Genomic DNA, 71,782 nt, shown 5'->3' on the forward strand with positions numbered 1-71,782 from the left:
CAGTTCAGGGGACCATGGCTGATCAGGGAGCTTGGGTAGCCATGGCAGAGTGGACAGAACCAAGAATCCCCACAGCGGGAAACCACGGAGGTGCAGGGAGAGCAGGAAACTTGACAGTGGTTGAGCGGGCAGTAGATTCAAGTCTGGGCCCCTTCTGAGGATCTGCAGCGGGAGCCGCCTCCTCAGGGGGTTCCGCCATAAGAGGTGTAGGCGCAGCGGACACGTGGACAGAAGAGGCCTCTTGAGCAGACTCGTTGACAGACTCATGGGCAGACGAGGCCTCCGGGACGCAGTGTGCGGCCCACACACTCAAAATGGCAATTGCCATCACCGGTAATGCAGTCGGCAATGGGATCGAGGGCTCTGCGTGGCTTGGCTCGGAGGGAACAGCTGTGACTTGACTTGGCGTGACAGGAACAGCTGTGACTTGACTTGGCTCGAAGGGAACTGCTGTATCTTGACGTGACCTTGAAAGTGCTGCTTTAACTTGCTTGGAATCTGGAAGTGTTGGGGTGTCTAGACTTGACTCAGGTAGTGCTGTGATGTCTTGACTTGTCTCAGAATGCGTAGCTTGACTTGGCTCAGTATGTGCGGCTTGGCCTGACTCAGGGAGTGCTGCTTGACTTGATTCAGGGAGTGTTGTGGTTTCTTGGCATGACTCAGGAAGTGCTGCTTGACTTGACTCGGGAAGTGCTGCTTGGCCTGACTCTGTAAATGCTGCTTGGTTTGGCTCGGGGAGTGCTGCTTGACTTGGCTCTGAAGGAACGACTGCTGCGACATGACTTGACCTGACAGGAACAGCAACTGTATCTTGACTTGACTTGACAGGAACAGCAGCTGTGTCGTGATTTGACTTGGCAGGAACAGCGGCTGTAACTTTACTTGACTTGACGGGAGCAGCAGCTGTGACGTGACTTGACTTGGCAGGAACGGCAGCTGGTGCAGGTTCAAGAGAAGTGGATATGACGTTAACAGGCGGTGGCTTGGTTGACGTGGCGTGAGTGGACGCTGGCTTGGCTGATGTGGCGTTAGCAGGTGCTGGCTTGACAGGCGATGACAGTAGGAGACTGACTGTTCTTCCTGACAGCAATGGTGGGTCCTCCAAGCTGGATATTAGTTTCTGATAAGCCATGGAAACATGAGGGTCTGATGCTGCAGCCACCATCTTGACGTTAGATTCGGGAATGGCGGCCATCTTGGGTGCAGGCTCGGGCGTGGTGGCCATCTTGGTCGGAGACACAGGAACGGCGGTCATCCTGGCCGAGAATTCATGAACGGAAGCCATCTTGGCCGGGAACTCAGGAACGGAAGCCATTTTGGCCGGAAACTCAGGAACTGAAGCCATCTTGCGTGCAGGCTCAGACGTGGCGGACATTTTGTGTGCAAGCTTGGGTGTGGCGGCCATCTTTGCAGCAGGCTCTGGCGTGGCGGCCATCTTTGCAGCAGGCTCTGGCGTGGCGGCCATCTTTGCAGCAGGCTCTGGCGTGGCGGCCATCTTGCGAGAGGACGTGGGCGTGGCAGTAGCCATCTTGAGTGCAGACCCTGGAGTGGCGGCAGCCATCTTGTTAGCAGGCTCAGGAAAGGCGGCCATCTTGTGAACAGGATCTGGAAGAGTGGCCATCTTGACCGGGAACTCAGGAACGGAAGCCATCTTGTGAATGGGCTTTGGGACGGCGGCCATCTTGTGAACAGACTCAGGAAGGGTGGCCATCTTGTGAACAGACTCGGGAAGGGCGGCCATCTTGGGAACTGTCTCTGGAAGGGCGGCCATCTTGTGAACTGTCTCTGGAAGGGTGGCCATTTTGTGCTGTGGCTCTGGGCTAGCAGGTATCTTGTGCTGTGACCCTGGGCTGGCAGGCATTTTGTGCTGAGGCTCTGGGCTAGCAGACATCTTGTGCTGAGGCTTTAAGCTGGCAGACATCTTGTGCTGAGGCTCTGGGCTAGCAGACATCTTGTGCTGTAGCTTTAAGCTGGCAGACATCTTGTGCTGAGGCTCTGGGCTAGCAGACATCTTGTGCTGTAGCTTTAAGCTGGCAGACATCTTGTGCTGAGGCTCTGGGCTAGCAGACATCTTGTGCTGAGGCTTTAAGCTGGCAGACATCTTGTGCTGAGGCTCTGGGCTAGCAGACATCTTACGCTGTGGCTTTAGATATTTGGCTGTGATTTGCAGCTTGTTCACTGACTCCTCGGAAGCGACCACAGTGAATGAGGAGCCAGTGACTGACAAAGCAAAGTTCAAAAGTTCACAGAGCGACCCTCGAGGACCACGAAGTATTAATGTAGATTTCAGTGGTTCATTAAGTCCATGGCAAAAAAAGTCCATGAGTGCACAGTCCGGGAAATTAGAGTGGTGAATAATGTCCAAGAAATCCTGAATGTAGACCTCGAGGGGCCAAATACCTTGTTTCCTGAGAGCGAAGCTGATGACTTGGTCCATGGCAAACTGCTGGTGGGAAAAGCCGCTGGATCCGGGGTGGCGAAGTATTCTGTTATGAGTGACGACGGAGATGAGGATCCAAATGCAGCTTTTATTAAAGAGATCGTGGTCGACAGGCAGGGTCAAAACATTGGCAAACGACAACAATGAAGACAGTCCAAAGAGTAATCCGTAAAACAGGCGTGGGTCAAAATCCAGAAGGGCAGTCCAAAGTAACAAAGAAAAACAAACAAACAAACAAACAAACAAGGCAAAACTATGACTAGACTAAGACTTGGAAACGAGACAGGAATAAACTAAGTAACTAAGAAACACGGAAAACTGGAACACGGGAACTAGAAAACAAGGGAAACGCTCGGTAGAGTTCGCTGAGGCAAAACAATACTTCACAGCTTGTGTTTTGCATGGTGCTGCCTAAAATTGCTGACAGACAGGAAGTAACCAGTGAAGCAGCAGAGGGAGCTGCAGCAGTCACTGAGAGGCAAAGGCTCCCTCTGCTGGCCTGGCGTAACATAATCATTTGCGAAGGAAAAATATACATCTTTAAATAAATACTTTTATGAATCAGGCACATGCTGCTTTAATGGTTTTCTTAAAGTTTTAATATTCCAATGATGGTTTATAATAATTAAGTAGAGATGAAATTCATTCATGTGCCTCATGACTTAGTTTTTCAAGCACAGGCCACATTAATCAGAGTTAATGCTCCTTCTGTAGGTGTGGATCAGTGTATTAGATTTGGAGCAGCCAATATACACTTACGAGACATATTTTGAGTCCCACAGTGCTCATCCATGCCCTTGTAAATCACAACAGTAAGGTCACCCTCACCACAATAATTGCACCATATCTTAAATGGCTTTCTGCAGCTATCAAACAAGTCACCTCTCACCATTCATACAAATAAAAAAATAATTTAAAACATTTTAAATAAACAAAGGAAAGTATTTAAAAAGAAAATTAAGCAGACCACTAGATGACTGCAGTCCTATTAGTAAAAGCTGTTAAATGAACAACAAACTGCTACCAAACTGAACCAAATAGCACAAATAAAAACCAACAAGAATAAGAAAAAACTCTACACCATGATCTATTGTTATATTGATAGACTATATTGCCAAAAGTATTGGTACACCCACTTCTAATCAACAAGTTTGATTACTTTAGTCATTTCCATGAGTACAAATTATAATTTTTATGCATATAATGATATTCCTGAGAATTGTGTGCTTCTAATTTTATAGCAACAGTTTGGGCAGGACCCTTTTCTATTCTAACATGGCAATACCTCTGTGTATTAAGCAAGGTTAAAAAAGAAATGATGGATTTAGTCAGTGTGGAAAAACTTGACTAATCTGTAGACAGCCTAATCCCAGTTGAACACCTCTGGTGTGACTTTAAATGCAAACCTTGAGCCAAAAACTCATCACCAAACACCAATGACTTGTACATATGCAACAGATATGGAAATACCTTTTTTCAAATACATGAATTATGTTTCCATCTTTGTTGCCACAGTTTTGGAAGTGCTTTTTCCTTTTCTAAAGAAGGGGGTGTCTCAATACTTTTGTTTATATAGTATAGTATATGTACAAGTCATTGGTATTTGGTGATGAGTTTTTGGCTCAAGGTCTGCATTTAAAGTCACACCAGAGGTGTTCAGTTGGGATTAGGACTTCTGCAGACCAGTCAAGTTCTTCCACACTGACTGAATCAATCATTTATTTTTGAACCTTGTCTTATACTCAGAGGCATTGTCATGTTAGAATAGAAGAGGGTCCTGTCCAAACTGTTGCTATAAAATTAGAAGCACACAATTCCCTAGAATATGATTATATGCTTAAACATTAAGATTTGTACTCATGGAAATGACTAAAGTAGTCAAACCTGCTCAGAAGAAGAGGGTGTCCCAATACTTTTGGCAATTTAGTGTATATCTCCTGCATTGCATGCTGGATGCCTTCATAGTACATATGCATTATAAAAACAGTATGATTTACAAAAAAAATCTGAGAGTGCAGTTAGGTACAAGACCACTAGGAAATTACTGTAAAAGTAACAATTATTAAACTGGAATATACTGTAATTTCACACTAAAATGTTTAACAATGTTAGTGTTGAATAGGAATGAAACACAGCTGATACAGAAGTGACTGTCAAACCAAGCAACTTTCTATTGGTCAATGCGACAAAAATATGTGAAAAAATATGTGATTGAATGTATTATTGATATGACCAGATTTTGTACAGATTTTGTATTATTTTAGAGCAATATCACAATATTCATTTAAAACTTATGTTATAGTTACAGACAGTTATCGTCCTTTCAGTAATCTTTTTCGCTTTGCTTAACTCACATACACTACTCCAGAACAACTTGGGTATGGGTCGTATGGGTATTTTGTGGAAGTACGATCTATATGGATATTTTTTTGTCAGAAACTTAATAAGGACGTACAATGTTGATTACTTGTTTACAGAAATGTATAAGAGCAATAGCCTATACGCGACTGATATTCAGATTTGCTGCTACTACTAAATGTCCAATATGCCATTGCATTTAAGAAGCAGTTTGCTACAGGAATGATGTGTTGCTTGTTTTGCTGAGGGATCTTGTGGTAATTGATAAGTGGAGCTGTTGGGCTGGTGCAGTGACCCTTCTGATAACAGACTAATGAAGCTCAATATGGCACTCCTGAAAATGTTCAGAAAGCTGTAGGAAGGAGTATGGGATTTTCACTCTGAAACAAATGAAGTAGAAAATGAAAGCTGACATGCTTGCACCAATTTCAATATTTAATGCCACTTTTCATAAGTCATTTCGCCTGCTGCTGTCTCTAAAATCGGGCATCCTGACAGTGTTTACATTAGGGAACCAAAGCGCCTTGTACATGAAAGCACTGTGAGTCCACTATTCTGTTTAATTCTGTCAGACCTAAGGATATTGGTGAGCATTTATTCCTGATAATCAAAGCCATTTCTCTGAATTAATATTTTTTCCTAATGTTTGTCACCCACAGACAACCAAAGGCATAACACAATACTGTTGCCTGAAAGGACTGTCATCTCTGGAAATTCACTATTTCATTTAAATTAAATAAAATTAGGTCAGACTAGATTGAAATGTGCCAGCGGCCACCAAATTTATCCTTCAACCTTCAAATGACCATATTAGCACATGGCACCACACAGAGTGGCCTTTTCTCTGTTTAGTAATAGAGACAAAGAGCGGTCAAAAACATAAGCATATTCCCTTACCAGACCACTTGCTGCCTAGAGAGTGAGCTGATGAACTGCCATGACAGAGTGAAGATGTCAATCAATTCATCACACTGTGGCAAGGGCAAAGACCAAAGCAAAGCCAGGCAAATTAAAATCCACAGAGGATGCAGTCTCCATAGCGCTGCACTCTGTATTCACACACCTGGACAATAAGAACACCTACTGTATGCACAAATTCTGGTAGTTGACTTTAGCTCAGCATTCAATACTGTCATACCAAGTTAATCACCAAACTTAGAGACCTGGACATTAACACCTCCCTTTGCAACTGGAATATGGACTTTCTGACCAACAGACCTCAGCATGTTAGGTCAGGCCACATCTGCTCCACTACCATCACGCTCATACTGGTGTACCACAGGGCTGTGTGCTGAGCCCCTTCCTCTACTGCCTCTTCATCCACGACTGCAGTACCATGTATGAATCTAACACCATCATCAAGATTGCAGATGATACTACGGTGATCGGCCTCGTCAGCAACAATGATCAAAATATCACTGAAATCTCAGCTGTTATTATTTATGAATTTAGAAATGTATGTTCCCCTTCAGTCGAATCACTTCGACGTTACATTGGGATCTTGCTTGAGAGACCAATCTCTGAGCCTTATTCAAAATGCCAATGAAAATTGGTGAGTGGAACGTGCGTGCCGGCCACGCCCCCCGTACATACGGGTATATAAGATGGCGGCGCGCACCACTCAATCAGACTTTTGCTTCAGAGCTGATGCATCGAGCCTCTTCTGACACAACTAAAAACAGAAGAAAAGAAAAAAGAGTTCCTGAGTTTATGCTCTCTCCCGCCGGTGTGCTGCCAAAACCTAAGAGAGTGATTTCTAAAAGAGCTTTTTTGGCGGCCGCCGGCGTGGTCCCTGCGGGCAGCCGTTTTCACGGCTTCAAAAAGCCTTTTTGCCTTCCAGCGAGCAGCCCCGGCGAGTGCACACTGCCCCGCGGTTCCTCCCTGGGCAATCCGGGGGTCATAAAAGAGCAATTTCTCGCGGCCGATCAGACGTTCTTTTCAGAATGGCTCTTCGGCCGTGCGTTTCTGGATGTGGTAGTTTCCTCACTCCTGCGGACGGACATGAACGCTGCCTCACGTGCTAGGGCTTTGAGCACGCTCAGGCAGCGTTCACGGATGGATCATGCCACGCTGAAGTCCCGCCGCTCGTTCGCGGAAAAGCCCAAAAAAAGCAAAAAGCCCCGCTGTTGTCTCTATCTCAGCGTGGCACCGTCGAGCTTCCGCAGCAGTACGCTTCTCCGCTCGCCGGGCTGAGCGTCTCCTTCGGGGGTCCTGCGGAGGATGAGATGTCAATCACAGCATCGGAGGGAGAGTCAGATGGTGAGGCGTCCGCCTCCGAAGGGGCAGCGACCGCGGGGGGGGGGGGGGGGCGCTGCACCAAAGGGGCGGAGGCCTCACCATCTGACTCTCCCTCCGATGCTGTGATTGACATCTCATCCTCCGCAGGACCCCCGAAGGAGACGCTCAGCCCGAACTATCGGCTATGCTCCTCCGGGCAGCCAGGGGGATAGGCTTGGAGGTTCCTAGTGAGCCTCCGGCCGATCCCTCTAGGCTGGATGACTGGTTCCTGGGGAGGGCACCGGCGGCACCGCCGCGCTCTCCCCCGGTTCCTTTCTTCCCGGAGGTGCATGAGGAGCTGACAAAATCGTGGCGCGCTCCGTATTCGTTTAGAGCTCCAGCTCCTCTCCCCTCGCCACTCCCGATGGCGGGGCAGCCAAGGGGTACGTAGCGATCCCCCAGGTTGAGCGCGCTGTGGCGGTGCACCTTTGCCCACGCGGCGCTGCCACCTGGCAGGGTCGTCCGCGTCTCCCTTCCCGAGCGTGTAAGCTCTCCTCCGGCCTTACGGAGCGGGCTTTTCACGCCGCCGGGCACGCTGCCACCGCCCTGCATGCCATGGCTACACTCCAGGTGTACCAGGCGCAGGCTCTCAAACACCTGCACGAGAGTGGTCCTGATCAAGGGGCATTTGAGGAACTCCGCGCCGCCACCGACTTCGCCCTCCGGCCCACGAAGGTCACGGCGCGTTCCCTTGGTCAGGTGATGTCCACCTGCGTAGTCCAGGAACGGCACCTATGGCTGACCCTGGCTCAGATTGCAGAGGCTGACAAAGCGCGCTTTCTCGACTCTCCTGTCTCCCAGAGCGGCCTATTCGGCGACACCGTGAAGGATTTCGCCCAGCAGTTCTCCACGGTCCAGAAGCAGACGGAGGCCATAAAACATATCTTGCCCCGCCGCGAAGTAAGAACAACCCTTCCGCCGCCGGGGCCCCCGCCTCCGCCTGCTCGTCGCCGAGGGCGTCCCCCCACGGCTCCTCAACCAACGCCAGCTCCGTCCCCTGCTGAGATCCACGAAGCGAGACTCGCAGTCCGACGTTGAGCTTCCCGTGGGAGAGGGGCGCCGCCCGCTTGCTTCATATGACACCGCTTCAGCGCTGGTTACACGATCGAGTCCCGAGATGGGCATGGCACCGTGGCACACTCCGGATTGGCGTTTCCCCGCAGTGTTGCCACCTATTCAGCCCGTGGTCCGACCCTGCTTTCCTACGGGCAGGAGTGCCCCTGGGACAGGTCTCCAGGCATACCGTGGTCTACACGGATGCCTCCACCATGGGTTGGGGTGCTGTATGCAATGGGCAAGCAGCTTCGGGCTCCTGGACAGGACCTCGACTGCAGTGGCACATCAATTGCCTTGAGTTGTTGGCAGTGTTTCTGGCCCTTCGCCGCTTCCGATCGGCGTTGCGATCGGAAACAAGTGCTTGTTTGTACCGACAGCACTGCGACCGTAGCTTACATCAACCGCCAGGGTGGTCTTCGCTCCCGTCGCATGTCTCAACTAGCCCGCCATCTGCTCCTTTGGAGTCAAACGCGGCTGAAATCGCTACGTGCCATTCACATTCCAGGGGAACTCAACCGTGCAGCCGATCAGCTCTCACGGCAATCCACCCACCCTGGAGAATGGCGACTCCACCCCGAGACAGTCCAGCTGATTTGGAGCCATTTCGGGGAGGCCCAGATAGACCTGTTTGCCTCCCCCGAATCCTCCCACTGCCAGCTGTTCTACTCCCTCTCCGAGGCCCCCCTCGGCAGGGATGCACTGGCACACAGCTGGCCTCCAGGGCCCAAGTACGCCTTTCCCCCAGTGAGCCTCCTTGCACAGACCCTGTGCAAGATCAGGGAGGACGAGGAGCAGGTACTGCTGGTTGCGCCACACTGGCCCACCCGGACCTGGTTCCCAGAACTTATTTCCCTCGCGGCAGCCCCTCCCTGGAAAATCCCCTTGAGGAAGGACCTTCTTTCTCAGGGGATGGGCACAATTTGTCACCCGCGTCCCGATCTATGGAACCTGCACGTCTGGTTCCTGGACGGGACGCCTCAGACCTCGCTGGCCTCCCACAGGCCGTGATTAACACGATCACTCAGTCCAGGGCCCCCTCTACAAGGCAGGCCTATGCACTGAGGTGGGGTCTGTTCGTCGACTGGTGTTCCTCTCGGGCAGAGGACCCCCAGAGATGCACGATTGCAGTTGTGCTTTCCTTCCTGCAAGAGAAGTTGGAGCGCAGGCTGTCCCCTTCGACTCTCAAAGTGGACGTCGCAGCCATTGCGGCGCATCACGATGCAGTGGATGGAACATCCCTAGGTAAGCACCCACTGGTCGTGAGGTTCCTCAGAGGTGCCAGGAGGCTCAATCCTCCCAGACCGCACCTCATACCCTCTTAGGACCTCTCCGTCGCCCTCCGTGGCCTACGGGACGCCCCATTTGAGCCTCTCGCCTCAGTCGAGCTAAAATATCTGTCACTTAAGACAGCGCTCCTGACGGCGTTGGCCTCCATCAAGAGGGTAGGGGACCTACAAGCCTTCTCTGTCGGCGAAACGTGCCTAGAGTTCGGGCCCGGCGATTCTCACGTTATCCTGAGACCCCGGCCCGGTTATGTGCCCAAGGTTCCCACCACGCCTTTCCGCGATCAGGTGGTGAACCTGCAAGCTCTGCCCCTGGAGGAGGCAGACCCAACCGCTGCGCTTCTGTGCCCGGTTCGCGCTCTACGTACATACATGGACCGCACTCGGCCCTTTAGACACAGCCAGCAGCTCTTTGTCTGTTTTGGAGGTCAGCAGAAAGGGAATGCTGTCTCTAAACAGAGGTTGGCCCACTGGGTGGTCGAGGCCATCTCCCTATCTTATTTATATCAGGGAGAGCCATGCCCCTTAGGACTTCGAGCCCACTCCACAAGGAGTGTTGCCTCGTCCTACGCGTTGGCTCATGGCGCCTCTCTAACAGACATCTGCAGAGCTGCGGGTTGGGCGACACCTAATACCTTCGCCAGGTTTTACAACCTCCGCGTAGAGGCCGTGTCCTCCCGTGTTTTAACATAGTCAGGTGAACGGGAGACCGGCTGGTGCCGGCTTGCTGTGCCATTCCTTCGAGATCCGTGCACTATTCCCCAGCTGTTCCCTTCATAGCGAACCTGGGTCCTCCATGCCCCGCAGTCAGCCTAGTGCGGAGTAGGTACTGACTGTGCTCCTGCCGGGTCTCCTTCGCCCCGCAGGTTGTGGCAACATATCTCAGTATTCCCTCGGTCAGCCAGAAGGCCGTGGTTTCCCTCGTGTATGCCTAGACCTCTATGGATATATCGAATTCTTTCTTTCCACATGCAAAATATCTCATGTGCTCCGCCCCCCCAACCCTGCTTCAGTACAACTGGCACCCCTGTGGGCCCCCTTATTGGGCCCCAGGGCGTTGGGAAGGTTACGTTCGTACCCGCCTGCGGACACGTCCGCCTGTCTGCACGTGGTGTAGGGCGTAACGCGGCGTCAGGTTCGTGGCCTGTTCCATGGGTTTAAGTTCCCAATGTAACGTCGAAGTGATTCGACTGAAGGGGAACGTCTAGGTTACGTAGGTAACCCTCGTTCCCTGAAGGAGGGAACGGAGACGTTACATTCCCCTGCCACGACCTGACGTCGCGCTGACGCCGGCTCTTCAGCAAAAACCTGACTGAGTGGTGCGCGCCGCCATCTTATATAGCACGTTCCACTCGCCAATTTTCATTGGCCTTTTGAATAAGGCTCAGAGATGATTGGTCTCTCAAGCAAGATCCCAATGTAATGTCTCCATTCCCTCCTTCAGGGAACGAGGGTTACCTACGTAACCTAGACGTTTTTTGTGGGTTCCATGTACTATTACTATAATTATTTATGTTTGTGGGTCAAACCGATCCTAATATATTTATAAGATATTTATATAATAACAATAAGATTAAGATATTTCACATAAGACATTTACATATAGTCTACATGAGGAAAGAATAGTTGAATTTTGAAATAGTTGAAAAATGACCCCATTCAAAAGTTTACATACGCTTGATTCTTAATAGTGTGTTGTTACCTGAATGATCCACCAGTTTTTTTTGTTTTTTTTTTTTTTAGTGATAGTTGTTCATGAGTCCCTTGTTTGTCCTGAACAGTTACATTGCCTGCTGTTCTTCTGAAAAATCCTTTAGGTCCCACAAATTCTTTGGTTTTCAGCATTTTTGTGTATTTGAACCTTTTCCAACAATGTATGAGATCCATCTTTTTACAATGAGGACAACTGAGTGACTCATACGCAACTATTACAGAAGATTCAAATGCTCACTGAGGAAAAACAATGCATTAGGAGTTAGGGGTGTAATCTTTTGAACAGAATAAAGCCATTTCTTATTTTGCCTAAATATCTTTTTTCATTTAGTATTGCCCTTTAGAAGCTACAGAATGTTTCCCAAAAGACAAAATAAGTTAAATTTACCCTGATCTTCAAATTGAAAAAGTATTCACTCCCTGGCTCTTTCTGCATCGTGTTTCCTTCTAAAGCATCAGTGAGTGATTAAACCTTCTGTAATAATTGCATACAAGTCTCTCAGTTGTCTTCAGTGTAAAAAGACGGATCGCAGAATCATACAGTCATTGTTAAAAAGGGTTAAAATACACAAAAATGCTGAAAAACCAAAGAATTCTTGGGGCCTAAAGGATTTTTCTGAAGAACAATGGGCAGTTTAACTGTTCAAGACAAACAAGTGACTCATGAACAACTATTACTAAGCAAAAAAACAAACAAACAAAAAAACAGCTTTGGATCATTCAGGTAACAACACTGTTTTGAACATTTGAGTCATTTTTATAAATGTAACTATTATTTTCTCTTGTGGGCTATACAGGTCCTTTTCAAAAAATTAGCATATTGTGATAAAGTTCATTATTTTCTGTAATGTACTGATAAACAGACTTTCATATATTTTAGATTCATTACACACAACTGAAGTAGTTCAAGCCTTTTATTGTTTTAATATTGATGATTTTAGCATACAGCTCATGAAAACCCAAAATTCCTATCTCAAAAAATTAGCATATCATGAAAAGGTTCTCTAAACGAGCTATTAACCTAATCATCTGAATCAACTAATTAACTCTAAACACCTGCAAAAGATTCCTGAGGCTTTTAAAAACTCCCAGCCTGGTTCATTACTCAAAACCGCAATCATGGGTAAGACTGCCGACCTGACTGCTGTCCAGAAGGCCATCATTGACACCCTCAAGCAAGAGGGTAAGACACAGAAAGAAATTTCTGAACGAATAGGCTGTTCCCAGAGTGCTGTATCAAGGCACCTCAGTGGGAAGTCTGTGGTAAGGAAAAAGTGTGGCAGAAAACGCTGCACAACGAGAAGAGGTGACCGGACCCTGAGGAAGATTGTGGAGAAGGACCGATTCCAGACCTTGGGGGACCTGCGGAAGCAGTGGACTGAGTCTGGAGTAGAAACATCCAGAGCCACCGTGTACAGGCGCCAGGTCAAGCCACTTTTGAACCAGAAACAGCGGCAGAAGCGACTGACCTGGGAGTACTTTTTTTCGGATGAAAGCAAATTTTGCATGGAATTCGGAAATCAAGGTGCCAGAGTCTGGAGGAAGACTGGGGAGAGGGAAATGCCAAAATGCCTGAAGTCCAGTGTCAAGTACCCACAGTCAGTGATGGTCTGGGGTGCCATGTCAGCTGCTGGTGTTGGTCCACTGTGTTTTATCAAGGGAAGGGTCAATGCAGCTAGCTATCAGGAGATTTTGGAGCACTTCATGCTTCCATCTGCTGAAAAGCTTTATGGAGATGAAGATTTCATTTTCATTCTGGCACCTGCTCACAGTGCCAAAACCACTGGTAAATGGTTTACTGACCATGGTATTACTGTGCTCAATTGGCCTGCCAACTCTCCTGACCTGAACCCCATAGAGAATCTTTGGGATATTGTGAAGAGAAAGTTGAGAGACGCGATACCCAACACTCTGGATGAGCTTAAGGCCGCTATCGAAGCATCCTGGGCCTCCATAACACCTCAGCAGTGCCACAGGCTGATTGCCTCCATGCCACGCCGCATTGAAGCAGTCATTTCTGCAAAAGGATTCCCGACCAAGTATTGAGTGCATAACTGAACATAATTATTTGAAGGTTGACTTTTTTTGTATTAAAAACACTTTTCTTTTATTGGTCGGATGAAATATGCTAATTTTTTAGATGGGAATTTTGGGTTTTCATGAGCTGTATGCCAAAATCATCAATATTAAAACAATAAAAGGCTTGAACTACTTCAGTTGTGTGTATTGAATCTAAAATATATGAAAGTCTAATGTTTATCAGTACATTACAGAAAATAATGAACTTTATCACAATATGCTAATTTTTTGAAAAGGACCTGTATGTCTTTTGTGTGAAATATCTTATTCAGGTTAATACTAAATAAAAATAACATGCATTTTGTATGAACCCTCTTATTTTGGTAAAATAATTAACATTTTACAGACTCTGCAAGGTGTATGTATACTTTCAACCTCAGACTTATGTGCACAAAGTACGTGCCTTCTGCAAATGTAATTGTTTAGTTGATTATTTATTCACATTGGGGTGTACCTAATGCAAGTTTTGATTATAATAGTGCTTCATTCTTGTTCAGGATAAGTTTTTCATAAAGTAGCAACATGCAAACAAATAATCAGTGTGGCTTGCAGCCCGCTTTATTGGTGAAAATCACTACATGATTTCTGTGGTACCCAGAATATGTTGGTCAGGCTTTTTGCAGGGTGTTGTTGTGCTATAAAAGGGAGGACTGTCCCTAGAAAATAGGGCTGTCTCAGAGGACGTTCAAGGAAAGTTTTATCAAGCCCAATAAAGACAGCACACTTTCATAACCTACTACCACAATGGAAGTTGCAAATGCAAGCAGGCATAGTTGCAACAGCGTTGACACGCAAACACACCTACAAAAAAACGGTTCGTTTTCAATGTCACATTTATTTCACCTCGCGAAGTGTGGAGTGTATTAGTGCAGTTGTGACCTGTGTTAGTGTAGAGCGCAGAGATCACGAGGAGCAGGTAAAATGTATTACTTACTCTTCTCTGATGACAGCCACCCTCCATTTACTGACAGATGAAATAAATGACTATCATACAATACGTTGACCCCAAACATTCATCTGGAACATTCTCTTCATCCCCTTCACCTTGATTGTTTGGAATTGCTTTCCTTACCGGAGGCTTTTTTTAAAAGGATATAATGAAAGGAAATCCAACATCACAGTAATGACTGTAATGCTTTGAGCATATTGAGCTTATATTTCTAAGCATAAGAAATGCAACCCGAATGACATCTGCTTTTAAGCATTTTTTTTTATGGACAGCATTTTTTGTCACATTTTGTTCAATAACTACATTTATAAAACATTTATAACATAACAATATAAAAAAAAACATTTCCAGTGTACATTAAAAAAATGTAACAACTCTTTAACAACATTCAGATATTAAACAAACAAAATATATGACAAACAATTTTAAAGAAAAAAAATAACAAACTACACCTGGCCATCAAATTAATATTCGCATAATCTCTTGGCAGTTCTTGTTCTGAGTTTTCTCTTGATTATGAGATGATCACTCTCTTTATCATCATCACTGCCGCCAATAATCTGTAAAATGATTTAAGGAATTTAATACACATTCACCTGACAGCATTGATGCATGGCTTTTCACATTTCTTTTTAAACATTTTAAGACCTGAACAAATACAATTCAAACTGTACCTCCGTACCACAACACACGCACACGCACACACACACACACACACACACACGCACGCACATGTTGGGTTTACATGTTTTATGGGGACATTCCATAGGCATAATGGTTTTCATACTGTACAAACCGTATTTTCTATGGCCCTACACCTAAACCTAGCCCTCACAGGAGATTGTGCACACTTTTACTTCCTCAAGAAAACTTATTGTGCATGATTTATAAGCCTGTTTCCTCATGGGGACCTAAGAAATGTCCCCACAAGGTCAAAATTTACTGGTATTACTATCATTGTGGGGACATTTGGTCCCCATAACGTGATGAATACCAGGTACACACACACACACACACACACACACACACACACACACACACCTCAATACATAATGTATTACAGATTTCTTTTACTCATATTCAACATGGCTTCAGAACTTCAATTTTTTCCCCAAAGCATGACATCGCCAGGTAATGTCAGTCTTTCAATAAGGCATTGTTTATGTACTAACATGTTCAAATGATACATCTAGTGCCCATATGTTCAGGTTACTTAAAATGATTTAGCACCACAGAAACCAATGTTCAAGGAAATTAAATATAATGGTTTACTACTTAATTTATTCTGCATATTAAGTTGAAATAAAAATATTACAAAAAAATAAATAAATAAAAAGTACTACTGAAACTAAAACAATTTTTAAAGAGCAGGTCATACGGTATTTTAAAGTGTCCTAATATTTTTTGCAGTCCCCTACAACAGGTTTAAATGCATCTAAGGTCAGAAAACATTGTCATTTTTTTCAGAATATACATTTAACATTAGAATCATTTTGCAATGAGTTTGAAACGATTCGTTCAAAGCAGTTCTGCGCTTAAGATTGGGAAACCCCTCCCTTAAAGTAATTAGAACAACGGCAGTCTACATTAATCGACACATTCTTAGGAAATAGTGGGATCACAGCGAATTATCAGAAGTATTTCAGTAAGACAGTAAAATCGTGGTTTACCTGGAAACCTAAAGCTGCAGTAGGTAACAATACATATTAGCAATATTGTCGCTTGTTGGTTTAAATAAAGAAGGTATGGACTTATCTTTTATGGACAAGCATTTAACGAATATCTTGTTGAAGTCGACAAGATTAGAGAAGCAGTTCTCTGTAAAATGCAGAGCAAACAACAAAAGGTTCAAATTCTATTGCTGTTGTATAGTCGAAAAAATTAATTTAAACGACTGATTCTTCACATTATCATTATTCAGCAGTGAAAACAAAATTCGCTTTCACAGTGCAGAACAAAGTATCTTCTCGACATGATGTAAACACACTAACTAGAAGTGTTTGTGGGCAGGTCAGATTGTTTGTATTTCACGGGCAGGCAGGGATTATGCTAATGTGTTATCAAGTGACTTATATCGGTAACAGGCAGATGATTAGAAAATATGACAACTTGTTAAGCGGCTCAGAGTCGACTTTCTTTTGAGAGATATGTATCATGCACTTCTTTGATTTACAACTTTGCAGATTCTTTATATTGAAGAATAATATTTTTGAAAAACCATATGACCTGCTCTTTAAAACAGATTGATAATCAACCTTGTCTTTTTAAACTGTTATATAGTTGTCATAACATTATGATATGCTTCTCATTCATTCAAACATGCTTATGATTCACTCATACGTAACTTACGCACAAGAAACACTACTTACAGGAAAAGAGGGTATGTCCAGTGGGGACGAAACCTGAGTCTTGAAGAGCCTTCGTTTGGATCTCTTGGGTTTGCTGTTTTCAGAAGGATTCAGCGGTTCGGGGGATTTAATATTCACCATGCTCATGATCTTTTTGGCTGAGGAGGGAGTTAAAGGTTGGGTCATGCTGAGATACAGTATGAAACACTTTTGGCAGAGAGCTCCAATCGATGCCATTGACAAAGTGTAAAATTAAGAGGCAGCGCTGACCTTTGCTCCCAAAGAGGGTTGGAGAGCTCTGGATAAAGTCACCAATCTTCTGCAGGGCTCCGTCTTTTTTACCTTTCAGGCTGGCAGGGGAGTCTTTCTGCTTTAATTGACTCACCTTTTTCCCCTGCACTGTGGGAGTCTGGTAAGGTGCAAAAATACAGAATACAAGTAGCTCAGTGTATTATCGAATAAACATTACAGAGAAAGACGTGAGATGTCACAGGTGTATTAATGGACAGAAAGTTACCTCAATAGACTGCATGTTTTCCCTGTTGTTCACCTTCAGCCGTCGGTTTTTTCGATTTTTCGAGTCCACAGAGTTCTAGAATAACACAAGTTATATGATTACATGTTGCATTATATGACACGTTAGCACACGCGATTAATGTTTCAGTGTTCAAATTTTAAATGTCTTACAATTTAACAGGGGTTTCCAAAAATAGACTGGAACATTTAGAGTTTACTGCAACTAATTGTAGCTGCAATACAAAGATGCCTTTTATGGCTAATTTATTTTTAAATTAAACCCAAAAGTAAACATATTTGCATTATTTTTATTGTGAAATGTAATCATTATCATGACATTAAAATGTTCAAGTTGTCTTTCCTTAAAAGGGAACTGAATGTGTTAACTATGGAAAGAATATAATGATTAATCATGTTTATATATTTAAATCAATTAATAGGTTTTTATTATAAAATGTAAATTAATGCAGGACTAGTTTCAAGGTTACTGACCAGTGACTACTATGAATTTTTTAGTCATTTATGCTGAAAAGTATTTTATGTTGACTGCACTCACACAGAGCAAATTCTAACTCGAGAAATACTTTAGAACGAGAATAATTAAAAAAAAAAATGTTTATAGACTATAGAAATTGTCTGTATACCTCCATCTCTGGGCTCTTTCTCTTTCTGGCTGTACGTCGGACTTTTATCGTGACAGACTCTTCTTCTCCTGGTTTCCTGACATTAATTCGATCAGGTTTAAGTGGTGTAAAGCTGATTTCTAGCTCGGGTTTGGGGAAGCGCTCTTCCCGGAGACTCTTTGTGGACAGGACAGAGGAGTTGAGTAATGTCACCTGCTTTAAATGATAACCAACAAATATTATATATTCACAGTAACCAACTACAATACAGATCAGTTTTTGTATGATCTAATGCTTCTTATAAGCTCTGAGCATTTTGAATTAATATCACTCTACTGACCTCTTGTGTTTGAACAAAAGAGTCGCCTTCATTCTCTGTCTTCACGTTTGATGTCCGTTTGGCACTGTCAACTTTCTGGTTATCAGATTTACGAGAACCAGCCAAATCATCGTTTTCCCTTTGTTGTTTCACAGTGGTATCCAGCTCCTCAGCCAGCTGCTGCTTTAATATGTCCTGTAATTAGTATGCAGGGAAGTGAAGAAGAAAAAATATTTAATAAATAATAATTGTATTCAAATGTTTTAAAAAAAATATTAGCACTATCATAAAACATTGTTACCAATTTAAAGCATTTTACATCCTTCAGCTCCTCTTATTCCCAATTGTCTAATAATCTTAACTACTGATAGGCTGTTACACTGGTCAGGATGATCAATGAGGCAATATTTAGTAATTTAGAAATTATTAGGCTTTGGCCAATAACATTCCTCAACTTGCCAAATAAAAATGGTGATTCCACTTAGGCTATGTTCACACTGCAGGCAAATGTGGCTCAAATTTTTTTGCTCACATGTGACTCAGATCTGTATTTGTCATGACAGTGTGAACAGCACAAACCGCATTGGAATCTGATCTTTTCAATTCTGATTTTTGCCACTTTCTTATGTGGTACTAAATCCGACACAGGTCAGATGTTTTGCAATGTGACCACAGTGTGAACAGTCATGTTGTAATTAATGCGACTTCTACGTCACTCTAGATTGACATTTGTCATAATGCCACGATTTTACGTACCCAAAGGTATCACGATAGTTGGGAAAGGTAATCAGTAAAAGTGTGATGTGTCAGAACTCATAAGTATTACAGTGACAACTCTATATACAAGCAAAACATGAGGGATCGTATCATAAAAAATTAAAAACTCTGCTGTTTTTTATCACATCCTTGTCTTTATTTTTTATATCACCTTCTGCAGCAGACCACACTATAAATAAATGCATAACTGCTTACTTTTTGTCCTTCGTGTTTACTACAGCGTGCTGCTTAAGTGTTGCCAAATTCAGTTTTCTTGCTTAATCAGACTACTTTTTTCATTGTTGCCGTGGGTTGCCGCATTGTTGCCCATCTAATGCGATATTTATCCCCCTGATCATGGTTGGGCTAGTTTTGAACTAGGTTTGAGAAGCAATTAGACCGATGTGAAAACCTGCAAACCCTGTTCGTATTATTCTTTTGCATATGCGGGCCAGCTCAGAACCATGATCTGTTTACACTGTAAATCTGATATTAGCCACATTTAAAACAACAATGTAAACAGCTATACAAACAAATCTGATCTTAAAAAAAAAAAAAAAAAAACATTCAGAATTGAGCACTGTGTGAACATAGCTTTAGTGTAAGTTTTAAAATTCAAATTCTGAGTAGTGCAATTTAAAACATTTTGGTGGATTCTGAGCAAATACTGTGTGAAAGGACTGTCATTAAATAATTATTGTAAAATGTATTAATTGTTGTACTGGCTAGCCTGCTCTTTAGAAAGATCGACCATTAAATAAAAAAAAATAGTAGCTGATACTGATCTAGACTTGTTGAATATATTTTACCAGTAGTGCTAGGTAAAATGCTCTTGAAGAAAATGCATCATCAAATGAATTATATTTTATGCACTATTCAGATCATTGGACTTGTATTAGACCTTGCAAGGTGGCGTGTCAAGTAAAAAAAATAGCCCAACATTTAAGAATTTTGCCCTCCATAGCTTCTCCATTACGTTATGCTTTTGCATGCAAAAACAAGTCTTATTAGATCATTCCTGTCCTGAATCGAATTACACAGGGCTTAGATAAGAATGAGTAGTCAATTAATGGTTCAACAAAATAAAGAGTTTTGCACATTCCACTGCTATATTAATGTCCTTCTGTAGTCCTGTCATTCCTCCTGTTGGAAGGTCACTCGGACCACAAAAGTGATAACGTAGAAACCTGCTGAGTAAATAAATTACCATTCAGAGCTAAATCTTGCCCTCAAGCCTGTGAAAAAGAAAATAATGAAGCAGAGAGAGAGAGAGAGAGAGAGAGAGAGAGAGAGAGAGAGAGAGAGAGAGAGAGATGGAAAGGCTGATCCTATTACCAGCTCCAGCTGCAGCCTGTCCTGTTGGTCACCCTCTAGTCGCCTTGCTGCCTGAGCCACTTTCCCCACGGCTGCTCCATCCAGCCCCTTTTCCTGCTTATCATCTGCCTGCTCCTCATTAGGCTGCTGAAACATCAAAAGAAATATTTTTTTACTGCTGGCAAAACCCAGTTGTGGAAAAGTCGGAAGGATCAAAGACTTCCAGGTTCTTACCTTTGTGTTTTCCACAGGTCTACAAGCTCTCCGTTGTACCTGTTTAGCTTTATCAGAGACACCAACACTTTTCTTCTGATATATCTCCTGCAGTTTTGCTAAATCTGAGACCAGAGATGTTTGAGCTTAGTTTGAGTTATAGGTGAGACATTGTTACAAGTGAACTGAACAGTGTAACCAAAGCAGCATTACTATGATACCAGAATATGATACCAGTGAAACATTTCTTCTCATCATTGTTGATAAAGTGTGATTCATTTGTTCAGGATTCTTTAATGAATAGAATGTTTAAAAGAAAATAACTTATTTAAAAAGGAAATCTTTTGTAACATTATGTATTTACTGTAACTTTTGATAAATTTAATGCATCCATGCTAAAAAGAATTACTTTCTTCCAAGCATAAATAAATAATAAATATAAATAAATAGGAAGGAAATAGTAGTTTATATGTGACCCTGAACCACAAAACCAGTCAGAAGGGTACTTTTTTTAAATTGAGGTTTTTACATCATCTGAAAGCTGCATAAATGCTTTCCATTGATGTATGGTTTGTTAGTATAGGACAATATTTGGCCAAGATACAACAATTTGAAAATCTGGAATCTGAGGGTGCAAAAAAATAAAAAATATTCTGAAAAATTGCCTTTAAAGTCCAAATGAAGTTCTTAGCAATTCATATTACTAATCAAAAATTAAGTTTTGATATATTTATGCAGGAAATATACAAAATATCTTCATGGAACATGATCTTTACTTATTATTTTGGCATAAAAGAAAAATCTATAATTTTGACCCATACAATGTATTTTTGACTATTGCTAAAAAATATACCTGTGCTACTTAAAACTGGGTTTATGGTCTAGGGTCACATATATTTTTATAAAAATTAAAAAAATTAAAATTAGTTGTCTCATTTCCTTGTAAATATTTCTGTTTGATCAGTATTACATTTAGAGATATAGTTATAGAACATAAATAGAATGTGTTCATATAGATTAATGCATTTAAATTAATTGAAATAGAACATTAAAACACAGATTAATGAGACTAATAAAGTAATACTGCTGATAATGAAAAAAAAAAAAAAAAAAAAAAAACTAGCACCTTTTTATTCTTGTATCTACTTGACATTGAAGTAACTGTGCGTTTTGGATTCCCTAAACTGAATCTTGCTGACTTCTCACAGTACGTTGTCTAGCAGAGATTTATACGAATTACAATTAGAACAGACTCAGCCACCTTCAGTTATGGATTCAATCTCGGCCTCCAGCAATTCCTTGTCATCTGTCCGTGTGCACTCTTTATTTAAGTTCACACACGTCCCCTCAATCAGCTTCTGCTCTGCCAAAGGATCTGCGAACAAAATCGATCTTACTAAGGACAAAACGTAAGCCGATTTTGTTAACACCAATTGGTGCTATAGAAAAAGGGGTTTAAATGAAAAGACACATAGGTTACCTTGACAGGTTGTTTGGAAAGGCTGTATGTTTTCTTTTATGACATGCTTAGACTTTACCTGTGAGTGAAAAGATGTAGAATAATCCAGCATTTTACACCTGATAACATCACAAACTGAACAAAGCTGAGACAAAGAGTAGTACTCACAGTCTGCTGTGGGTCAATAGATTTCTCTTTACAGCTCAAACTGTGTCCAGCCTGATCTCTTAGCTCATTCGCTTCACATAGCCTCTGCTGAAACATTTTGTTTTCTTCACTTAAGATCAAAATCTAAGGGAATAAAAAAGCATTGTTTAAAAAAACCTGTTTAAATCACTTTTATCACACTAACAAAGAAGCAAAGCAGTAATTTCTCTAACCTGTTTCTCTAGCTGTTCCTTTTGCATGTTAGCCTCACATAACTGATCTCTGACATCGGATCGCTCCCTCTCCACCTGCTGCAAATCGCAACTCAAGGTCTTGATCTTATTCAGCCCATCGTTCACAAGTTCTCTCAACCTATAAAAAGACCAAAAGATCACTCAAATGAACTGCAAAAAAACAGTTGAAAAGAATGAGTAGTAAGATCTAGTGAATAGAAAACAAAGCACTAACTCAACAGAAATGAGGACCTACTTCTTGAGTTATCAGAAAGTTTGGATGAGAAGTAGAACTTACTTCGAAATCTCTTGGGCTTTAGTCTCTAGTTCTGTGTCTTTATGAGCTAGATCTTTCTCCATCGCTGTTATTCTTCTCTTGGCCTCATCTCTTGCCTTAGAGATCTCATTCTCTAGAATTGTTCTCACTATGTTCAGAACATCCTCGTGCTGGTTCAGTTTGCTCAGCGTTTGAATGAGTTTGTCCTGCAGAGTTTTCCAACAATCACCTCTGGAGTCTTGCTCTTGTTTTTCTATCCTCCCCTGTTGATGTTTCAGAGCAGTCAGTTCTTCCAATAGCTCAGAGTTGCTTTTTATTTGGGTCACAACTAACTTTTGAGCTTCATAACGACTCAGTAGGCTCTGGTACTCCTGTGCCTGGGCATCACGCTCATATTTAAGCTGACTGCAGAGGTCCTCCAGCTGGCACATGTTTGCTCTGGTCTGGCTGACCTCCTGCTCCAGGTCATTGATCTGTCGGCTCTTCTCATGAGATAACACCACCATCCTCTCACACTCAGCCTCCGCTTTGTCATGTGAGAGCTGGAGTTCTTGACGCAAACGATCTGCCTCCATCATTAAGGATTCAATAGTTTTGGACTGACCGCAAGACTCTGCTTGATGTTCCTTAATCAAAGCTCTGGCTGCATCAAGTTCTTCTGAATGCTCATTGGCAATCTTTGTCTGAGTGCTCAATTCCATTTGCACAGTTTTGAGATTTGAGCTCATCTCATTGGCTGCCTCCTGAAGTACATGTAGGTCACTGACAAGAGCCTTGTTCTCATTTGTGACTTTGTTGACCTCTGCTCTCTCCATTGCCATAGTGGCTTCATGTGCATGAGTCAGCTCTGCCAGTCTATCGCACACTTTTTTCTCAAGTGAACAACACTCAAGTTTAAGTTCATTCAGCTGCTCATCTTTCATTTGCAGTTCTTGCAGAAGTAAGGCCCTCTGTACATGGGAAAAGAAAGAAAAAACATGAGTCATTACAGTCTAAATGTATAACTAAATGTACGCGTAGCACCTCATACGTTTTCCCTAGAACACAAAGCAGAATTCAAGAATTTTCAAAAAGCTATTTTGAATACAATGATTGTTTATAGTGATGTCTATCAATCTCTAAAAAAGACAAAAACACCATAAAAGGTACACACGACTACTACTATTTTATGTGATGAAATGTTTGACTTTTCCAGACCCAAAGCTATTCTATTAAGACCCTGAATATAGTAAAATACTATTACTACTAATACTTCTACTATTTTATGTGATTAAAGGTTTGACCTTTTTAGACCCAAAGCTATTCTATTAAGACCCTGAATATAGTAAAATAAGCCAAGCTACTTTTATGGTGTTTGCTCTGGTCTGGCTAACCTCCTGCTCCAGGTCATTGATCTGTCGGCTCTTCTCATGAGATAACTCCACCATCCTCTCACACTCAGCCTCCGCTTTGTCATGTGAGAGCTGGCGGAGCTGAAGTTCTTGACGCAAACAATCTACCTCCATCATTAAGGATTCAATAGTTTTGGACTGACTGCAAGACTCTGCTTGATGTTCCTTAATCAAAGTTTTGGCTGCAGCAAGTTCTTCTGAATGCTCATTGGCAATCTTTGTTTGAGTGCTCAATTCCATATGCATAGTTTTGAGCTTTGAGCTCATCTCATTGGCTGCTTCCTGAAGTACATGTAGGTCACTGGCAAGAGCCTTGTTCTCATTTGTAACTTTGTTGACCTCTGCTCTCTCCATTGCTACAGTGGCTTCATGCACATGAGTCAGCGCTGCCAGTCTATCAGACTGATCACACACTTTTTTCTCAAGGGAACAATGCTCAAGTTTAAGTTCATTCAGCTGCTCATCTTTCATTTTCAGGTCTTGCAGAAGCAAGGCCCTCTGTACATTGGAAAAAAAAAGAAAAAACATTCATTTTTCTATTCATTACAGTCCAAATGTATAACTAAATATATGTGTAGCACCTCAAAAGTTTTCCCTAGAACACAAAAGCAGAATTCAAGAACTTTCAAAAAGCTAGTTAGTGACGTCTATCAATCTCTAAAAAAAAAAAAAAAAAAAAAAAGGACAAAAACACCATAAAAGGTACACATGACTACTACTATTTTATGTGATTATATGTTTGACTATTTCGGACACAAAGCTATTATATTAAGACCCTGAATATAGTAAAATAAGCCAAGCTACTTTTATGGTGTTTTTCATGCATTTTTTTTTTTTATTTTAACGTACTGGTCACTATAAACTTTTGCTCATTGGAAAGAGTTGTGGCAAGATACTTAAATTCTCCTTTTGTGTTAATGGAAAACTAAAAATAACAGCATACAGGATTGAAATTAAATGAGTTAAAGACAGAATTTTCATTTCCGGTCAGTCTTGTAGATCACCACTCTTAATAACAGATTATTTTGTGAGAAGCAAGCCTTACTAAATTGGAATTGGTCAACATGCACAACTATTAAAATTCATATTTTTATTCATCAAGGGTGCATTAAATTGACCAAAAGTTGTCAAAAAATATTACTATTTCAAATAAACAAATAAATAACAACTTCTATTTAGGGCTGTGAACATGCACGATTTCTAAATCGCCTTACAGCACGATTTTTTGCACGCACTCGACTGATACTTTTCCTGCAGCATGCTATTTGAACCGATCACAACACAGCGCGCCTAAACAGAGAGCAAGAACATGCCAACGTTCATGCTTGAAACCAGAAATGGTCATGCTGGTTTTCTTTGCAGAAAGCAGCTAGACTCTGCCAGTGTTATAATTGTTTTTATGTGGGACACTGTGGTCTGGGTTGTTGTTTTTTCAAACACACGCACGCACATATGCACACACATACTTACGTTTTGCCATAGGTCTGTTCTGTCTTTTTGTTCTACCTTTACTAGGCAGGGCTCGAAATTGTGAACGTTTTGGTCGCATATGCTCCCAAAATTTAATCTGCGTGACCTGAAATTATATTTGGGACCATTCGTACGAGTGCGAGAAACTGTTGTGGTTCGACTTGGTTTCATTTCTTTACCAAACTTTCGGTAGCCTAACTACTGAACAGACTGCTGTGAGCTGATACAGTGACAGGTTCGCCATTCTCTTTTTCGATTGTGAAAAATAAAAGGTCTCCACAAACCGCTTTTGAAGAAATATAATATATTTCGTGCTATAGCGTACATTCTGTCAGATACAATTCTGGCGCCTCCGTGTCCATATACGTTACTGTACAACGCGGCATTCATCGACATCAGATGGTAACTCAGCGGCAGAGTTCCACTCACACAGGGGCGTAATTTTCACTGGGGACATGCTTTTCAAAATCCTGTTTGTGTCCTCTCATATTTCAAATGGTTTTGTTATAATAATCTCTTTTATTGTAGAATGCACGCTCAGCGCCTTTGAGAGTCTTGCACGATCGTTAAAACGAAACCAAAAGTAAAACGCAGACTCCTCAATGTGCGCAAATTAGGCTACATAAAATATCTAGGCAGTTATTAGTATGTGGGCTATAAAAAATATATTGTGTAGTTGTCTATAGTTCTGTATCATACTTGAAAAATTCGGTCTCTATTTCAAAGTCAAGTCAAAGTCAAAGTCAACTTTATTGTCAATTCTGCCACATGTACAGGACATACAGAGAATTGAAATTGCGTTACTCTCAGACCCATGGTGCATACAAGTAACATTAAATACAAACAGAAACATTAAAGGCAAACAGTAACATTAGATACAAAGAATAAATACTAATAAACATTAAATACAAACAGTAACATTAGATACAAAGAATAAATACAAATAAACATAATATATAAAATGAAAAACACAATATACAAGTAAGGGCACATGGTAGAGAGTGCAAATCATGTAAACATGTAAACAATATAGTGCAACAGAGCTTGTAATTTGTAAAAGTGTCAGAGCAGTCTTGTAACTGTCTATGAGTAGGTGAGGTAGTTGGCAGACCAATGCTGCACAAAGTGACTGATGCAGGTCAGTGTGTGCGTGTGTGTGTGTTTCAGAGTTCAGAAAGTTTGTGGGGCAGAAGAGGGGAGTGAGGGGAGTGGGGGCAGAGTAGGGAGAGAGTTGAGCTTCCTGACAGCCTGATGGGTGAAGCTGTCCTTCAGTCTGCTGGTCCTGGCCTGGAGACTCCGCAGTCTCCTCCCTGATGGCAGCAGGCTGAAGAAGCTTTGCATAGACCTTTCTCACAACTTCCGTATTTTGCGCCGGAAATACGTAATTGCTGTGTAAACCTATTTCCGCCCCGGTATGCCGGTAACCAGTTAAACAACGTGAAAAACGCTTAACGTGGCTTAATGTATGTAAAAAACGACCAGGAAACCCCAAGTTTCTGTCAAACCTTACGTGGAACAAACATTAACTACTATCAAAAGAACGAGCCCTTATTCCACAGATAAAGTGAATAATATCACGTTAAGCGTTTTCTCTCCCATAGAAGCCCATTATAAGGAAACAGCGTAACGTGGTTTAACGTACCTCAACAGCGACCAGGGAAAACCAAACTTATGTTAAATTTCCCTTATAATAAATACTTGCTGCTGTCAAAAGAACGAGCTCTCATTCAGCATATAAAGTGATCGCCCCCCATAGAAGTCCATTATAACAAACCATGTTAAGCTTTTTTCCTGTATGGAGTTCTATAGGGAGAAAAGCGTGATATTATTCACTTTATATGCTCAATAAGAGCTCATTCTTTTGACAGCAGAAAGTGTTTATTATAAGTAAAATTTTAAGCTACGTTAAGCTTTTTTTTTTGTATAATGGACTTCTATGGGGGGGGCGATCACTTTATATGCTGAATGAGAGCTCGTTCTTTTGAGAACAGAAAGTGTTTATTATAAGTGAAATTTAACAGAAGTGTGGTCTTCCCTGGTCGCTGTTAAGGTAGTTAAACCAAGCTGTTTCCTTATAATGGGCTTCTATGGGGGAGAAAATGCTTAATGTGATATTATGCACTTTATCTGTGGAATAAGGGCTCGTTCTTTTGATAGTAGTTAGTGTTTGTTCCAAGTAAGGTAATGACAGAAATTTGGGGTTTCCTGGTCGTTTTTTACGTACATTAAGCCACGTTAAGCGTGTCTAAACGCGGATAAACTCTTAGTGGAAAAATGTATATCCTTTATCCAATTTGTTCCTCTTTGTGACGGAGTTTTCCTACACGACTCTTATGAGGTCGGCAAAAGTTATCTTTGGCAAACCAGCGAGGGAAGTTGTGTAGACGCTCTCCATTTTAATTTTAAATTACCCGGCTTTCTGCTGTGTTGACATTACACAGGAAGTCTGCATACCCTGCGATTGCGTATTTCCGGTTTCTGTGAAAAAGGTCTATTGGGTGGGTGGGATCGGCTGCTATGCAGAGGGCTTTATTGGTGAGACGTGTGCTATAGATGTCTTGGAGGGAGGGGAGAGGGACACCAATGATCCTCTCAGCTGCTCTGACTATGCGTTGGAGAGTTTTTTGGCAGGACGCATTGCAGGCTCCAAACCACACAGTGATGCAGCTAGACAGGATGCTCTCGATGGTTCCTCGGTAAAATGTGTACATGATGGGGGCTGGTGCTCTTGCTCTTCTTAGTTTGCGGAGGAAGTAGAGACGCTGCTGTGCTTTCTTGGCCAGTGCAGTGGTGTTGTTTGTCCAGGAGAGATCCTCAGTGATGTGCACACCCAGGAACTTGGTGCTGCTCGCTCTCTCCACAGATGCACCGTTGATGGTCAGAGGAGCATGCTGAGTGTGCGCTCTTCTGAAGTCAACAACAATCTCCTTCGTCTTCTCCACATTCAGAGAGAGATTGTTGTCTCCGCACCACGTGGCCAGGTGGCTCACCTCACTTGTGTAGTTTGTCTCATCCCTGTTGCTAATGAGACCCACCACAGTCGTGTCATCCGCAAACTTGATGAAGAGGTTGGAGCTGTGTGACGGAGTGCAGTCGTGGGTCAGCAGATTGAAGAGGAGGGGGCTCAGCACACATCCCTGAGGGGCCCCCGTGTTTAGAGTGATAGTGCTGGATGTGTTACTGCCGACCCGTACTGCTTGTGGTCTTCCTGTGAGGAAATCCAACAGCCAGTTACACAGTGAGGTGTTGAGCCCCAGCTGGATCAGTTTTTGTGTGAGCTGTTGGGGGATTATAGTGTTAAATGCTGAACTGAAGTCTATGAACAGCATTCGGACATATGAGTCTTTTTTGTCCAGATGTGTGAGTGCTGAGTGGAGTGCAGTGGAGATGGCATCATCGGTCGAGCGGTTGGGCCGATACGCAAACTGGAAGGGGTCCAGTGAGGGGGGAAGGACAGATTTAATGTGCTGCATGACTAGCCGTTCAAAGCACTTCATGAGGATGGGGGTAAGTGCAACTGGACGGTAGTCATTAAAGCAGGAAGGAGATGACTTTTTTGGTACTGGAATGATCGTGGTTGCTTTGAGACAGGTGGGGACAACAGCCTGGGAGAGTGAGATGTTAAAGATGTCTGTGAAGACATCAGTGAGTTCCACTGCATAGTCTCTCAGTACACGACCAGGAATGTTGTCAGGACCCGGAGCTTTGCGAGCGTTGATCCTGCTGAGGGATCTCCTCACACTGTCCGGGGACAAAGTCATCACCTGATCACCAGGAGGGGGTGGGGTCTTTTGTGCAGTGGTGCTGTTTTGCACTTCAAAGCGATTGAAGAAGGTGTTCAGCTCGTTCAGCAGGGAGATGGTGCTGTCACAGGTCTGTGGAGGGGGCTTGTAATCTGTGATGGTCTGCATGCCCCGCCACAGGCTCCGTGTGTCTCTGCTGTCATTGAAGCGACGAGATATTCCTCTGGAGTACTGTCTCTTAGCCTCTCTGATGCCACGGGAAAGGTTGGCCCTAGCTGTCTTCAGGCTCGCCTCGTCTCCAGCTCTGAAGGCAGCGTTCCGAGCTTTCAGCAGCCTGTAGACCTCCCCTGTCATCCATGGCTTTTGGTTTGCACGGACAGTGATGGTTTTGGTGACTGTTACATCCTCAGTGCATTTGTTAATGTAGGCTGTAACAGTCTCTGTGTACTCCTGGAGGTCAGTGGTGTTGTTGTAAGTGGCAGCCTGCTTAAACATATTCCAGTCTGTGGTGTCAAAGCAGTCCTGTAAAGCCTCTGAAGACCCCTCTGGCCACACTTGTATCTGCTTACAAACCGGTTTGGTGACTTTAACAAGCGGTCTGTAAGAGGGCATTAGCATAACAGAGATGTGATCAGAGGCACCGAGGTGGGGGAGGGGGAAAGCTTTGTAAGCTCCTCTCTGGGTGGTGTAAACAAGGTGTGTTATTTCCCCGTGTTGGAAAGTCAATGTGTTGCTGTATTTTTGGAAACACACTCTTTAAGTCTGCATGATTGAAATCCCCAGCCACGATGAGAAAAGCATCAGGGTGAGCTGTCTGCTGCTCACTGATGTGCTGGTACAGTTCATATAGTGCCTCGCTCCTGTTGTTGTTGGAGGTGGGAGGGATGTACACAGCACACAGCAGTATAGCTGTATATTCCCTCGGTAGGTAGAAAGGCCGGCACTTAATAACCATAAATTCCAACACTGGTGAGCAGTATTTGCAGACTACAACAGCATCACGGCACCAAGCGTCATTGATATAAACACAAAGTCCGCCACCGCGGGTCTTACCCCCCGTGACAACAACCCTGTCAGCACGATAGCATGTCAGCTGGTCGAGCTGAATGGCGCGGTCCGGGACACTGTCGCTGAGCCATGTTTCCGTGAACAGAAAAACACAACAGTCCTTTACATTCCTTTGAGATGAACGTAGTAGTCGGATGTAGTCCAGTTTGTTGTCTAATGAGCGTTTGTTGGCCAGAACGATGGAAGGGATAGCGGGTTTGTGTGGGCTAGCCGCTAGCCTAGCTCGGATACCTCCGCGCTTACCCCTCTTCTGCTTCCTCTCACACCGCTTGAGGCGCCTCCATTGTGGGCGAGGTGCAGGAGTGGGGGTCGGTGATTGAGTAGGCCTCCGGAGCAGGCCCAGATCATTCAGCTCTTCAGCGTCCACAGAGTTCAATTTAAAAACTTTGTTTCTGCCGATGTCGAGCAAAAATGTTCGGCTATAAACGAGCTTAAGGGCAGATAAAAGCGACGAAGACGTACAAAAACACTGCGACTTACAGGACGAAAAACACGAAAACACTGTTTGGTCGGGAGAGAGAGAAGCCGCTGTGTGTGCACGCGCCGCCATCTTGCTTAAATATTTGCACTTTGAATATTGAAAGAGTAGCCTACTTTGATCATGTGCTTGTAAAACATCTGCTGTCAGAATCAGCCATGAAGAATCAAGATCAGTGCATTACTAAAAAGAAATTGGGTGCGCCTACATTTTTTTTGGCGCTCCTTTTTTTCACCTGCTAGGTGAAAAAAACTTTTTTTCACCTGCTAGGTGATTTTTTTTTCCGCCTTCTGTTTTAGAGACATGTTACAGGTCTTTGATAAAGATCTAATTGTTTTCCTTTAAAAAAATGTTTTAGATTCACACTGTAAAACATGTCTGTGTCAAAATCGTGATTAAAATCGAAATCGCAATACTGTTCAAGAAAATCGTGATAGGTTTCTTTTGTCCATATCGCACAGCCCTACTTCTGTTTATTAAATAAATCTAAAAAATAAATAACTCATGATTTCCACAAAAATATTAAGCAGCACCACTGTTTTAAACAATAATAATAATAATGTTCTTTTTAGCACCAAATCAGCATATTACAATGATTTCTGAAATCTCAAATCTGGAATAACGGCTGCTGAAATTCAGCTTAGCCATCACAAGAGTAAAAAAATAAATAAATCTTATAATACATTAAAATATAAAAATTATTTAAAATTGTATTAATATTTCATAATATTACTGTATTGATTTGATCACATAAATAAAGCCTTGGTGACCATAAGAGACTATTTTTAAACAATAGTGCATTATAAACTTACATCTTTAGTAGCTGCCTCCACACTTTGGTCAAAAGCAGTCTGTAACGTAGAGATCATGTCATCTTTCTCCTGGCAGATTGACATAAGTTCTTGACATCTCAGTTTCTGGTTTTCAAAATTCTAAAAAAGACACAACAGAAGCCAGATACTCCATGTAAACAATCTATTGACAATAACCTTAGACGTTTTAAAGAAAACTTTATTTTAGCTTACACTATTTGCTAGGAGAAGCTGGTCCCTTGATTCCTGCATTTGAACACACATTGCTTCAAAATCTAAAAAGAGAAAATATAATTAGACATGTCATAAGTATAGACACACTGACTTTTTCCCCTTCATGGTAAGTGAACACACCGTTAGATTTAAGACTGAGAAGTTGTTGGTTTTTGAGAAGCTCCTCTCTCATCTCCTCCAGCTGTGTCCTCAGATGACTGATTGTTCTGGGTGATTCAGGGGCATTTGTCAAGCAATTCTGTACTGCCTCTGCATCCCCCTTTATCTTAGCTAGATCATCTCGCATTGCCTCAATCATGCTGTCTAAAAGCTCAATCTTAGCCTCCTATAAGGATGGAGAGAAGAAAAAAAGAGATTTTTTTCAGATGTCATTTCAGTGGCATTGTGTTAAATGTGTACCTTGATACAGATCTCAGCTTTTCTCTTGAATCTATAAAATGCATCTAGATCTATATAGATTAATCTTTCAACGGTCAAAAAATCCTGCCATTAGCTATTAAACCCTACTTAATTAGGTCCATCAGGTTTGAGGATCATAAAGAAGTTAAAAATAAGTTTCAGTCCCTGAAAAAAATGTTTTTTAAAGACAAAAGAAATAACAGCTATAATCAAACAGGCGGACATAAATGACACTTGATTATGTCCTCATTTATTTTTTTTATTAAATAAATTCACCTTTGCAGCATTCTCGTCAGTGCTAACAGCGGCCATTTCCCTAGTTCCGTTAACCAGATTCTTCAGTATCTCAAGCCTCCTTTCTGCTCTTTCCTCAACAATTTCTTTTTGTCTTTGGAGACGTTCACTGAAACATTGAAAAAAAAAGCATATTTATTAGTGCTTTATTACTAAACACAAGAGAAAGTCACTAAAAATGACTTGTACCATGTTATCTGCACTGTTGAAGTTTCTGATTCAAAAGAATTATGCGAGTAAAGGATTGGCACAAATATGACCAAAAATCTTTGTTGAACGCAAATTTGCACTGTGCAATTTCCCAACTGTCAGGCTGGATCTGAATTCTACATCTGTCTATATGTATTGTTTGACTTACTTGTAGTCTTTTTCCATGTTAGAAAAGAGCTCCATAAACTCAGCAGTGACTTCCTCACGAATACGAGATTCCATAGTTAATTTTTCAGACTCCTCTTTGGACAGCTTCTCTTTGAGCTCTTCAATTTTCACCTGAAGCTGTGTCAAGTGTATCATATTAGCATATCATATAATCTAAAATAACATTGAAAACTAAAACATGCATTCATGAAAACTTAAAAAGACACCCTCACACACCTCTTGATTTTCCGAAGCATCCAGGACAGTGTTGTCCCCCATGTTATCATCGTCACTCTCCTCCTCCTCCTCCTCATCATCCTCACCCATTTCTTCATCATCTTCATCCTCCTGCACATCCTCTAGGCTCATCTCCCAGCTCATGAGCGAGCTTCTCCTAGTCCAATCCTTCTTATCAGCATTATTGATTATCATGGAAACATCTCTGGCAGATCTCTTGAGCGCAATGCTAGGAGCTGGCTTAGGGTTGAGTACCACCACCTATACAGGCAAAATGTCAAACAACAAGATAAATAAATAGCGAAGAGAAAGTAGAATGCCTTTAATTAGTGCAGCTGATAATCATTATCAAATAAAGGTTCATGCAAACCTTCTGAGCCACTGCTGAGAACTTGAGGACATTCAGCGTTTCATCATACATTGAAGCACATTGGTTAATGTTGATGATCATGCAGGCTTTTCCACGGCCACAGAAAAAACCCTGCAAATAATGTGTGAGTTTGCTCTCTCTGAAGGGGATGTGCTGATGAAACCTGTGCAAAAAGACATATTAATTGAGTCTCAAATTTCATACAGAAAATTCACAGGACTAATGAAATAGAAGACAAATGCATCTAATGCAGCCCACAAATTAACTGTTTTAAAAGTGGATATTTTCTCACTTGGGTTGTGTTTGGTTGAGCCTCAGAGCATTGATGCATTTCCCTAGCGTTAACAAAGAAGTGTTGATGTTTCCAGCTTCTTTTAAGCGGTCTCCTTGGTTCTGAGTCTTTGCACATCGCTCAGATCCAGCCAAATCACATAATGACAACCTTTAAAATTAAATAAATAAATGAATGAATCAATCAAAGATTCCATGTTAAAGCATGTTGGGATTGAGGTCACCTACTCGCTTATTGCCTGAACTCGAGGAACACCCACATCATCAATCCGCAAGATCCGAATGGAAAATATACTGTGGCTAATGGAGAAAAGTAATAAGTTATATAATTTTTAAATGTAATAAAATGATCAAGTTAAATATTAACACTAAAGTTGTTTAAAAAAAGCACCTTCTGCTAGAGACATTGTTGAGCTTGGTGGATGAAAAACTTTGATTTTTCCTTCCGATTTTCACAACTTTTAATGCTTCCTCTGCACTGTTAACCTGAACCCATTTTAGATCTGGAGGAAAAAAAATATTCAGACAAAATGTATAAATAACTAAAGATGAATTATCATAAAAATTGTATGCTGATAATGCATTAACTATTTCTATGAAATATTTAAATGTAAACACTTATTTATTATTATTATTTTAATGATTCATTATTAGACTTTCAACCCAGAAAACAATTTGTTTGGTTACCTTTGACAAAGGCATTGCCTTTAACATCTTGGGCTAGCCGCAAAGCATTCCTTCTGTGAGAGCCATTTGGAACAACATCAAGCAGATCATGGATATTTTCATTGTAGATTTCACAAAAGGAGACCCACACAGAAAATTTTACATAAGAAGTATCATCCAAACAGACACTGTCCCCATTCATGTCACTAGAGGTGGAGCCTGGAACAAAGAAAACAAAAAAGAAAAGTATTTAATCTCATATTAACTGACTATTTCAAAGTCAAAAGCCTCTTACACACACAAACACAAACACACACACGCACGCACACACACACACACACACACACACACACACACACACACACACACACACACACACACACATGTTGGGTTTACATGTTTTATGGGGACATTCCATAGGCGTAATGGTTTTTATACTGTACAAACCGTACTTTCTATCGCCCTACACCTACCCTACACCTAAACCTAGCCCTCACAGGAGATTGTGCATACTTTTACTTCCTCAAAAAAACTCATTGTGCATGATTTATAAGCCTGTTTCCTCATGGGGACCTCAGAAATGTCCCCACAAGGTCAAAATCTACTGGTATTCCTATCCTTGTGGGGACATTTGGTCCCCACAACGTGATGAATACCAGGTACACACACACACACACACACACACACACACACACACACACACCACAGACTTCACTGGTAAATTAATGGTGCATTCCGGAAATACTAGTAATTTCCAGAAATAGTGGTAATTTCCGGTATTTTTGAAAAGGTCCACTTCCTACATGATCAGCAATTTATTGTTAGTATACTGTTAGTGTGAAAGGGACTAAAGACATGAAAAAATTTACAGTTTTTTACAGACGCTAGGACACATTTCTCAATACTTAGGTCACTTTTGCGAAACTCTTCACACAGTGAGCACAACAGAAGTCTATGTGGGCTAAACTGAAGATCAATTATCATTGTTTTGGCACAAAATGCATTCAGTAACTACATCTCTCAAATTTCATGTATTCTTTTCTCACTCAGACACAATAGCTGCCAAAAATTTGTGTACGTACAGGACATTTTGCATGTGCTTACATACTGTTTTCAAAACTGTTAAACTCATGTTCAAAACAATAACATAATGCAAAACTGAATAAGACAGCAAAGTTCAACAGCAATATTTTATTGAAACATATTTCAAATCTAAAAATGTGAGTAGATTAGCATTACTATTGTATCTGTATCAGTGGATGGTGTGTATACAAATTCTTGTATTTTGGAATTACTTAGTGCAAAAAAATAAAAAATAAATAAACGACATAAAATATTGACGAATTCTGCATCATGTCTGATTCATTCCAGTAACATATATTGCAGTTATAAACAATATATATTGCAATTATTAACAGAGATGTGTCCTTGTTTTACACAAGAAAACACTGTGTAATGCTACATGTTGTTAGTGTTTTTTAGGTCATTGTTTTGTGGGTGACAAAGTGTGTTTGTCGACTGTCAACCTTTGCTAGTGTTCTGGAAGAATGAGTTTATTTGAGACCTGAATAAAGTGTTTTGGTAGTTGTAGTGCATTTTGAATGTGAAATTAACTGCTTTGCCAAGCTGAAAGTCGGTTAGGAGAATTGTGTGAAGAGTTTTGCAAAAGTGACCTAAGTATTGAGAAATGTGTCCTAGCGTCTGTAAAAAACTGTAATAATGCTTACTTTCAAATGATGAACAACTGGAGCTGGACATGCTAGACAGGGATTTCTGGGGGTCAATCTGATAAACAAAGAAACAGCCATGATGTGAGTATTAGTAAAGTACTTCTCTGTGCTAAAAAACAATATACAATTTTTAAAAAATTTAATGTAAAAAAAAAAATCATCGTACATCTTTAAGTCGGCGAAGAAGGTTTCTCTTATTTGTAGCTTCCTCATCCTGCTGCTCTTTAGTGAGTCTTGTAATATCGACACATCTGTGAGGCTTGATGTTATTTTGAGAATAAATTTTGCCTTCTATGCTGTTAAAGATCACATTTAATGACCTGGGCAGAATCCCACCATCTGAATCAGGGCCTACAACATACAAGTAGACATGACAATGCACTAGGCAGCTATATATACATATAGTGCAAGAGATAATTAATTCAAACATCTCATAGTACAAAATTCTTACCAAGAAAAGTAAATGTCTTCCCAGCATTGGTGACCCCATATGTAAAGATCAAGGAATTCCCTCCATCCAAGACTTCTTTCACAAGGCCTTTGGTTGTTCCATCAAAAATCGCTCTTTGTGTTGTTTCTGGACCATACACCTAAAACAATGAATTCAGCAATCATATTACAGCAGAAACACACTTGATAATATCACTGAAGCCTGTTTGCAATAAAAGACAAGATTGTGGCCATCCTCATACCTGTGAGAACTGAAATCTTTGTGCCAGCTGCGAGTTGAATCTCTCACTCTGTCTTGCTGTCAGAGATACTCTATGTGCCTTCAGAACCACAGTATCTGGAGGCTCAATTGAGATGCACTCCTGTTTGTAGACAACATTTGTCATTCACTTTATAACCTCATGTTATATTAAAGCATATGGGTAGCAAAATTCAATATGCAAAATGGCAATGCAATATGTAAAATGGCAATGCATTTCTGTAATTAAATGATGTTAATTTTAATGATTATGGATTAAAGATTAAAAAATTAAATCCAGTATTTCACAAAAGTAGAATATCATGACAAAGTTCAACATTGTAGGCTCCCTGTGTCCCAATCTAGTCAGCTAATTAACGCAAAACACCTGCAAAGGTTTCCTCAGCCTTTAAATTGTCGCAGTCTGGCTTAGTAGGCTTCAGAAACATGGGGAAGACTGCTGACTTGACGGTTGTGCAGAAGACCATCATTGACACCCTCCATAAGGAGGAAAAGTCTCAAAAGGCAATTGTAAAAGAAGCTGGATGCTCACAGAGCGCAGTATCAAAGTATATTAACAGAGTGTTAAGAGGAAGGGAAAAATGTGGCCGGAAAAGGTGCACAAGTGTCAAGTAAGGGCGGTGACTTACTTGTCAAGTAAGGGCGGTTCAGAAATCTGGGGGAGCTTCATAATGAGTGGACTGCGGCTGGTGTCATCAAGAACCACCACATACAGACGTCTGCATGACATGGGCTACAGCTGTAGAATTCCATGCGTCAAGCCACTCCTGAACCAAAAACAACGTCAGAAGCGTCTGTGCCAGGCTAAGGAGAAAAAGTACTGGTCTGTTGCCCAGTGGTCCCAAGTCCTGTTTTCAGATGAAAGCAAATTTTGCATTTTATTTGGAAATCAAGGTCCCAGAGTCTGGAGGAAGACCGGAGAGGCACAAAAGACAAGCTGCTTAAAGTCCAGTATGAAGTTTTCACAGTCAGTGATGGTTTGGGGAGCCATGTCATCTGCTGGTGTGGGTTCATTGTCTTTTATCAAGTCCACAGTCAACGCAGCTGTCTACCAGGAAATTTTAGAGCACTTCAGGCTTCCTGATGCCGACAAGCTTTTTGACAAAGCCAAAACTACCAGTACCTGGTTTAATAGCCATGGAATAACTGTACTTGATTGGCCGGCAAACTCGCCTGACTTAAGCCCCATTGAAAATCTATGGGACATTGTCAAAAGGAAGATGAGGGAACAGAGACCCCGAAATGCAGACGAGCTGAAGGCCAATATTAAAGCAATTTGGGCTACCATAACACCTCAACTGCTGATCGCCTCCATGCCATGCCACCTTGATGCTGTAATTAGTGCAAAAGGAGGCCCAACAAAGTACTGAGGACATAATACAGTACATTAACACACTTTTTAGAAGGCCAACATGTGTTTAAATTTAAAATCCTTTTTTTATTGGTCACATGAAATATTCAAATTTTGTGAAATACTGGATTTTTTTTTGTCTTTAATCCATAATCATCAAAATTGAAACAAATAAAGGCTTGAAATATTTCATTTTGTGTGTAGTGAACTAATATAACATCATAAGTTAGTAAGTTTCACTATTTGAAACAAATTATTGAAATAAATGGACTTTCCCTCGATATTCAATTTTTTTTGGCACATACCTGTATATGTTTAACATGTCCAAGCAAAATCTGTAAATTATCATTTAAATTCTCCCTAGACTTAGTGGTAGAACTTAGGATTGCATTTTCATCATAATATGTGTGATAATTATAGCAACATGCATTGAGAATTTCAGAATGCATTCTGAGCCAAAGGTGCAGCAGAAGGGTAGCGAAATGGTGATGTAAATATCTTTTATTTTTCTTAAATGCATTGACACTTACATTTAAGACGTTTCAATTGCATTTTCATTAAATACCCCATGATGAATATAGTTTAGGTCAATGTGGATTTGAAAATGCATTTCGAGCCGATCATGCCCCAGACCTGTCAATCATTACATCAGTGCTGGGCTCGGCAACAGGACGCACAAAAACATGCTGCTTATTACATTTTAAATTGAATTTGCTAGCCATATGCTTCCATAATGTTGTCCCAAAACCATATCCATACAATAAAAAGCAAACTGTAAGTAAATTTAAAAAAATGTATAGAATATGTCAGAATTTTGCAGACACCTGTGATTCTCCTCCTGTCCTCTCTGCAGTGGTGAATGGACGTACACGAAGATAGACTTGCAAATGCTCTTTTTCCAGCGATACCGAAGGCTGTTGAAAACAGAAATATGCGAAACGAAAGACTAGTTTACAAACTAAATCAGATTCGAGAGCTTTAAAACATTAGATATGCTTGATAATAATAAATACCCTTGATAACTTGGAGAAATCGTCGAAAAGATCTTTCCTGAGGTCTTCAACCGTTATAGAGCCAACTCTCTCAGGCTTATGATTTAAACACGATTCCATCATCCTGATAGTAAAAGTTAGATAAAAATTATGTTATTACACGATAGTAACGTTAAAGATTTAAGTAGCTACAAACTAACGTTAAATTTAAACAATAATGACGCAAAGAACATAATAAAATGAGCTCCTACCTGAGACGTTATCCTATTATACTAACAATTTTGAATCACATGTAAGAATGTAAAAGCATCAATCGTGTTTTTATCCTCGCTAATTTTACTTACTTCTTCTTTTCGCTTTGTTTCGATTTTCTTTTATTCCGTTTACATCGCTAACATGCTTCTTCCTTGCACTCGCGGGTCTCTCTGTTCAAATCGGACCAATCGGAGAGTTCGCTACAGACGTAGCTCCGCCCCAAAGCGGAAGTAAAATATTTTGTAGTTCTAGTTCACTGACAGGAGTAACGAAACTAAGGCAAAATGGCATATGCGAACTACATGACCCATAAAACTCAACTAACTCACGTGGTCTATGCTTCTGGGTCACGCTTCAGCGTGGAGTGTGCGTGTGGCTCTCACTTATTTCTCTAATAAAAAGTAAACGTTCTATACATTTGCGCTAGAAGAAAAATGTCTGTGTTTATGGATTTAAACATCATCAGCAGTAATGATAAGGACAGACTCAAAAGCGTCATAGAGACAGCTGCTCACCGTAAGTAGCAGTAACTTTAATAGTTATATTCACTGAAATTATGGTAACATCATTAGGCTGATACATCTACAGTACTTGAGTAATTATTTATAAGATGTTCATTAATAATTCATTTTGATTAAGCAAGTTAACTTGATTGGAAATCAGGTAGTTCTGTAGTGGTTGGGCTCTTCTAACTTGTCTAAGATGAAATTAGCTGGCTGTTAGTTTGTGTGAGCTGGTAGGCTTCTCTTGCACTAGCAACAAACCAACTACCAGTTGGTCGTTCCAGGTCTACTAGCTCATGCATTGGTCCGAATTAGATCAACTAGAAGCAAAATAAATGCATAGATCTGATGTACTATGGAGAAACAATTAATTCAGTTATAAACTCTTTATATTTCAGTTGGCTACTCAACAGTCGCAATAAACTATGTGGTTGAACCACTAAAGAAGAAACAGGTATGATATGAACTAGTAAGACTAACCTGTACATTTAAAATAAGTTTATGTAATAATTTTTTTCTTATTTTCTTGTATTACAGGAAATTCCAAAGCCACAGAGTGTGTCAGACATATTTGATAAATTCCCAGTAGTACAGGTAAATTACTTTTAATGTTTCCAGAACAAAGTATCAATGATAGATACTGTTAATGAATATTATCTGTTTTCTTTTCATAGGGCAAATCGTCTCCCATCAAAGTACTGAATCGTTTGACCATCATAGCCTCTGATGCATCTCATTTTGTAAGTTGCAAATTTGTAATGAAGAAATTATAAGACATTTCTGTCATTTACCATTCTACCATTTTATTTATATGATGAAATTTGTTGTGTTGTTCTCTTCAGAGACCAACCAATGAATACAAATGCTTCGACCTTGTGGCGGTGTATCCCAAAACAGAAAAACTCTTTCATGTAAGGGAAATTGCAATTCTGAATTAGCCTAAATATTTTCCAATTAGTAATATTATTTTCTTTAAATTTCAGATGACAACCATCAGCTGTGATATAAACTTTTCTTTATGTTTTTCCTTGTCTGTGTCAGGCAGCCTGCATGACATTTGATGTGGACATTATATGCATTGCAGTTGCTGAAAAACAGCCCTTCCTTTTTAAAAGAGCTCCAGTTAATGGGGTGAGTTATAGTATTTTATATCCATACCTGCCGGCAAACCAGATGATATTAAGCGGCATTGAGACTTTTATAGAGCTCTGTAATAAAATACAACGTTGTGAATATGAGGTCCTAAAGCAATGTTCCACACCAAAAGTAAAATTAATGAACTTGCATAAGGATGAGTTGGATGGACCACTTTTATGATATCCATTGTGCTTTTGCACTATTTTCAAAACTTGACAGCACCAGTCTTTTACACTTTTTATTATATATTTAAATATCACCATGTATGATTACTCTTTTATTGTTGGTCACTTCAGGCTATTGACAGGGGGGTTGTCTTTGAGACCTGTTATGCGGCAGCCATCAGAGACAACACTATGAGGAGATACACCATTTCCAATGCCATCAACCTCATTGAAATTTGTAAAGGAAAAGTATGTCATCCCTTTTTACACATAAACACCCTTAAAATGTCTTAAGCTGATTCTGAAATTACATTTATTTTTTTCTCACAGAATATCATAGTGTCCAGTGGAGCAGAAAAGGTAAGTTTTTGTAAACTAATGTATCATTTTGTGTTATTGAATTGTATGACAAGTGTAACATTGTTGTCTTTTCTTCTTTTTCTTAGCCTCTTGAGTTGAGGGGCCCATATGACATTGCAAATTTGTATCCTTTTTTAATTTGTCTATAAATATGGCATTGTACTTCTAAAAGGCACTGTATCTGTGTTGATATGTTCCTTCATTGAGATTTCAGAGGGCTTGTTTTCGGCCTGTCTGATGGAGATGCCAAAGCCGCCGTTTCTATTAACTGTCGATCTGTCTTGCTTCATGGAGGTAAATGACTGGAAAGAGAAAAACTATTTCCCATTTCTCTAGTGCAGGCATAAATCTATGCCAAGTGGTTTTGTTTGCCATTAGATTGCTTAGTTGATTTGCTGAGTATGCATTTATATGATGGGCATGAGAGAGGTGGTATTGATCTTTCAGTTTCTTTGATATTAGATGTAAAATGTTATATCAATGTTCATTGGTAATTTTCATGATTCTGATTTTCAACAGAGACGAGAGCCACTGCGTCTGGTGTTGTTTACACCATGAAGAAACCAATAACTCCCCAGAAGCAAGAAGAAGAAACTCCAGTATCTAAAAAGTCAAAAACTGATTTAGCATAGTCAGTATTCCAGCATTTGTGTATATTATTTTTTGTTTGTTTGTTTGTTTTAATGAAGAATAATATTTCTTTTTTCTTCAAAATCTTGCAATCCACTTTAAATTGAAAGATGATACAGATCTTTCAAAAATGAATTTTATTTAGTCAAGCTTTAAAAGAATTGCAAACAAAATTTACAGATAAATTAAACTAGTACAAAATTGCTCATTTCACATTAAGTGCATTATGTAATAAATTACCATTTAGAATATCAAAAAAACTCCATCAATCATGCTTAGACTTAATTTAACAAAAGAGCAATTTTAGGCAATGCATTTCCATGTGAAGAGGAAGCTCAGTCTCTCATTCCTTTCTGCTTTATCTATGCTTTAATAAAAAAGTTAAAGTACTGTGCCTCAGTTTCACACCTTTCCTTTTAAAAAGGCATAATGTCATGCATGGCTCAATAAAATACCTTCCATAGATATCAAATTATAATTTGGCAATATAAAAATGCAGGTTTTTGAGTTTATAATGCTTAAAGCGGACATGGTGCTCAAGTATTGCTTCTACTTTTTACCCTCCTTAAAGTTGTCAAAGATAGATTTAGCTCCATTCTGCCACTCGCAAACACTGTTTATTGGTGACTTTCCCTTCTGGAGAAGACAAAGCAACGGTAATGAAAACCAAGCAATATTGATCATAAGCCTTTACAAAAATGTCTTGGCTACTTAAATTATTTTGGAGAGCTGTTTCCACACTAGCAAAAATAATACGCTTGCATAAGTACCAGAAGATGGCACTGTGCACAGCTTAAATAAGCATCCCAGTAAAATGTAGTGGCATTAAGCCATGATAATTGATTTCCTACATATTAAATTACCTTGTATTAGTATCTACAAGAATACTTACACAGTTCTTGAGTTTTAAGTCACCTCCGTGCAACAAAAGCAGCTGGATGAGTTTGAAGCGATTCAGTCTGACTGCATCATGCAGTGGTGTGTCACCCTCCTGAAGCAGAATGACATTTAAAGTGACCATTAAAGTGTTAATTAACTTTTATTAATGACAGTGTTGGCAAATTTCTTACTATGTCTTTTGCATTGACATCTGCGCCACAGTGTATGAGATGTTCAGCACATTCGTAGTGACCTGTCCTGACCGCTACATGAAGGGGGGTGCTGCGAAGCTGAGGACGTCAAGTGTGACCAAAAAAAAAAAAAAAAAAACAGTATGTGAGACCACACCAGCTATATTATTAAAAAAGGTTTGCTGTCAAATAACTAGTTTTACCTTGTCTCTGGAATCCAATTTTGCCCCCTGATTAAGTAGTGCTTCTAGAACAGGCAAACTGCCACCACGACAAGCCCAGTGAACTTCAGTTGCTAGAAGCTATTTAAACACAACCGTAAGAGTAAGATGATTCATAGATCTATTCTGTGAATTTGTTGATTTGCATAATATCAATTACAGAGGAATGCATGCAGCTCCTTTTTTATCTTTACACACAATACTTTAGTATAATCTTTTATTATTTTTTATAATCCATTTAGTTAAAATATAAAAACAAAACAAAATCACCCAGCACAAAAAAAAAAACAGGAAATGAGATACCTCCATGACATGTCAAGATTAATCATTTATAAATTATATTACTTTATAATACATGATATAATGAATTAAGTTATATAATTTTAGACTTTTCATGAAAATGGTATAAAATAATATATTTCTATATTAGAACTTGCCAAGTGAAGTTTAAAATATTTTCCTTGTCAGTTATTAATGCAGGGGTGCCCAACCCTGTTCCTGGAGATCTACCTTCAGACAGAGTTCAGCTCCAACCATGATTAAACACAACTGAACCAACTAATTAGAAGAAGCACTTGATAATTACAGGCGGGTATGTTTGATCAGGGTTGGAACTGAACTTTGCAGGAAGGTAGATCTCCAGGAACAGGGTTGGGCACCCCTGTATTAAAGGTGCCATAGAATGGAAAACTATCTATTTACCTTGGCATAGTTGAATAATAACAGTTCTGTACATAGACATGACATACCATGAGTCTCAAACACCATTGTTTCCTCCTCCTTATATAAATCTAGTGTTTGCAAAAGACCACTGAAAAATAGGCTAATCCTAACATAACCGCCGCTCTGTGAGACAGACAGACAAACAGAGCAGAACTCATCATTATACATTCATGAACCTTCCGAATAAGGTAATAACATACCATTTCATTCTAGGGACAAATCCTAGGGTTGTAAATGGACCTGTTAAACCGTTTCTGGAGAATTTTGGCCCTTTTCTATGCCATATACCTTCTATGTAGATATCAGAGAACAATTTAAAACATTGTCAGTGCATTCTATGGCACCTTTAATGTTTGTATTCATAGAATAACTAAATGCAAACATATACTTAAGAATTATGTAAACATTACTCAATACCTTGTCTTTATTTTCAATTGAAGCACCGGCCTCTAGCAGCGTTTTCACAATCTCCACGTTTCCTTGTGAGCAAGCTCTGTGTAAAGCTGTTCGGTTGAACTAGGAAAAAAACATATATATGTTGTGTTTAAGTCCTTCAGTGCCATCAGGTGCCTTTTATTTAATATGTTGGGTAAACACTCACATTATCACAGGCATTTAAATCCGCACCTCTGGCTAGGAAACTTTTGATCATTGGCAATTTGTTATCTAGCGCTGCCTTCAGGAAGTCATCCTCGTCAACAAAATCATTCTGTGAGACAATGAGATGATTACTTGAGGGTTGAAATTTCTGATTAATGATTATTGTTTTAAAGCATGCTTACCACTATCTCTTTTTCAGGCTGTGTTTTGTAGACTGGGGTACTTCTTTTTGTCTTCTGACTCTCTTCTATAATTTCCTGGAGGTCATTTGTGCTGTTGTCAATCTGCAAAATCATTCAAGTATGATAAGGAAAACACACTTCTGATCACATATGCTTGCCAAGGTGTGCAAATAAAGGCTCAACAAGCTTATATATTACATTAAAACCATGACAGTGAATGACTTCACTGTCACAATGAAGATTATTGTAGGTTTTCAGATGATGGTCAACAGAGCTTTTGCATTCTTTAGATGAATGCTGTTCCACAGTGTCGTCCTGCACTTTGTTTTCACTTGTGATGTCTGTAACCTGAAATAACACAAAATGAAAACAAATTGTAGATTAAAGAAATCAACACTTAAAAGGATGAATGAAAGTTCTGTCCTCATTTACTCACCCTTATGTCATTCCAAACCTGTATGATTAACTTTCTTCTGTGGAACACAAAAGATCAAATTCATAAAATAATCATCATCATCCAAAAAAAAAAAAAAGGTATTTCCCCAAATATCTTTTGTGTTCTACAGAAGAAAAGCATATGTAGGTTTTGAATGACATGAGATTTTCGGGCGAACTATCCCTTTACAAACACTAGTGGTTATTTTAACACCAAAAGTTCAGTATAGGCAAATGTATAGAATCTATATAGATCTCTATTCAGATTTATCAAGCAGTTCAAGTAGTTTGAAGGGGATTTTGTCTTTAAATATTTCAAATAATATAATAAATAGGCCTGTTAATATCTGTTAAAAAGGTAACAGGAGCCCTGGACCTACAAATCCAAGAAACCCAAATTAAACTGAAATCCTGAACCAAAAGCATCAAATGAAACTATTTAAACTGCATAATGCACTAAAAGCTAACTGTTTTTAAATATACATTAAGAAATAGACATATAGGCTCCTACCAGCTCATCGTCCTGTAGGATTCCCATGATTTTCCTTGAAAATTCCTTGTGTCAAAGTTAAGGCATCCAAGCCAAGCATCACTTATATATGTGGTGACAGTTGGAGGAGATCATGCTCCTGTTGTTTAGCTGACTCCTCCCACCTCTCTCACTGTGATGTCAGATGCATTTTGAAGGGGGCTGAGAGTGAAGAAAACAACCATTTTCAAAAGTCAAATGCCTTTGGGAACATTCGAAGGAATGGAAAATAAACCTGTGGTGGAAAGTTGATGTGCCGCCATAGAGTCCCTTGTCTATCCAAGGATGACTTACAGCTGACTAGAAAGCCAAAGACACAGAACACCACTCCACATCACACACAAAGATGACAGCAAATGTTTATGAAGTTAAATGGAGGCATAACATCATAATCAGCGTTGACTGTCTCATATATTAGAAGAGTTGTCTTCGTTTATGAGCCTATTTTCTTCTTAGGTTTCATTACTTGCATTACTTCTGTTACGAGAGCAGGTAAAATTGTAGCACCCTGTGACTATTTTAAATTGAGCTGCCCATGAATCACTTAGAGTAATGAGTCACATGGGTGGTTGTCTTGCAGGACAGCTGCCATTTTACTAGTTTTCCACATGTCTAGGGCCTATAAACCTATGAAATGATGCAGTCAAGATGTGAAGAATTTGTCTGTTAAAATTATTATTGGTGGCATTGTATCATGTCTAATTGAGTGTAATTTTCAAAGCTTTCTTAAGAGCTGTGGGGGGCTACATACAGCATCTTTTAACAAGCTGAATGTTACACTGGTGTTAGACAGAGTACAGTAGTCAACATTTGAAGTGGATCTAAACCTTTCATTAAAACTGTCCTAAAAAATAATAATAATACTCGTTCTTGTCTTAGAACAACTTTGATTAACTTTTTTGATCCACTTCAGTATGTTGACTACTGAGGACTGGTGTCTTATCTTCGTTTGTAGCATCAGTGCCAAAGATGAGAAAATATTGCCAGTGGAGTCTAAAATGCAACATAAGGACTCGGATGTCCTATTTATTAATTTATTATAAATTGCATTATTTAAACTTCAGAGTGCACTAGTATCAAGAAGACTCAAGAAGTCAAGACTTGTAAAGAATCTGCAATGTTGCATAGTGGCTCACAAAACTAGAACTATTCCTCATTAATATGTTTTTAATTAGAACTACCAAGAAATAAACTGGAAGGGTATATAAAATTTAGGCTTATCAAGCTGTTAAATATTTTTTTTAAATCTAATTAAATGCAAATTATTCACACATCAACTTTATAATTTAAAGATAATTTAAATCCATTGTTGTGTTAAATGTGACCCTGCACCACAAAACCAGTCTTAAGTAGCACAGGTATATTTGTAGCAATAGCCAAAAATACACTGTATTTGTCAAAATTATCGATTTTTCTTTCATGCAAAAGTCATTAGGATGTTAAGTAAAGATCATGTTCCACAAAGATATTCTGTCATTTTCCTAACGTAAATATATCAAAACTCTTGACTTTTGACTACATTGCTAAAAGCTTCATTTGGACAAATTTAAAAGTGATTTTCTCAATATTTAGATTTTTTTGCACCCTTAGATTCCAGATTTTCAAATAGTTGTATCTTGCCCAAATATTGTCCTTTCCTGACAAACCATACATCAATGGAAACTTGTTTATGATGTATAAAAAAGACCCTTATGACTGGTTTTGTGGTCCAGGGTCACAAATGAGACAAGCATTAAACAGACTTTACAAAAAAGGTTAGGGTTAGGATTAGTAAATTTCTTATTGAAAAAGTCATTGAGTCATTCATTCTATTCATTGAAATAGAAATCATTGAAATTCATTGAAATTGGCTGATTTGCTTAGGAATTAAATTAATTGTTCACCCCGAAATAATCTTCGGAACAGAAATTAAGATAGATTTTTTAAAATTCTTTCTGACTCTTCATAGACAGCAACACAACTGATATGTTTAAGGCCCATAAAACAGTTCATGTTACATCAGTTGTTCATTTAGTTGTGAAGCCATGAAATTACTTTTTGTGTGCAAAGAAAACAAAAGTAGACTTTACAATTTCTTCTCTTACATGTCAGTCTTTGATCCACATTCAGGAGAGTACCACAACACTTGCGTGTGGTGCTGCTGACGGAGGAGCTGGCATTCTGACGTAGAACCGCGATGCACTGTGCCTTGTTTACAAGCAAAAGAAGACACATGTTGTACATAAAACAGTCTTTATCCAGAACAAAAAAGAAACTGTCACAAATCTTTTGCTATGCGTTTGGTACAACAGAATTTGAAATTTGAGATCAATCGAAATTGGTCCTAAAAAACCTTATCTATTGCAGTTTATTGGATGGGAAACGTACTATGTACTGTTCATTCATCAACTGAAAACAGCATAGACCAAAAGATCGAATGGGATTTTTCAATCGATATTGGTCCTAAAAATGAGAAAATATTAAAATCGCTGTCACTGCGGGGTGTGGTGTTGAACATAAAAAGTTAGGCTGTCTCATCTGTTCTCTTCAAAATAAATGCATAAGCCTATATCGTCATGTAGGTTCGTAATGAAAAATTTAAACGTGAACAGAAAAAAAAAACAAAAACAATTCAATGTGTTATAATTAAAATATGAAAATTAAAATGACGGGTATTAACAGATTATGACAGATTTTTTACGACCCTGTCCGTCAAAATTAAGGACAATGTTAAAGTCTAAAGCAAACCTCTGTCATAAACTTGTCTGAAGATTTCAATAGAGAGGATATTTGCAATTTTTTGCCCAGCCTTACTTATTTGAACCAGATTGTACAGATAATGAACTAATAGAGATGGATGTTCTACGCTGGCATGAACAAGCATCAAAGACTGACACAGAAGAGAAAAAAATGTTAAATAAAGTTGGTATTTTTGTTTTCTTTGTGCACAAAAAGTATTCTCGTAGCTTTATAAAATTATGGTTGAACCACTGACGTCACATGGACTATTTTAACAATATCCTTACTACTTCTCTGGGCCATGAACATGTCAATTGTGTTATTCAGTTACAGTTATTTAGGACCAAAACAGCACTTGCGTGATGTTGCTTAACTATATCATATGATATAAATATGAGACAAAAACTCATACAGGGGTATTTTTGGCTCAGTTGTTTGACTTTTGAGGACATATAACTGCCTTATAGGCTACATCACACAGTGAGTTGCATCCATGTTCATCAACAATCAACTGTAAGATAATCTACGCAGGTCTGGGGCTTGTGTGTTTATTGCGTTCAAACATTTTAATCCTGTTATTTATTCTTAACTAATTAATTAGATTAACACATTAAATCGACAACCCTAAAACATTATAATGTTGGTGTGATGGCATTCAGTATGGTGGACATCAGTTGGGTTCAAGTAAGGCCAAAGGCTATAAAACTGGTTAATAATTTAATAATCACATTTAAAAAAAAAAAAAAAAAAAAAACATAACGAAAACATTAATAAAAACCATTTAATTGTAAATCAAATCGAATAGAAGTTTTTGAATTTGCAAACAAAAATATAGTTGTGAACCTTCTGTAGCATTAAATGTGGTCTGGAATCCAATCTATACCCCTCCACTTTGGTCAGTAAGAAATTATAAGAGAATTATTTAAATGGCATTTTAAACAGTGCATTGCATCTCTCAAAACAGGTCAAATACACTAATATGGGAATCGTTTCAACAAGATTGTGAGACTTGTACATTATGTAATATTCTGTTGATGTATTTAGACCATAGGTCAGTAGGACATCTGATATGTGAAGCTTCCATGTTGTGTTTTTATCTGTCCTCATTCTCAGAGTGTTACGAAAATGCTTGTAAAAGATGATCTGTAACTGAACACATGAATATCTATCAACCATTTCTGGAGCTTGTAACAACCTAGTACCTACTCTTTAATGACCTCAGGTCTTACAGTCACATGCAACGCTTTAAACAGTTTTTTCAGGAAAGAGATCACTTGAAATTATCTACAGCTTTAAAAAATGTAATCAGTATTTTTGTCTGTAAAAATATCTAAACATCCCTAAACATGATTTAAGAAAAAACATTTTAAACTAAACACTCTTGCAGTGTTATGTGTTTCTCTAATCTGAAGGTATGTATCACATGTACTTCATGCTTTGAGTTTTCAGTCAGGTGGTACTGTGACTGATTTATCTACTAAATGGCACATGTGTGTTGAACTTGTCACCACACAGCTCTGGTACGGCATACCGTGAGCAATATTAATATGGAATATGAAATTTTAACCTTGTGCTGACACATTTTTATGTACTTGGGCTATACAAGCGATATGCAAGGCAGGTTTCCAAACCTTTCATCACACCTTTCAAGTGATAATATCATATGAAAATATTACTGTGTTGATGCAATCAATCAAAAAAAAAAAAAAAAAAAGTCGAGCATTTGAGTAATTGGCAGTGCAATAGGTCGTCAGCCGCCTGTATTAAACACCTAGGACTGTTTGCATTTTCAGTGCTTTACTAAAACAAGTGAATTAAAAAAAAAAAAAAAACTTGTCACACTTTCACAAGTTTAATAATAATGTACAACAGAGTGAAATGATGGTCATTTTTGGAATTGGTTGCTTTCATAGGTAACATTTTATATGTTCTTAATTCATAAATACGGTTAAAACATATTTTCACACATTTTGCATAATTGTTTTTGCATAATTTAAGTTACAGATATGTGCACAATAAAAAAAAAAAAAATCTATATTTATTTTCACATACACTGACACTGTAAACAAATGCATAAACCGTTGGGGAAAAAAAGAAAAACTTATTAGCAGCAAAACTGTTGTGGGGGAAACAGTTTACATAAATATTGTGTTTTATTGTGTTTTCACACAATAAATATTAAATGTTTAATCGTAATTCATATTATGTTTATTTGCGAATTAGTTATATCCTGTTGATATCCAAGTGTGTCTCCATTTTGGCCTGTCCCACTTTAGAGGCCTTGACCTTCTCAACTGTTTCCAGCAATAAAATAATACCACAGTATCAAAATCGTGACTATTGAATTGATATTCATCATTAGCTGTGACCAAATTTTGCATGCAACCAAAAGAGCATTTCTTTATTTAGTTTATTCAGTTTATTATTCACTTTATTTATATGTTCCAGGTCTTCTTTTGAACCCTATTTATGGAAAGTGCCTTGCAATTCTTCTATAGTAACATGCTGTAGATTTTTCATGTATATACCAACTTTTCTGTATTTTATGTAACACATATACATATTTGTTCTATTTGGTGGTTGTAATTGTATTTTCACAGTGCGATCAGTGTGACTGATGTGAGGTGCTGAGTGAGCAGACAGCAGTGGGACTGGAATGTGTGGAATGCCTCCTAATGAGCTGAGCCACTGAGAGGGATTCAGAACCCAATACATTTGAACCTTCTCCACATCAGTCTGCCAACAAGTAAGTCAGAAAGCAGAGTAGAACATATGCTAATTTTTAAATTGCTAATAACTAAATTGTTTTTACTGCTTGTTAATTTACATGAATATTTTCATCAATTCTGACTTTTCAGTTCCTGCAATTTGATTAGTCAATATGTAATATTAGCATTAAATATATTTATTCAGTGAAGCTGATTTGCTACACCTGTTTTATTAGGTACTGCATCATGCAAATCCTGTTCATCATAGGTTTAAATAGTTATTCTTTGTGTAAGTAATTGTAAAATTGTGTTAATTTATTTGTAGGAATTCATTCTCACATTTGAATCTGCATTGTGAGCAGAATCTATTTTTTTTTTTTATGTATTCAAGTTAAAGGAGAAGTCCGGTGTGATATTGACCTAAAGTGTATTGAATCATGATACCGAGTGTGAACGTACCTTGAATATCTCATCTCGGTTTGTGTCCTGCTGTCCGAAATCTGGGGTCAGTTAGCCGATGCTAACAACAGGTTGTCAATGAGAGTCAATAGGGCATCGAAGTAGCCATTTAAATAAATCACTGTTTTATGCCATTTACGAGGCACAAAGTAGCTCCACACTTCATTGGTAGACTTCCAAGGGCTCGTCACTCGACTTATAGTGACTAAATTCAAGATGGCGGCGGCCGGTGATTTTACTAAGGGGAATGTCTGTATAAATCTTCTCGTAAATAAACTACCGGTGCTTTTTCAAAGTTCTCAATGTCTCGTTTTAAATGTCAGGGCCCTTGGAAGTCTACCAATGAAGTGTGGAGCTACTTTGTGCCTCGTAAATGGCATAAAACAGTGATTTATTTACATGGCTACTTCGATGCCCTATTGACTCTCATTGACAACCTGTTGTTAGCATCGGCTAACTGACCCCAGATTTCGGACAGCAGGACACAACCCGAGATGAGATATTCAAGGTACGTTCACACTCGGTATCATGATTCAATACACTTTAGGTCAAAATCACACTGGACTTCTCCTTTAAGTGCTTCTTGTCTAGTTCTTGTGAAATATTTTTGTTGGCCACCAACTGTGGGAACTTTACAACATCCACTTTGGGTATGTCTTTGGGTTCATGGGAACTTGCCAAAGTTGGTAAGTCATTAAGTTCAAGCACTAAATGTCCACTAATATCCTGTGTCAAGTTGTTTGGCCAGTCCTTTTAACAAATACATTTATAGATAAATCACAACCTTATGTATCGGTTCTAATACTAATATTAAAAAATGTTTTAATCTGAAAAAGTAGAAAATGATAGGAGTAGGCAACACATCTGAGAACATGACACAATGAACACAATAAACACAAATAAACAAATGCTATTTTCTTTATATTATTTGTACTCTTGGTACATATCAATAAAGGTATCACATCAAGGATGGGTGTGAAAATAAATCTGCATGTTTATCCATTTGATCTTTTATTCAAAAAAAAAAAAATCTAACCTTTAATCAAATTTAAAAAAAAAAAAAACAAGTAAAGTGGGGGAAAATCACATTATGAAATATTGGCCACAGTGACCACAAAATTATTGGTACCCCTAAAAATTCTTATCAATAAAATATCTCTAAAGTAAATTCCCATTCATATTTGCATTAGGAACATGAAAAGATCACGGCTTCCTGTTTCACAGGAGTATACATAAGAGGGAACGTGTTGGGTAAGTTACTCTAAAAAAGTAATTAATTATTAGTTACTAATTACATATTCAACAGTGTAATTAGATTACTGTACAAATTACTCTCTCCAAAAAGTATTTAATTACTTATTACTATTTACTTTCGAAATGCTATATCAACCTCAACAAGTTAATGATACAAGGATAGACATGAAATGGTTGTTTTATTTCTTTGAAATAAATAATAGATAACTACATTTTATTCAATTATTCTGGTCACACTTTAGATTTGGGTCCAATTCTCACTATTTACTAACTATTAACTATGACTTTTGCCTCAATATACTCCTTATTACTGCTAATTAATACTTAGTAAAGTAGTTAAGTTCAAAAAGTGGGTAGGTTAGGGCAGAGCTGTACTGCTACTACCCGTGTCCACAGGTGACGGATAGTGGGACGGCCTCTAGATATAGAGATAAGGCGGGCACCACTCGTTCAAATAAGCAGCCGCAGACTAAACAGCGGCAGCGCTACGACGGTGTGGTGAAACTGCTCTGCGGCTCAACCAATTTCATCTTAAAAAAACCACATAGATGGCAATGTGATGGTGAGTCTGAGCCACCATTAATTAAGCCAGCAAGAAGGCTGGGCAGCAGCGGCCTCCTCCTCACTGCTAGTGGATGTACTCAATTCAGTGAATGAATGGAAACTGTGGATATACAGTGGCAGGCCCCACGTACCGTATTTTCCGGGACAAGACTGTCACTACTGCGCTTCCCATTGTCCCCGCCTTAAGGTGGTGAAATAACCAGGGGCTACCGATCTCAACTTGACATGACATGGCATGACAGATACAAACAGCACCAGGGTTAGAGCCCCTGATACCACAGGTGCCAACTGCAATCGGCATAAGACCGTTGATTTGCAATCAGTTACCTGCCATGCAACCTGGAATGTCATCACCCTGAATAGCCTGGGTTACCAGTTGGCATTTGTCAATGAGTTTGCTAAGTACAATTTTGCCACAGCTAGTACCACCGAGGCACGGCTGCCAGGCCATGAGCAGCGAATGGTCAGCGACGCTACCATGCTGCTCTCTGGTTGCATGGATCACACAAAGTGGGTGGCGTTAGTCCTGCGCCCACCGCTAAGAGACTCACTGGCAATGTGGCATCCAATCTCACCATGACTCCAGTATGCACGGCTTCACTATCGGAGGGGACATCTCTCACTTATAGTTGCCTACGCCCTAACAGAGGACACTGACACCACAGTGAAGGGACAGTTTCTTCGACCAGCTGGCTTCCACAATACAGTCTTTGCCAAAACACGACAAATTGCTTATTCTTGGTGACATGAATGCGAACCCAGGGCCAAGGACTGCTGGCTATGAAGATGTGGTCGGAGCATTTGGTGTGGGTACTACAAATGATAATTCAGGCCGTCTTCTTTCTCTATGCTCCTTTGAAAGCATAATGGCAACTGGGTCCTGGTTTCGAAGGTGAGATATCTATAGATTTATATGAATATATAACGATGGCCGCACTAGGAAGGAACAGGATCGTATCCTGGCATGACCACTATGCATTGTTAGATCTTGAGTTTTTCGTGGTGCAGAGGCACCAGCAAATAATGATCACCGCTATTAGTGATCAGAAATATTGATCAGAAGAAGCTTTGAAGAAAATTGGTGTAAAAGCTCGAGCCAGCTTAGCTGGTGACAAGGCAGAGTACAAATGCCTCCATAGTGTCGTTAGGGCCAAGGTAAAGCACAATCGTGAAGTATACTACCAGTCCATGGCTAACGAGGCAGAGGACGGGCCACATCAGAACAATTTAAAAGCACCATACAGGAAAGATAAAGGGCTGGACTCAAGGCACCACCCAGATTCTTAGAGCAGGTGGCTCAATATGCTCTAGCCAATATGATATCCTGCAGCGCTGGGGTGAATACTTCTTAAATGCACCATGCAATGCTCAGATCTGATCACTGAATCAACCTCAGCTCTTGATGATCCAAGTACAGTATCTCACAAAAGTGAGTACACCCCTCACATTTTTGTAGATATTTTATTATAACTTTTCATGTAACGACACTGAAGAAATGACACTTTGCTACAATGTAAAGTAGTGAGTGTACAGCTTGTATAACAGTGTTAATTTGCTGTCCCCATTAAAATAACTCAACATTAATGTCTAAACCGCTGGCCACAAAAGTGAATACACCCCTAAGTGAAAATGTCCAAATTGGGCCCAAAGTGTCAATATTTAGTTTGGCCACCATTATTTTCCAGCACTGCCTTAACCCTCTTGGGAATGGAGTTCACCAGAGCTTCACAGGTTGCTACTGGAGTCCTCTTCCACTCTTCCATGACAACATCACAGAGCTGGTGGATGTTAGAGACCTTGTGCTCCTCTACCTTCCGTTTGAGGATGCCCCACTGATGCTCAACAGGGTTTAGGTCTGGAGACATGCTTGGCCAGTCCATCATCTTTACCCTTAGCTTCTTTAGCAAGGCAGTGATCGTCTTGGAGGTGTGTTTGGGGTCATTATCATGTTGGAACACTGCCCTGCGGCCCAGTCTCCGAAGGGAGGGGATCATGCTCTGCTTCAGTATGTCACAGTACATGTTGGCATTCATGGTTCCCTCAATGAACTGTAGCTCCCCAGGGGCGTCAGCACTCATTCAGCCCCAGACATGACACTCCTACCACCATGCTTGACTGTAGGCAAGACACACTTGTCTTTGTACTTCTCACCTGGTTGCCGCCACACACGCTTGACACCATCTGAACCAAATAAGTTTATCTTGGTGTCATTAGACCACAGGACATGGTTCCAGTAATCCATGTTCTTAGTCTGCTTGTCTTCAGCAAACTGTTTGCGGGCTTTCTTGTGCATCATCTGTAGAAGAGGCTTCCTTCTGGGATGACAGCCATGCAGACCAATTTGATGCAGTGTGCGGCATATGCTCTGAGCACTGACAGGCTGACTCCTCCACCCCTTCAACCTCTGCAGCAATGCTGGCAGCACTCATATGTCTATTTCCCAAGCACAACTTCTGGATATGACGCTGAGCATGTGCACTCAACTTCTTTGGTTTGACCATGGCGAGGCCTCTTCTGAGTGGAACCTGTCCTGTTAAACCGCTATATGGTCTTGGCCACCGTGCTGCAGCTCAGTTTCAGGGTCTTGGCAATCTTCCTATAGCCTACGCCATCTTTATGTAGAGCAACAATTCTTTTTATCAGATCCTCAGAGAGTTCTTTGCCATGAGGTGCCATGTTAAACTTCCAGTGACCAGTATGAGAGAGTGAGAACGATAACACCACATTTAACACACCTGCTCCCCATTCACACCTGAGACCTTGTAACACTCAGGAGTCACATGACACCGGGAAAAGAAAATTGCGAATTGGGCCTGTGGAGTTCTGGAAGAATAATTTATGGATTGATGTGACCAAATTGGAACTTTTTGGACCTATGGATCAGCAGTATGTCTGGTGCAAAAAAAAAGCAGAGCTTATAAGCAGAAGAACACCATCTCCATTGCCAAACATGGTGCTTTGAAGTATCAGGCAATTTTGGCAATAATTGGAATGCCTTTGATGCAATGACTGAAGCTAATGATTAATGGACTTTCCTGCTGGACAATCATCCCAAAGTATACATCAAAATCTACTTATGCTTGGTTCAGAGATATAGTTTTCTTGAGTGGCCTGTTCAGTCACTAGATTTATTTCACATTGAAAATATTTGGTTGAATTTGAAGAAAGCATTGGCAATGTAAAAACCAAAGATTATCAGTGATCTGAAAGCATTTTCAGGTGAGGAATGGACAAAGATTGTAGTAGAGAGGTAACAGAAGCTTCTAAGCGCTTCCAATCAGCATTTCTGGTTTTAAAGAATAAAAGATTCTTCACTATATTTTACTTTTGAGGGTTAAACATGTCACCAATAATTTTAAACATGAATGTTTAGAGCAAGTTAAATATTTTTTATTATTATTTATCAACTTACATTCGCAGAATTACTCAAATGTGTATTAAACTTTCTCAAATAGTGTACTAATGCCTTTGTTGAAATGTTTTTTTTTACAATTTTCTTTTTCTCTGCAGCAAAAATGTCTTGCAGGTCAAGGGGGTTGAATAATTTTAATTGCAATTGTATCTATAACTTTTTAACATTGATATGAATATTTAATTATCCATATTTTAATTTAAGATATGTCAAAATAGCAACAATATGGATGCAAATTTTATGATTTCACCGAGGAGGTCATCTTGCCCCAAGGGGAATCTTACACCATCATTCCCTATTTCCATTTTTTTCATTGAAATGTTCATATTTTATTTTTATTAGTATTAATATTGTTTATTTAAAAACTTAAAACGTATTTAAAACAATTTTAAAGAAAACACTTACATTTCAAACAATATAATAGTAATTTGTGGGAAGATGTTTCTGGATAAGGTTATTTATTTATTTATTTTTGTCAAAACATTATCACTCATGCCGCTTCTTATTAATGCAAACCTGTCTGGCATGAACTGCAAGTCACATATTAACGGCAGGTACCTGTTTTGAATAGGTCATAATCATATTAGCGAACAGGTCTGCCACACGTGTGTTTTTTCATTGATAAACTGGTTCTAAACTGTTACTGGACTAGTTGGTAATTGAGGGCTGCGCCCTAGTTTGTGTCCAATCAGAGACAATCTGCCATGGAATGAATAAAACAGCAATGCGTAAACAAGAACTGGAAAGTCCTCCGCCCCCTTCCCCATATCATCTCAAATGAAAGCAGTTCCGTATTCTGTGCCGCTACTACAACCATCACTTTCAACAGCCCAAATTCGCTCAAGCCTGTTTGTTAAAATCAATGCGCATCATCAACATGGACCCATGATGTGTAGAAGGTAAGAGATGGTCGTTACTGTCTGACTGCAGCTGCGTGTCGTTTTCACGCTCTCCCTTCATCGTAAAGTTTCTGGTGGGATGGGAATGCGGTCTCGTGTCATATATCAAGTTCGTCAGCATTTCTGTGTCTCTGTAGGATACTAGTTGTCAGGGTACAGCTGGTTACTTAGTGCTCACTGGTGAGCGATAAAACATCGCCTCTCGTTTAAGGAAAGTGACACTTGTACAAATGGCAGCAAGTTAAAACGAGTGCGGCACTGATCGCACGTTATTCGTTTAGTAAGGTAAACGCAGGGTTTAACAGGAAGATGACGCACAGAATGACACATGATGGCCAAGTGGGGATAAACCGAATAGTTTTGACTTAAAAACACTTATATTGTCTTGAGGACGTTGCGATAAGCGACGTAGCTAATGAGGACCAACTGAGACATTTGGAGCATAGATTACATATGACATAATCCGCACTGGATCTGTTTGTAAACACTTTTCATTTAAGTATGATGGCAACATAAGATAACAGACATTAAACTAATGTAAAATACGACAAAATGCTATGTTCACAGGCCCAAATTTTGTGTCGGTTGATGGCTACTTATTATACCAAATAACAGCCCCCCGCTTTATATATATTTTTTGTAAGGTTTAAAGTAGTTACACATTTATTGCATGAGTTATAAATGTCATTTTTGAAGCTCTTCTACATTTTAACCCAATGGTTTCGTTTTGAAGATCGTGGGCGGGGCTTAACGCGCATGTGTCATGATGCACCTGTAGACCGCTCAAACGTAAGTTCAAGTTTCTCAAACATTAAAGGTGCACTCACTAAATATGGCTAATAATAACATATTAACTTTCAGCAAGTGCTCTATACAAAACATAAACATAAAAGCAGCTAAGACCAGCCAGACAGTATGACAACAAACACAACATATTACATTATTGAAGGCAATAGCATAGTCTACAATGTGGAACCACTGTATACTAGCATAAACCACCAAAACCATAGGAAAATGTAGAAATGAATATTGTATACAACTGTGTTGTATGAGTAGTAGTAGCACTAGAAAAAACAGACAGGAAAAATATAAAAGGTAAACAAACAGCTTCCCTGTGCAGTTTCTAAACATACTTCTGTAGGGCAGTAGGTGTCAGTATAAAATCTTAAACCACTGGTACTTTTGCAATGAATAAGTGTGAGCATAAACAAAAAACAGTACTGCCTTTAATTGTGCACTGTTGTCACAATTAAACCTGTGAAGTATAGAAGTATAATGGGAGCAAAGTTTGCAAAACTGCACTCCTAAAATCCTTTATTCCAAAGGGTCTTGTGAAGTGGCCAGTTTAGAATAACCTTTTAATATGGCAGCCATTATTTTTCTCACTCTGAAGTGCCCAACTATGGTTGAAGGTCACATGACTATGATAAAAACAACATTGAGAATTTTTATACCATTTAGAGAATGGGAATCTACGTCACTGCACACTTCATTTTTGGTAGTCACGGCCATTTTTGGGGACACGCTAAGTAGCATACAATGACAACAGATACAACTCAACGGAGGAAAAAACGGCTACATTTGCGTTAATATTTTGAAGAGCTGCTTGCATTTGCTTAGAATAAATGAACTAATATTTGAATCGCTTGTGTTCATTTAAGCGTGTAGTTGTGTGGCCAGTACACCACACATACACAACATGATACACACTCATAGAAATCATACGACCGCCTTCTATCGTACTGCACACAGGACCAAACTGATTTCTCTTTTTTGCAGTTTTTAATAATTAAGTGGCATGATATATCTACTAGATAAAATAAACACACTATAGCTTGATCTCAGCCAGCTGATTGTGTAAGCGACCAACCGCTCTGCACATTTTGTGTATCTCTTACTACATACATTTGTGCTATTCGACTGTAAGTAAGTGCCCTGCGAAGTGGACATCAAAGGTTATTCCGGAATGATTCCAGTTCGAAAGGTGTATGTTCTATTCAAAGTACATTAAGTGTGTGAGACGTGAATTTAAATTTTAATTATTTACAGAGCTATATTATGACACATTTCTCTAGTAAGTTTCATCTGTGTGTGAAGACGCTGCAGGTCATAGCGCAGTGCAAATCCATAAATGAATGTTCTGAAGTAAAGCAGTTTACTTAAAGTAAACTTGCAGTTCTGAAATCAATGATATTGTGAAAGCACTACACCAAAAAACTTTTACTGGACTTAAATGGAACAAATACAAGAACTATGAATCAACAGTTGCTTTATGAACATGGAGAGTGATCGTAACAAGCTGTATCAAGCATAACATTCCTAAACGTGTTTTGTACATTATTCATAGCGTGAGCACTTACACATTCAAGTGGATCAGGGATTATGAATCTGTTATAACTTATAAATACAAATGACAAAGCCAGATTTTGTTCAAGTTGTTTATTTTCATTGAGCTGTTTCATTGATGTGTTGTTTTAAGCTGAAAAGCAGAAAATTGCGCTTCATTTTAGATCCGGTTTCCACTCTGAGAAATGAGAGCAGATATGGCAGTTCTCCAGGCGTTCTCCATTCTAATGTGTTTTTAACTCTTTAATATAAATTTTAACACCTATCTCCACTATTACCCAGTCTCTACTGTAGTGTCCGTGTCCCTAAATCCCAGAATGCCATACGTTGCTGACGTCATGTTCCCATTCTTTATGGAACTTTATAGATTCTTCATTCCAGTCCTGGTGACCCACCACTGTGTGCTTTTTGTATGTCTGTCTAACACACCTGATTGAGATCATGAGCTAATTAGGATTAAGTGTGGGCAAATTCGAATTAAATGTGAGCATCCCGATGCTCTGCTCACTCCAAAGGGCAGAGCTTCTGAAGTGAGGACCTTGGAGGAAGCAGGGCACTTGCATGTCATAATGAAGCCGCTTTCGAATACACTTGGTGAATGGAGTCATGAAGACAAAGTTATTTCCTTATTATTTTCACCTGGAATGTTATATTATTATTACTGTTAATATGTTACAAATAAATACAATCAATGGAAAAATCATGGAATTATTTATACCCCTTGCAAATTCTGACTTAAAGTTACTTTTATTCAACCAACTTTTTTTAACCGGAAATGACACAGGCTTCCCCCAATAGATAATAAGACGATGTACAAGAGGCATCATTGTGGAAAAAAATATTCCTCAGCTTTTATTTACATTTGAACAAAAAGTGGCATGTCCAAAATTATTCATACCCTTTGCAAACTGTCACAGTCTATGGGAAAATCCAAAGATCTATACCATTCCAAATAGTCCAAGCAGTTCTAAAGCATCCTAATTATCCTGATTCATTGGGAACAGCTGTTTTAATCAACTCAACAGGAGTAAAACAGAAGCTCTCTGCTGTTGGTTTGTGTACAGTCATGGCTAAGACAAAGGAGCTCACTGAGGACCTGCGGCTGCGCATTGTGGCTGCTCACAAGTCAGGAACGGGCTATAAGACCATATCTAAATGTTTTGAAGTTCCAGTGGCTACAGTGCAAAGAATTATTAAAAAATACAAGACGTTCTGCACTGTAAAAAAATCTCAGAGGATGTGGTCAGAAGCCAAAAGTGACACCTGTGCTGGCCAGGAGGATAGTGAAGGAGGTAAAAAAGAATCCAAGGATCACCACCAAGGCCATCCTGATAAATCTGGGCTCTGCTGGTGGCAATTTCTCAAGGCAGACAGTCCAACGGACACTGCACACCGCTGGGTTCCACGGACGCAGACCAAGGAGATCAACACTTCTCCAGATAAGGCACACAAAAGCCCACTTGGCCTTTGCAAATGCTCATCTGGACAAAGAAGAAGACTTCTGGTCAGATGAAACTAAAATTGAATAGTTTGGCCACAATGATGTAGCCTTCGTTTGGTGTAAAAAAGGAGAAGCCTTCAACCCTAAGAACACCGTCCCCAATGTCAAACATGGTGGTGGAAGCCTAATGTTTTGGGGGTGTTTTTCAGCCCGTGAACCAGGGAACCTTATCACAGTAAACGGCACCATTAAAAAGGAGCAATACATCAAAATTTTTAACAACAATATCAGGCAGTCTGCAGAGAAACTTGGCCTTGGGTAAAAGTTGACATTTCAGCACGACAACGACCCAAAACACACAGCAAAAGTGGTGAAGAAATGGTTAGCAGACAAAAACATTAACATTTTGCAGTGGCCCAGCCAGAGTCCTGACTGAAATCCAATCGATAATCTGTGGAGGGACCTAAAGATCAGGGTGATGGCAAAGAGACCCTCCAACCTGAAAGAGTTGGAGCTCATCGCTAAAGATGAATGGGCAAAATACCAGTGGAGACATGCAAAAAGCTGGTCAGCAATTACAGGAAGCATTTGATTGCTGTAATAGCCAATAAAGGCTTTTCTGGTGATTATTGAGAAGGTTATAAATAATTTTGGACAAAAATACAGAGAAAATCACCTTTAAAGTTGTCCAAATGAAGTTCTTAGCAATGCATATTACTAATCAAAAATTAAGTTTTGATATATTTACAGTAGGAAATTTATAAAATATCTTCATGGAACATGATCTTTACTTAATATCCTAATGATTTTTGGCATAAAAGAAAAAGCAATAATTTTGACCCAAACAATGTTGGCTATTGCGAGAAATATACCCATGCTACTTATGACTAGTCTTGTGGTCCAGGGTCACAAATACATTTTATAATGAACTTTAAAATATAGTTTCTATGTGTGAAACCTGCGGGTCGCATTTACTTAACACATCTATTATTAAACATTTATTACGTTAGAAACGTCTATATATTGAAACCTAATATAAAATGCATGACAAAAATGTGTGTAATGTGTGTCACATGACTGTAAATGATAAAATGACTTTCATGAAGTAACCGTCGGACAAAAGTGTTTGGAATTTGCTGTGTGTCAACCAGGACTGAAATTGAGAACCACTGATTTTTAACGGTGACTAAATAAGAAATTTAAAAAAAGTACCTACTCAGAGAGTACTATTTCAGATGCAGCCATACTGAAATGCACCTTTAACAAACAAAGATTATAAGCTAATGTTACACACAAAGATATAATGTTCACAAAGCAAAAAAAGTAAAAAATAAAATAAATAAAAATTCCAGTGATTTCATAATTTTACTATAAAGCATAATTGTTATATCCACATCCACAGGTCTGTCTTAAAGGCACGTTTAATTTCCCATGATGTCATGAAGGAAGAGAAGGCCAGGGGCCCTTCAGCAGAATACTGCAGTTGAGCCACAGAGTGGTTGGAGCTGCATTCCACTTCATCCTTAAACCATCTGTTTTTCCTTCACCCCCCCTTTGGTAACTTGACAATGACATCACATAGGAAACACCTGGTGAGGGACTTCAACCATTTCATCACCTGTTATATCTGTAAAGGGTACTTGATCAAGCCCACCACTGTGACAGAGTGCCTGCACACCTGTAAGTATCTACAGTCTTTATGTGAAAATTTAGCAGTTGTTTTTAGTCCATGGGCTTTGACACAAAAATGATCTGTTCTGATCACGGACAGCATGTGGGGAAAAAAGCGACATTTAATTTTGTAATGCTTGGTTGAGCACATATGTCTTTCCACATAGAGTATGTAAACATCATTAATCAGTTTTCGTTTTACTGTCAGGTGTAAGTGACCTACTCTCCTTTTTGCATTACAGTATATTGGTACAGCACACCAGATGTGAAACCGCCCTCACTTTTAAGATACATGACCAACACACTGTCACTGTCCTCTGTAGATCAGTCACCATGACAACAGATATAATTCTCAAGCATAAGCTATTTTCACACAAAATATTTTCTTGACAGAGTATGCAATTTGTGCATATTAAATGTAAACCATGATAGTAAAATGTTTTATTATTTAGATTATTTTGTATTTATTTTAACTTGATTGCTTATATTTAAAGTTAATTAACGCCATAAAAAATGATTCCATATCTTGAATGTACTAAGCATTTCGTCACCTTAGAATTATAAGGTTCTATCTGACATTTTTGTCAAAATTGAGTTATTTACATATTCTTATTCTGTGGTTCTATCCACAGAAGTCTATGAAATGCAAAAACTTTGAAGCTCAATATCTCAAAAAAGCTCGGAATCCAGATAGAACCTTATAATTCTAAGGTGACGATTTGTTTTAGAATACACTGTATTTTAGCTACACGCCCAGCTGATTATTACACACAGTGATGACTTGATTGTGTCTTGTATCAATGTCAGTGTGTAATGTGTGTGGGCAGTGGCTATTTTCCACACTCACTCATGAGGTAAAGCAGTTTGATATAGTTTGCGTGTGTTGACAGCTTTGTACAGTTGAGGTCAAAAGTTTACACCCCCTTGCAGAATCTGCAAAAAGGTAATTATTTTACAAAAATAAGAGGGATCATACAAATTGCATGTTATTGTTTATTTAATACTTGCCTAAATAAGATATGTCACATAAAGATGTTTACATATAGTCCACAAGAGAAAAAAATTGTTGAATTTATTAAAATGACCCTGTTCAAAAGTTTACAACCCCATTGATTCTTAATAATGTGCTCTTACCAGAATGATCCACAGCTGTGTTTTTTTTTTTTTTTTATTGATAGTTGTTCATGAGTCCCTTGTTTGTCCTGAACAGTTAAACTGCCTGCCGTTCTTCAGAAAAATTCTTAAAGGCCCAGGTCCCACAAATTCTTTTTAGTATTTGAACCCTTTCCAACAATGACTGTATGATTTTGAGATCCATCTTTTAAAACTGAGGGACTAGAGTATTACAGAAGGTTCAAATGCTCACTGATGCCCCAGAAGTAAGAGCCGGGGGGTGAAAACTTTTTGAATTTGAAGAGAAGGGTAAATTTAACTTATTTTGTCTTATGGGAAACATGTAACTATCTCTGTAGCCTCTGAAGGGCAGTACTAAATGAAAAAATATGATATTTAGGCAAAATAAGAAAAATGTACAACAGCATATTGTGTTCAAAAGTTTTCACCCCCTGGCTCTTAATGCATTGCTTTTCCTTCTGGAGCATTAGTGAGCATTTGAACCTTTGTAATAGTTGCATATAAGTCCCTCAGTTGTCCTCAGTGTGAAAAGATGGATCTCAAAATCATACAGTCATTGTTGGAAATGATTCAAATACACAAAAATGCTGGAAAACCAAAGAATTTGTGGGACCTGAAGGATTTTTCAGAAGAGCAGCAGGCAGTTTAACAGTTCAGGACAAACAAGGGACTAATGAACAACTATCATTAAACAAAAAAACAAACAAACAAAAAAAAAAAAAAAAAAACACACACACAGCTGTGAATCATTCAGGTAAAACCACAGTATTAAAAATGAAGGGGATGTAAACTTTTGAATGGGGTCACTTTTATAAATTTAACTATTATTTTATTTTGTGGACTATATGTAAACATCTTTTATGTGAAATATCTTATTCAGGTCAGTATTAAATAAGCAATAACATGCATTTTGTATGTTCTCTCTTATTTTGGTAAAATAATTCTGAAAGGGGAATGTAAACATTTGACCTCAACTGTATGTGTGTTTTCAAAGAGCAATAAGGAAATGATTGTTGCTATGGTTTTGCTAGTGAAAAATGATAGGTGATTTACTGGCTAAGCATAGTCAAGCTTTATATAAATGCCAGATTTTTAGACTTGCTGAATATGGTGTAAATCTGTAATAAATATAACAGCACATTAAAACTGTAAAGCAATGAAAAATGTACAGTTTTTAGAAGAAACAAGAAACAAGTCATCTTACAACTTATAGGATAATGAATTGCTACTGTATCATTACAGCGAAGTTCTGGCAGCCACAGCTGCTGTTTTTATCCTGTAAATTTCACAGATTTTTTTTTACAGTTATTTAAGTATAATTTCTTCTTTTTTTGCTTCTGTACAGTTTGTAAAAGCTGTATAGTCCAGCATTTTGAGGACAGCAATGATTGCCCAAAATGTGGTATCCAGGTTCATGAAACGAATCCCTTGGAGATGTTAAGGTAAACCACACTGATCCATGATATCCTACTACTAAGTCCAAACCTCTTTAGCAAATCTGCTTCAAGTGGTCTGGGATCAGATTCCATGTAGCATTGTAGAGCACACAACAATACAAGCTATGATAAGGATTAATGAGATTAATCTATTTGATTTCGAAGAAATCTGGAACACAGTCTAATAGCTTTCCCATAATAGATCTGAGGGATTTTTTGTTACCCACAGTTGCCTGATTTTGGGCAGTGTGGGGTCATAGAGTGCCAGTGAATTTGATCCTGGTTGGGAGGCATTCCAAGCAACAGCCGGGCTGTTTTCTGGAGCCAGAGTGTCAGCTGTGAGACTGACCCTGCACAGGATTGCCTCTCCACACCAGTGATGCATCTCCACCCCAACACCAGACAGAATGATAACATGATAACAAGAGCATAGAGCAGCATAAGCTTGAACCTGCTAACAGATGTGACAGGGGCGTTAGCATGGCTGGTGTTCTGGTAGCTCACATTTCTGTGTGTCCTTTCTCCAAAGGCTGGACAACACTCTAGAAGAAGTCATTTTCAAACTTGTGCCTGGTCTTAGAGAAAGTATGTATTTTGCCATTTTAAAGTAATCCTTGCGTCATATACAGATTCCATATATCAAATGGCATTTAATTAACCTTTTCTCCCTTTGTTTTCCTTACAGAAGAAGAGCAACAAGAAGTTGAATTCTGGAAAAGAAACAAATTGAAAGAAAGTCCTGATGGTAAATAACTCAAACAGTAAAATGATCTATAATTGCACTCACCTGATAACCATGTTAACTCAACGCTTTACCGTGTTGAAGGAATAGTTCGCCTGAAAATGAAAATTGTCATTCATGTACTCACTCACTTATGTTTTAGTTTAAAACCTGAATGAAAAGAGAATTTTAGCAGAATGTTGACTCTGCTGTTTTCCATATGAAAATTAATGGAGACCATGAGCTCTGAAAATGACAAAAATATAAATATAAAAATATCCCAAATAGACTTTGCAAGACAAGGAATAGAACACACAGGTTATGAACTAGTGTTATGATACATTTATGCTCCCTGTTGTCCTTCTTGACAGCTCTTAGTTACAGTTAATTTTCACTGTATGGAAAAGAGCAGCAGGAAAGTTAGGCCTTTTGTGGTTTACAGAAGAAAGAAAGTGATATGGTTTTGGAATAGCATAAGGGTCAGTAAATAATTGAAGAAGTTTCATTTTTGGCTATCCTTTTAATCCCACACATTAGGCTATCCTAGCTATGACTCCTGTGGGGCAGGTTACTTTGCTGTATCAGCATTTAAACTTCTTTTATCAGACTTTTGGTATCACTTTTAGTCCTTATCAAATAATATCTTCACAGCTTAAATGAAGCTGCCACACTCAGTGACCTTGACTCAGAGGTAGTGGGTAGTAAGATGTGAGTCATCAGTATAGATGTATCTGTGTCAGTCACTCTGATCCCTTGATTCCAGAGAGAACTACTACTACTACTTCCAGAGAGTCAGTCTGTGCAACTATTTTATACAGTTGCAACCGTTAAAGATAAGCACAGAAATTTTAAAACTGATGGAACTTTAATCTAGTGATCTAGATATGTGACCCTGGACCACAAAACCAGGCATAAAGGCCTATTTTTAGTTGAAAATTGAGTTTGATTGAGATTTATACATCATCTAAATAAATAAGCTTTCCAATGATGTATGGTTTGTTAGGAAAGGACAACATTTAGCCGAGATACAACTATTTAAAAATCTGAAAGTTGACGGTGCAAAAAAATCTAAATATTGAGGAAATTGCCTTTACTGTTGTCCAAGTAATGTTCTTAGCAATCCATATTACTAATCAATTATGTTGTTATATATGTATGATAGAAAACGACAAAATATCCTGATGATCTTTACTTAATATCCTAATGATTTTTGTCATAAAAGAAAATAGATAATTTTGACCCATGCATAACTGGTTTTGTGGTCCAAAGTCACATATATGACTGGAATCTAGATATATGTGGTATTTTATACAAACCCCTATTTATTTACAAACAGAATGGAAATAATAATGGAAATAATTGTGCTCTATCAATAATCAAAAATCTACCATGGTAAAATATTTTGATTCGTTTTTTTGCAGTTTTGACTCAACCTCAAACACCTATGCTAGGCATTACTGCATTGTCCTCAGGATGCCATCAAACTAATTATTATTAAGTAATACACTGGCCAGCAAGTTAGAATTTGCTCTCACGAGGGTTTCTGTTACAAGATTACTTAATTTTTGCCTTAAGACCATTTTGAATGATGGTGAAGACACACAAGAACATGCTGTTTATTTGTTTTTGTACATCATATCAGTAGTAAAATTACATGGCCCTATTTGTTTTGGCCAGCTGGGAGGTGAACTACAGGATGCCCCATTTAGTTAAATTATGTTTTGTGTGACTTGTTGGAATGTATGAGTGTTTTTGTTTGTGTACCACAATCTTCGTAATCTAAGCTCTTGTGCTGAATGTATGAACCAAAATGAATGACTTTAATAATACTTGGAGTCTCCAAGGCAACTTGTAAGTGTTTGCAGCTGTAAGCAGTTCTTAATGATGAGATAATTACCACATTCGTGATTTTCCCAAGAGCATCTTTTTAAATATTATCTATTTCATATAAAAGAAAGCTCGAGAAAACACGCAGATGCTTTTTTGCATTAGCATATCAGTTTGTTTCAAATGTTTAGCTTTTGTGCCCCACATTGTCAGAGGAGCACGTAATGTGGCCCATGTTTAGTTGTGTGTTTTTTTTAAATGAAATTTATGCAATCTTCACATAAAATCTAAATTATGTCTGTTAAGACCTTTTTTTAATAAGAAGATAATATTTTCATGTGTAGATTGATCTGTACAGGGATTTTGTGTTTTAACCCTTTTGGGGAGCCAATACAGATTGTCAAAGCAGTTTCACAGTTATAAACAAGAAAAATAACACTTTAACACTTTAAATAGCACATTAACACTTAGGGCCAGTTTTACCAACAGCTTTTACAGTGAAGATGCTCAGTGAAACGCATGTACACAGTTATTTTTGCACCTGACCTTATTGAATATGCATATGTAGTTGTATCCCTTTCAGACACAACATTTATGGAAGGAGAGTATTAAAAACGTTACTAACGTTTGTGCTCGTCAAACTACTGGTATTTGCACCATTACCAGTAATTGTGTTATTATGTATTTATTTTTTATGTACTATTATTTATTTATTAATTTAACGGCAAAAACAAGCATGTCTTGAAGCATTAATTTGTGCTGCTCTTGGTAGATTATGCTGGTCATTATGGAAATTATCTGGCTGCGCCTGTGTTCTTAAATGTGCGGATTTTGCCCTGTTTAGTAAAACTGGCCCTTAATGTTGAAAAATGTGTTAGTTATTTAGTTTAACAATTAATTAATTATGTTATAAATTGGATTTCAGCTGTAAAGCAGCTCTGCAGAAGACAATAGTGTCATTATTTACCTCAAATCAGTTCAATTTAGTTCAATAATTAGTACAGTTTTTTAGAAAATCTGTGTGAAAGGTAGATGAAACAACAGTTAGACCTTTTAATAAAGTGATTTAAATGTCAATCCTTTAACATGAGCGCCTCTGTTTTGTCTTTTTCCAGAGAATGGCCCTATATATAAGAAGGCCCGAGTAGATGAAGAGGATGATGTGCAAGGTGATGGAGACTACCACAGGAGTGATCCACAGATGGCTATCTGTCTAGACTGCTTGCGCAACAATGGGCAGATGGGAGAGAACATTGTTAAGGTTAGCCATCTTGAATTATACATTTTTTGTACTCCTATGAGACTTTATGTGTGTTCTCTTATCTGCTTTCTGTGTTGGTATTGCCCCTTCATCCCCTCTAAAGAAAAGGTGATCCAGGATCAGATTTTTTCCTTAAGATCCGTGTGTTTGACATTTTAAGATTAAAGTCAAGGCTGATCCTTTTTCTTTTCTAAAGCCTGGTATCAGCCAGCGTAACTCCAAAGCTCAGTCCTTTCTATTGGCTTCCACATTGCCCTTATCTCCCTGGTTACTAATAATTCTATTTTTCTTTCTTTCTTTCTGGTAATATTATGAAATATTATTACAATTTTAAAAACTTTTTTTTATATATTTTAAAGTGTAATTTATTCATGTGCTTGCAAAGCTTAATTTTCAGCAGCCACAGTCTTCACTGTCACTCATTTTTTTTTTTCAGAAATCATTCTAATCATTTTGATTGAATCGCATTTTGGAAATTTGTTTAAAGTTGTCTATTTGCCTTGTTTTCCAGGGCTTAATGAAAACATTTATTCGCTGCTCAACAAGAGTGACTGTTGGAACAATCAAGAAGTTTTTAAGTCTGAAGTTAAAGCTTCCCAGTTCTTATGAGGTAACAAGTGAATATTTTTAGCCTACGTAGATAAACATTTTTCCTGTAAGCAAAAAAAGCCACCATGATTTGGTTACATATTGCCTTTCCATTTTAGTTTACATTTCACACATACATGCTGTTCTGCATTTTGCAGACATGTTTATGCAAACCCTATGTGCATGTAGTGTAATTAAGCCTATATGTTTTATCAGTACTTGTGTTGCCTAGTAATCAAATCCATGACCTTCGCATGCAGGAACTGTCCAAACGAAATATGCTCTTCTGTGACTCAAACATGTGCCTTTTACTTCACTGCATGCGTTTCATCAATTAACCCCCATGTTTTCATGTTTATCATGTTTTCTGCTGATTTGTTTGTTTCATTTTGCAGCTAGATGTTCTATGCAATGGTGAGATCATGGGTAAAGACCACACCATGGAGTTCATCTACATGACCCGCTGGAGGCTTCGGGGAGAAAATGTAAGCCATTAGAATACAAGTATCTCCTCCTCTCCTCTCTTCTCATGTGTAAAATCTAAATCCTCTCATCTTTTCCACTGGCAGACCCTATTACTCAAAGCAGGCCATAGCAAGTTGTGTGGCTTTGGCTTTGCTCTTCATGGTATTTACAATGTAAAGCAATGAACTTAAGACAGCCGTAAAACTTAAAGGTTTATTTCAAAACAAGTCAGGTCCTCCTCAGTTGGTCATGTGCTTCAGAGTTAATTCTAGCATTATGAAAAAAAAAAAGCTGTCAAGGAGTATGGAGGTATGAGGTCCAGGGTCAGGTCATGGATCGCTGTAGTGGTGACGAGGGTTACAGATGCCCTACTGGGGGGTCTCTAGTCTGTTCTCATATCCAAGCATATCCTCTTGCAACTCACCAGGGGACTTCATAGGGTAATATCACATCTCAATGAGGTTCCCTGTACTGTATACTAGGGTGGCCCTAAAAGCAAATTTCGCTGAGATTGGACTACGTTTAGGGTGTGCTCAACAAAATTGATATTCTGTCTTAATGACCATAAAAGCAGTGTTGTTAGTCTTAAAATGTGAAATTACATTGGTGCCGATACCTGTAGGGCATGCAGGGCCATTGCGCTTCAGTTGTCCCGAATTCGAGTCCTGGCTCAAAGACTTTTCCCGATTCTGTCCCCCTTCTCTCTCCTACTTCACTTCCTGTCACTGATAGGGGATCGGTACTCTCATGAACGTGCCTCCACAACTGACACAGTTAAGACTAAAATGTGGAATAAAGTTGTTATTTTTGTTTTCTTTGCGCACATAGAAGGTCTTACGGGTTTGGAACAACATGAGAGTGAGTAATTATTTTGGGGTGAACTAACCCTTGGCCTAGCCAGTCTCCAGACCTTAATCCCATAGAAAATCGGTGGATGGACCTTAAGGTTTGAGTTGCATGATCAGATAATCAACCAATTCGGCACAGGTGACTTGCCTCTAAGGCTACGTCTACATTAATCCGAATACATTTGGGGCAGCCGTGGAGTAATGGTTAGAGAATCAGACTCATAACCTGAAGGTTGCGGGTTCGAGTTTCAGGTGGGGGGAATAACCAG

At 39.3% G+C, this 71,782-nt stretch overlaps 4 protein-coding genes across 4 annotated transcripts in view; 2 read left to right on the forward strand and 2 right to left on the reverse strand.

The window, feature by feature from the left end:
• Window positions 1–14,426: 14,426 nt before the first annotated feature.
• On the reverse strand, window positions 14,427–39,369 carry kif20bb (kinesin family member 20Bb). The gene is made up of 31 exons (XM_073827868.1): window positions 39,297–39,369; window positions 38,974–39,076; window positions 38,785–38,874; window positions 36,593–36,712; window positions 36,352–36,490; window positions 36,067–36,251; window positions 35,898–35,955; window positions 34,192–34,389; window positions 33,896–34,007; window positions 33,733–33,804; window positions 33,506–33,655; window positions 33,214–33,376; window positions 32,844–33,104; window positions 32,608–32,744; window positions 32,232–32,358; window positions 31,677–31,881; window positions 31,536–31,597; window positions 31,323–31,442; window positions 22,382–23,310; window positions 22,084–22,222; window positions 21,872–21,994; window positions 21,725–21,782; window positions 21,506–21,619; window positions 20,266–20,369; window positions 20,053–20,178; window positions 17,983–18,156; window positions 17,664–17,858; window positions 17,021–17,095; window positions 16,774–16,912; window positions 16,525–16,661; window positions 14,427–14,715 (listed from the first exon to the last, which is right to left on the reverse strand). Exons 2-31 carry the CDS (start codon window positions 39,073–39,075, stop codon window positions 14,620–14,622), a joined length of 4,710 nt encoding a protein of 1,569 aa, XP_073683969.1. The 5' UTR covers window position 39,076; window positions 39,297–39,369; the 3' UTR covers window positions 14,427–14,619.
• Window positions 39,370–39,565: 196 nt separating this feature from the next.
• Window positions 39,566–42,448, forward strand: rpp30 (ribonuclease P/MRP 30 subunit). Its single transcript, XM_073828020.1, has 11 exons — window positions 39,566–39,723; window positions 40,109–40,164; window positions 40,248–40,304; window positions 40,385–40,450; window positions 40,553–40,621; window positions 40,752–40,841; window positions 41,144–41,260; window positions 41,342–41,371; window positions 41,458–41,495; window positions 41,586–41,665; window positions 41,891–42,448. Exons 1-11 carry the CDS (start codon window positions 39,642–39,644, stop codon window positions 42,001–42,003), a joined length of 798 nt encoding a protein of 265 aa, XP_073684121.1. The 5' UTR covers window positions 39,566–39,641; the 3' UTR covers window positions 42,004–42,448.
• A 102-nt stretch (window positions 42,449–42,550) lies between these two features.
• ankrd1b (ankyrin repeat domain 1b (cardiac muscle)) lies at window positions 42,551–55,542 on the reverse strand. The gene is made up of 10 exons (XM_073827869.1): window positions 55,162–55,542; window positions 51,078–51,215; window positions 44,996–45,145; window positions 44,798–44,899; window positions 44,617–44,724; window positions 44,433–44,531; window positions 43,275–43,373; window positions 43,072–43,170; window positions 42,894–42,992; window positions 42,551–42,637 (listed from the first exon to the last, which is right to left on the reverse strand). Exons 1-10 carry the CDS (start codon window positions 55,540–55,542, stop codon window positions 42,551–42,553), a joined length of 1,362 nt encoding a protein of 453 aa, XP_073683970.1.
• A 2,101-nt stretch (window positions 55,543–57,643) lies between these two features.
• Window positions 57,644–71,782, forward strand: part of pcgf5b (polycomb group ring finger 5b) — a 23,643-nt gene continuing 9,504 nt past the window's right edge. Inside the window, exons 1-8 of the mRNA XM_073828641.1 lie at window positions 57,644–57,775; window positions 62,965–63,242; window positions 65,713–65,809; window positions 66,333–66,388; window positions 66,489–66,548; window positions 69,467–69,612; window positions 70,124–70,222; window positions 70,596–70,685. Coding sequence (XP_073684742.1) covers window positions 63,131–63,242; window positions 65,713–65,809; window positions 66,333–66,388; window positions 66,489–66,548; window positions 69,467–69,612; window positions 70,124–70,222; window positions 70,596–70,685 — 660 coding nt within the window. The 5' untranslated portion in view covers window positions 57,644–57,775; window positions 62,965–63,130. The remainder of the gene's footprint in view (window positions 57,776–62,964; window positions 63,243–65,712; window positions 65,810–66,332; window positions 66,389–66,488; window positions 66,549–69,466; window positions 69,613–70,123; window positions 70,223–70,595; window positions 70,686–71,782) is intronic.

This window comes from Garra rufa, chromosome 22, assembly GCF_049309525.1.
Source record: "Garra rufa chromosome 22, GarRuf1.0, whole genome shotgun sequence".
In the NCBI taxonomy this organism is placed as follows: Eukaryota; Metazoa; Chordata; class Actinopteri; order Cypriniformes; family Cyprinidae; genus Garra; species Garra rufa.

Bases quoted from the DNA above. Each gene is read 5' to 3' on its own strand.
- rpp30 (XM_073828020.1), top strand. From the start codon at position 39,642: ATGTCTGTGTTTATGGATTTAAACATCATCAGCAGTAATGATAAGGAC. The intron at 40,842-41,143 runs GTGAGTTATAGT...TGGTCACTTCAG, and splicing joins AAAGAGCTCCAGTTAATGGG to GCTATTGACAGGGGGGTTGT. The intron at 41,261-41,341 runs GTATGTCATCCC...TTTTTCTCACAG, and splicing joins TTGAAATTTGTAAAGGAAAA to AATATCATAGTGTCCAGTGG.
- ankrd1b (XM_073827869.1), bottom strand. From the start codon at position 55,542: ATGAGTGCTGACGCCCCTGGGGAGCTACAGTTCATTGAGGGAACCATG. The intron at 43,374-44,432 runs GTATTGAGTAAT...GTGTTTAAATAG, and splicing joins CAATTGAAAATAAAGACAAG to CTTCTAGCAACTGAAGTTCA. The intron at 42,993-43,071 runs GTAAGAAATTTG...ATTCTGCTTCAG, and splicing joins ATGTCAATGCAAAAGACATA to GAGGGTGACACACCACTGCA.
- kif20bb (XM_073827868.1), bottom strand. From the start codon at position 39,075: ATGATGGAATCGTGTTTAAATCATAAGCCTGAGAGAGTTGGCTCTATA. The intron at 33,377-33,505 runs GTGAGAAAATAT...CTTTTTGCACAG, and splicing joins CTCAACCAAACACAACCCAA to GTTTCATCAGCACATCCCCT. The intron at 31,598-31,676 runs GTGTGTTCACTT...TTCTCTTTTTAG, and splicing joins TCTCAGTCTTAAATCTAACG to ATTTTGAAGCAATGTGTGTT.